We start from the raw sequence: 72,089 nt of genomic DNA on the forward strand, positions 1-72,089 counted from the left end.
ACCTGCACCTGTACCCGCGGGTACAAACCCATACCCAAACCTGCACCCTATACGATTTTCACCTGCGGGTGAAATGTGCCCATTGCCATCCCTAAATATACTCCATCCCTTCTAAAATATATGATCATATAAATCCCCCCAAATTATTTGGCCTTCTCATTTTGCAATGCAAATTTCTCTCTTTTTTCAATAGGTACACTTTTCTCAATACATCTTTATCTCTACTCTTTAAGGGGTATTTCAGTATTTTAATATCTTTATCTCTACTAGTTCAGGGGTATTTTACTCCTTTTATCTTCATCGTTGGTTTTTCTGAGACATTCTAAAACATCATGTAATATGAGAGAGATGGAGTAGATTTTAAGTATTAGATTGATCTCAAACTTTCATATAAATTTTAGATCTTATTAAATTTTACTCGTAAACTACAATATTTTAGATCTTATTTTCTCCACAACTTTCATATAAATTTTATTTCTATCTGAGAGCACCTAGAGGGGGTGTGAATAGGTGATCCTGTAAAAACCACTCAACAAAACAAACTTGGACTAATATTGGATTAGTGAAAGCTAAAGCCAAGTTCGAATGAGGAGTACGAGCAGAGTAAACTTATTCACTTAATTGCTCTTCATAAGGTGAGTATTAAAACTTAGAGCAATTATGCAAGTGAAGAGAGAGAATTGCACAAGAATAACGACACGTGACACAACGATTTTTATCCCATGGTTCGATCAAGTAGAATACTTGCCTACTCCACGTTGTGGCGTCCCAATGGATGAGGGTTGCACTCAACCCCTTTCAAGTGATCCAAAGATCAACTTGAACACCACGGTTCTCTTTAACCAACATTATCCGGTTGTGAGGAATCTCCACAATTTGGAGTCTCTCACGCCTTACACAAATGATCTCAAATAAACACTAGAGTAAGAGAGAATATCAACACACACAAGGGCGAGAGTTGCAGCAACAACATGTACACAAGGCAAGAACAAGCACACGAAACAACACAGCGGAGTAATAGCTCAAAGAAGTGCTCGAATCACTATCACGATGAACCAAATGCGTGTATGCGAAGTCTCGGTGTCTTAGGATGTTCAATGGAGGCTTGGTGTACTGCTCCATGTGCCTAGGGGTTCCTTATATAGCCCCAAGGCAGCTAGGAGCCGTTGGAGCTCCATTTGGAAGGCCATTGTTGCCTTCTGTCCGTGGGTGCGCTGGACTGTCTGGTGCACACCGTACAGTGAATAGTACGCGCCCTGGACATGACAGAGAATCCTGTGATTGGCTGGCTTCCGTTTCTGGGGGGCATCGAACTGTCCAGTGCAGGGCACCGGACTGTCCGGTGCGCTTGTCGACCATTGGCTAGGCACTGACGTGGGTAGCCGTTGGCCGCTGGTACACCGAACTGTCTGGCACCACGCGCGGACCGTCCGGTGAATTATAGACGTCGTAGCCTGGAATTTCCGAGAGCGGCGAGTTCATCCAGACCGTGCATCGGATTGTCCGGTGGGTGGCACCGGACTGTCCGGCGCTGCGTAGTCCAGCACTTTCCCTGTTTCTTCCTTTGTCTTCTTTTGTTTCTTTGGACTTGACTTAGCCGAGTTCCTGGCACTTAGACAAATATGATTAGCACATAAATCAATTGACTCAGTGTCTAGAATGTACCTTTTTTGCTTGACCCATATAGCTTCGCATTAAGTCCTCTTCTGAGCTCATTTTGAGTCAAACATTTGTGCTCAACATCATGTTAGTTCAAATACAATGTGTTGAGCATCTAATCACCAAAACAATATAGAAATGGCCCAAGGGCATATTTTCCTTTCAATCTCCCCCTTTTTGGTGATTTATACCAACACATCAAAAAGCGACTTAGATTGAACTAACATATCCAAAAGAGCTAAGAAGAGCAAATTGAAGACAAATAAAATCATCAAAAGATTTGGCATATTTGGATCACTTTTGCCACCACTTGGTTCATTTTCGCAAAACAAATTCATTTTCCTTTCTTTATGACAAAACACTTGTTTTGGCAAATCAAGGGATCTTTCAAGAGTAGTTTTGATCAAATACCAAAAAATCCCCCTTTTCCCATAATCGAATTTCTCCCCCATAAGAGAACCGTTTTTGCAATAAGAGGGTTTTGATCAAACACCGAGAATTCTAACACACTAATTTTTTTGAAATTCACAAGTGGTTGGTTGATCCTGTTGCTTTGGCCTTACTTTCTCCCTCTTTGGCATTAAGCACCAAAACAGAATAACTATTAGGCCCTTTAACCTTATTGCCTCACAAAAATCTCGAGTAAAAACCAAAGGCAATGAGAAAATACAGATAAGGACTTGGAACAAGATACATTGATACCAGAATGCAATGGAAGCCTATTCTTTGTCCATCTCCACATGTTCCATTTCGATCCATCTTTGAGACTATATCATAAATACTCAAGCGATCATATTAGTCTCAAAGGATCAAGTTGTAGTACATCCTCCCCCTAAACATGTGTGTCATGTGCATAGGGACTTGTGAGGTCCGGGGATGACTTGTACAACTTGAGCACCAAAAAAATAAGCAAGTGGGGATAGTAATGCTTAAAGTAACATGATCAAAGGCATAAAACACATGTATGCTATAGATCAATCCAAGTTCCACGAATCTAAGACAATTAGCTCACTATGCAGCCTGCAAAACCTTTTCTCATCTAAAGGCTTGGTGAAGATATCGGCTAGCTAGTTCTCGGTGCTAATATGATAAATATCGATATCTCCCCTTTGCTGGTGGTCTCTCAAAAAGTGATGTCGGATGTCTATGTGCTTAGTGCGGCTGTGTTCAAAAGGATTATCCACCAAGCGGATTGCACTCTCATTATTACGTAGGAGTGGGACTTTGCTCAGATTGTAGCCAAAGTCTCAGAGGGTTTGCCTCATCCAGAGCAGTTGCACGCAACACTGTCCTGCGGCAACATACTTGGCCTCAGCGGTGGATAGGGCAACTGATAGTCGCCTAGAGGGGGGTGAATAGGCGAAACCTGAAATTTATAAACTTAAACACACACTAAAGGTCGAGGTTAGCGTTAGAATTAAATTCAATTCCGAAAGATTATTTCTCTTGCAAGGAGTTGCTCAAAGAGTGCGGATGACGTATGGGAGCAAGCTCAAATTAATACTAGCAAGGAAATGTTACAGAGAGGAAAGAGGGCAAACAAATCAAACGAGAATCAAAGTGAGTAGACACGATGATTTGTTTTACCGAGGTTCGGTTCCAAAGAACCTAGTCCCCGTTGAGGAGGCGACAAAGGTCGGGTCTATTTCAACCCTTTCCCTCTCTCAATCGGTCACTTAGACCGGTTGAGTGCTTCTTCTTAATCTCACATGTCACTAAGACCCCGCAAGGATCACCACACAATTTAGGTGTCTCTTGCTTGCTTTACAATTCACTTAGAAGGTTGAGAAAGAGATGAAGAAAGCACGATTGCGAACAACCAAGCAACAAGAGCGACAAATAACACATGGGTCACTCTCTCAAATCACTAATGATCACTTGTCTAAATTGTGAAACTTTAAGAGGTTGAAAGCTTAGAGTGTGTCTTGGAGTGGATTGCTAGCTCTTGTATTGAATGTGAAGGAGTGGAGTGCTTGGATGAAGTGAATGGAGGTGGTTGGGGTTGTATTTATAGCCACCAACCACTTCCTAGCCGTTGCTTCATTTCTGCCGACCGCGGATGGTACGCGCCCCTGGTCCGGACGGTCCGCCCCTGCACATCAACGGCTGAAATCGCAATGGTCAGCAGTAACGACTATATCAACGGCTATAGAGCATTTAATGCGTCGTCAGATGTCAGATAAAGCAGTCGCGGACGATTCGGTCGTGCACCCTGGACGGTCCGCGAGGACATTAAAAATACATTTTACTGAACCCGTCACCTTCGGGTTTTTCTAGTTTTTCACTGACTAGACGGTCCGCGCTTGGTCTCGGATGGTGCTCGCTTCTCCATCGGACGGTACGTAGTGTAAACTTGTGTTTTTGCAGTGTTCCTGTCCGAGGGTCATCCTGATGTCACGGACAGTCCGCCGCAAGGGCCCGGACAGTCCGCGCTTAGGTGTTTTACAAAAAACTTCTCTTGTCCGGACAGTCAATTTATAATAGTTGTAGATGAACTTATGCACCTGAGAAATGATCGACTAGGCAAACTGATTAGTCCACAAGGTTTGTGATGGTTGTAAAACACCAAAATCGATTATAAGAAAAGTTGAGGCTATTTCCCTTTCAGCAACGGATGTTTGTTTCTTAGAGCTCCAGAACACCAGGGACCTTCCTAGAAACCGACAAGTCCCTGATATGCTCTTCCTATCAACCTTGCACCCGACATAGTCAGAATCTGAATATCCAATTAAGTCAAAGGTAGACCCCTTTGGACACCAGATCCCGAAGCAAGGCGTAGAAACTAATTATCTAAGAATTCGCTTCACGGCCACAAGATGACATTCCTTGGGGTCGGATTGAAATCTAGCACACATGCATACGCTAAGCATAATATTCGACCTACTAGCACAAAGATAAAGTAAGGAACCTATCATAGACCGGTATGTCTTTTGATCAACGAACTTACCTCCTTTGTTGAGGTCCAAGTGTCCGTCCGTTCCCATCGGTGTCTTGGCGGGCTTTGCATCCTTCATCCCTAACCTCTTGAGTAGGTCTTGAGTGTACTTTGTTTGAGAGATGAAGGTTCCCTCCTTGATTTGCTTCACTTGGAATCCAAGGAAGTAGTTCAATTCGCCCATCATAGACATCTCGAATTTATGCATCATTATCGTGCTAAACTCCTCACAAGACTTTTGATTAGTAGAACCAAATATTATGTCATCGACATAGATTTGGCATACAAACAAATCACCATTACAAGTCTTAGTAAAGAGAGTAGGATCAGCTTTCCTAACCTTGAAAGCATTAGAAATAAAAAAATCTCTAAGGCATTCATACCATGTTCTTGGGTCTTGCTTAAGTCCATAGAGCGCCTTAGAGAGCCTGTAGACATGGTCGGGATACCTATCATCCTCGAAGCCAGGGGGTTGTTCCATGTATACTTCCTCCTTGATTGGTCCATTAAGGAAGGCGCTCTTCACATCCATTTGAAGCAACTTAAACGAGTGGTGAGCAGCATAGGCCAATAATATGTGTATTTATTCGAGCCTAGCTACAGGAGCAAAAGTCTCCTCAAAATTCAAACCTGCGACTTGGGCATAACCTTTTTCCACAAGTCGAGCCTTGTTTCTTGTCACCACCCCGTGCTCATCTTGCTTGTTGCGAAACACCCACTTGTTTCCCACAACATTTTGTTTCGGACATGGCACCAGACTCCATATTTCATTTCTATTGAAGTTATTGAGCTCTTCCTACATGGACAACACCTTGTATGGATCCTGCAAGGCTTCTTCTACCCTAAAAGGCTCAATAGAAGAAACAAACGAGTAATGCTCACAAAAGTTAGCTAAACGTGAGCGAGTAGTTACTCCCTTATTGATATCACCAAGAATCTGATCCACTGGATGATTCCTTAGGATTGTCGCCCAGACTTGAGTTGGATGTGCTTGTGGTGCTTCTTCCTCTTTATCCTTTTCTTCATGTGCTCCCCTTTATTCATGCCTTCATCTTGAGGTACCTGTTCCTCATCTTGAGTTGGGGGATGCACCAGTGTTGAGGAAGATGGTTGATCTTGATCTTGATCTTGTTGTTCCTACGGCCACACATCACCTATTGCCATAGTTTGCATTGCGACCGTTGGAACCTCATCTTCATCTACATCATCTTGCTCTCTTGGAGAGCCATTAGTCTCATCAAATACAACATCACTAGAGACTTCAACTAAACCCGATGATTTGTTGAAGACCCTATATGTCTTTGTATTTGACTCATAACCTAGTAAAAACCCTTCTACAGCTTTGGGAGCAAATTTTAAATGTCTACCTTTCTTTACCAAGATGTAGCATTTGCTCCCAAATACACGAAAGTAAGAAACATTGGGTTTGTTACCAGTTAAGAGTTCATAGGACATCTTCTTTAGGAGGCGATGAAGATAGAACCGGTTTATGGCATGACAAGCTGTATTTATAGCTTCCGACCAAAACCGCTCATGTGTCTTGTATTCCCCAAACATAGTTCTCGCCATGTTGATGAGCGTCTTGTTCTTCCTCTCTACTACACCATTTTGTTGTGGTGTGTAGGGAGCGGAGAACTCATGCTTGATGCCTTCCTCCTCAAGATATTTGTTCATGTTTTTTGAGCTCTTGTTTGTTCGTGTTTTTTTGAGCTCTTGTTTCTTGGATCGCTTTATTCTTCCTCATTCTTGTTCCCTAAGTGACTTGTAATCAAGGCAAGAGACACCAAGTGTGTGGTGGTCCTTGTGGGGTCTAAGTGACCTGTTTGATTAAGGAGAAAGCTCACTCGGTCTAGGTGACCGACACCGACCCGCACACCATCGTTTTCGTCGTCGTCGGACGTCCCATTCGTCTTTCTGGCCTTGGCCCTGTTCTTCCTCCCCAACCTGCTGCCCCCGCCCACGGTCGTAGCCGCGAGCCGACCGATGCTCGTCGACGCGGTTACGGGCGAGTCAGTCTTGCTCCTGACCTTTCTCCGTGCGTGCCACCGAGGAGGACACAGTGACACTTGCCACTCTTAGGTTATCTTGACGATGAGGAGTCCTGGTCTGAGATATTGGACAACCAAGGCCCATAGCGCGGCAACAGTCGACATATGCTACAGAGCTGGTGGTGGTGTTGTGTCGCCTCGGCGAGTCCAGGGCTGGGAAGGCATTCACATTCTCTCGCCCTTCTCGGACTGACGCCTAGTGCTGGTGCCTCTCGGTTTGGAGCTGCTCCGGTTAGGCTTCTTTCTCCACATGTGTGCTCTCTCCCTATATGTACCTAGCGATATACTACCTATGTCACCTCTAGATGCCTAGGTCTTCATCGTGTCCTTCTCCGACAACAAACATGTATGCCCCACTCTTCCCTTCCCTTCTCTTCCTGCTCTATGAAACCTTGGAAGTGGGAGAGGTGAGGGATGGGGGTCCCTGATTTGCTGCTTATGTTATCCATTTGATGGCTCGGCATCACTTGTTTACATGGCCTTTCCCTTACCACGGTGTCGACTCGTTATGCTTCTATCACTTCTATGTACCTGTCACTCATTTTCTGCCATTGCAAAAATTATTGTGTTATTCCATTGTTGTTTTGGGTTTTAGTTATTTGTTGTGCTAAGGACTAAACATAATTTTGGTGTGTTAATACTTTATTTATTGTCTACATGTGGTTTGTGTTCTTCTGATGATGGCTCATGGATCCTACAAAAATATGTGTTAGGATTTGGAGATCCATACAGGCACTGCCACAGGGTGTTCATCCCTTGTGTTCTTGGCTCTTACATGCATTAAGTTGTTTCTGAGACCACATTTGCGCAATGGACTCCATGATGTTTGAGGTTGCTGAATTGGATGTAGCAGCAATGATTTCTCACACTAACAATAAAATGAAAGGTTATTTGTTGGTTTTAAACGTTAGTAATTGCTACAAAGTATCATAATTTGTATGGAGCGCATCAAAGTTTTATTGATGCCTGACTTTAGCAACCACTCCATATTTTGATCTATCTTTTTTATAAATTTGAGTTCATGTGACTTATTTTAGAAACTTGAGCTCACAAACTTGCTCTTATTTGGTCTCTGTATGATGGAATTATGTCATTTTATAATCTCTCTGTTCGTTCAGTCAATTTTTGTGAACTCTCTTACAATCGCTCCCTTCATTGACCGTGTTATACCAATACATATTAGATAAAGTAATTAAACAACAACATCAGTTAGTCAAATAAAAAATATTATATGAAAGGTGAAGACAATCAATATAAAATCTTGAGATATTTTTGATAGGTAGTTTACGTGTATATTGTTGTGAGCCGTCTTACGTACAGTCAAATATAAAAGTTATACTTACATTGAGATGAGCTAGGCGCAAACGCAAATGCGTGGTTCCATTTTGTGGCCCCTGGGCGGCCGATTTGGTCGCCCAAATTTGTCACGTGGTAACCAATCACGGGGCTTTCCCTGCTGGAGTGGCCCTGCCTTTTCACACAACTCCAACCTAGCAAATCAATCTCTATTGGTTGGTGCAGGAATTACAGTCCAATGTATGCGTGAAGATGCAGCGGAAAGAGATGTTCGACCGATTCGCCGTTTGAAGCGACGGATCAGCTGTGCCATACAGATCACTGTAGGATCAAGAATCGTTTTTATAGAAAAAATATATCGAGCATCAAGAAAGGTGGAATCTGAATTTATGACTGAATAGGACGAGCACAACGCTTTTCAGATCACTTTCTGAAAAACACTTTAGAAACATTAATTAATTAGTTAGCCGATGCTTCTCATCAGCATGATTCACCATTGCATCATCATCATCCGTAGCAGTAGTAGTAGGACAATTATCGATCGTGATAAAGTATGCCAAGTACATCAACGAACCCCGACGATCACCTAGCGCTCGTCATCGTGGTCGTCGTCGTCTATGCATGCGTTCTTGCCACGGGGGTCGCCATCGTCGTCACCTCCGTGCACCGCCTCGTCGACGACACCCACACCACCTGCGGCTGCTGCGGCAGCGTTGGCGAACTGCAGCCTGAGCCGGCCGCCCTCGCGCGTGGCCTGCAGGAGCTCCTTCCCGGGGATCACCACCTCCAGCAGCACGAACCGGCCGTCCTCCCGGAACGACCGGAAGCACACGTACGGCTTGCCGCCGCGCCCGATGGACGGTATCGGCGGCGGGAACGTCTTTGGCTGCCTCTCCTCCTTCACCGCCTCCTCGGCGTCGCTGCCGTCCGCCGTGTCCGTGCCCTTGAGCGCGGCGGCGGCGGCCTCGGCCTCGGCCTCGGCGTCGCCGTCCTTGAACATGTCGTCAGCGTCCACGGTGCTCTCGGAGCCGAGCCCCTCGGTGCAGAGCAGCAGCGACGCGGAGGAGCCCTTCTTGGTGCAGAAGCTCGCGCTCCTCTTCACCGTGGCCACGGTGGTCGCTGGCTTGGGCCTCAGCAGCGCGTCCAGCGACGAGTCGTCCTTGCTCTTCTCGGCCTCGGCCGCGATGTCGAGCCACGACAGCGTGCGGGAAGGAGGGAGCGGCGTCGGCGGGGGCGACGGCGACGGCGGCAGGAGGGCGCCTCGGTCGGGCTGCTGCTTCTCCTGGAAGTGGAGCTCGCCGAAGATCTCCGTGAAGGACGCCGTGTCGATGGGCTTGCTGCTGGGGTGGTGCACGTTGCGGTTCCACGCCGAGAGCGCCTCCAGCAGCGTCGGGTTCTCCGGCAGCGGCTTCTCGAACAGCCGCCTCAGCCCGCCGTCCGCCGCGGCCATCGGCGCAGCCATCACCTGCTTATCTCTGGACAACATGCACCTGGGCTGCACAAGTGAACAAATGTTTCACTTCTCCTGCGCCTGCTCTGTTCAGAACTCAGACACTACACTACCATGGCAGGCAGTCAGTTGGGACTTGAGAGATGTGCCATGCCACTCTGTTCTGCTTGCTTACCTGCAAGTCTGCAACTGCAAAAGAAAGGAGCTGAAGGATGTGCAGAACAGTTTTGAGGTCTGTGACTGTCAGGAGCTAGACTCAGATGTTTGTATTTCTCTCAACTGAGTGACTTTGTGAGCCTGAGAGAAACATGTATTTATGTGTGTGTATATATATACTACTAGGAGAGAGAGAGAGAGAAAAAAAAGGAGCGGTGGAGAAATATGCAGGGCTTTCTGTGGCTGTGGAATTGGAATCTACATACATATATGGCTTCAGTTTTAACAAGTGGAGGGTAGTCTTTCAACTCGAGAATGTACTTTGCACGAGTGATTAATTGCCTCAGTGTTCTGATTCCGTAACAGAAGTTGACCTGCCCTTATAGCGGTGACGGCGATCTTTTGCAGTAGCTTTTGCGATCGACTGAGCAAATTATAATATAAACCCAGGACGGAAATTCCGATACCAATCTGTTTGCCAAAACTTGATTCTGATTTCAAGTGGTGCTAAAGCCTATTAACAGTGATGATTTTCTCCGGACAGGCCTTCGTCACTGAGAATGCTTCCTTCTCATGTAACAGGCCCCTACTGATGAATATTTATATATATAAAAAAGGAGAGTTTATAAGAACAAAAGAAACAAAAATACACATCACAGAAAATACTTATGTATATAATCATGAACTCCATATGTTTATGGAAAAAGGATAATAAGGCCAATGTCAATGTTATCTAGATGAGGTAATGAGGAGGCTTCCAAAACAGACAAGGAACAAAGCATGTGAAAGTCAGCACACCACTGAAAAGAGAGAGGAATTCGTCAGATCTATATATACCTCAACAATCATGGAGCGTGGGCAGACCTCCCTCTTTTTTTCCCCCATGCTGTTTCATTGTCTCAATGAGAAGGGGCGCTTGACGTCGTTTTTGCCCGTTTACAACGTATATTCTTCTTTCTGAAAGCCAAAAATCTTACCGCAGATCTGATCAACTTCAAGGAAAACCAATGGAGGGTACAGTAGATAAAGCTACCTGGTGCAATGAAAAGAAGAAAAAAAAAACATTCAGCCTTTTCTTCATCACCGTCGCTCTAGAGCAAGCACCAATCAGTGGGCGTTTTGGATATCAGAATATGACCACTAACTTGCATACACGAATGATCTATACCTTTGTAATGCGCACCATCAAGTCTTTGCGTGAGTATTCTGGGACAGAAATTGACCTGTCCTCATAGCTGTGATCTTGCGATGCCATTTGTCTGCCGTGCGTAAATTATGCAGCTGAAGACGGTAATTCCGATAAGGTCTGCACACCAATCTGTCTGCCAAGATCAGATTCCGATTTCAAGTGGTGCTAGAACCAACCAATGACTGCACAAAAAGATTTTTGCCTACTGCCGCTGTACTCCTCACATAAAATGAAGCTGGTGTGATCTTCAGGCTGGAATACAGAGCTTCCAAATACCGACAGGGAATAAAGGATGACAGCCACACCAACAAGGGGAGCATTTGGGTCCACTGCTTCCTGAACAGGCAGAAATCAAGGTAACTCAAAATCATCCTTGATTGCCTGGGTTTTCATTGATGAGTAGGCCTAAAAGCCTGGATGAAATAGCAATTGGGTGGTTTCACGCTGTATTTGTCACGAGAGAGCTGGAAAACCTTTGCACAGATTCTGTAAGCCTGTGATCGAAAAAAGAATGAAGGAGAGGAGGTAGAATAAAGCTGCATTGTGCAATGAAAGACGGCATGGATATGCTGCTTGAGAGCTCAGTTGCAGACAGTCCAGCATAGGAAAATTATACTGTCCAAAAGGATAAGCAACTCAGCAGAAATTGCAAATACTAATTTGTTAAGAATTAATCGAATTGAAGTCATAGTGTCATCGTTGGCAGGAATCGATATATTCGCAAGATCTGGGTCACAATTTGTATCGACTAAAGAAATAGTAGGAATCCCCAAAATGGCACATTCCTGAAGAGCTATATACTCTTTTTGCTGATCAAGGACGATCACAATGTCAGGCAACCTCGTCATATATTTGATCCCGCCGAGATATCTTTGCAAGGAGAGCACTGAGAGAAAGGGACCAAAAAAGCTTTAAACTTTCCAAAAGTAAAATACAAGAGTGATCAATGTCAGCTGATCAATCCGAAATTTTGAAAGGGCTGCAGAATAAGGTGCTAATAAGCAATAAACAAGCACATCACAAGTCGTACCTGAACTTTGGCAGTTCATAATTTAAGCATTCAAGAGACTTATGTACAAAAGAAAGCATCAATATCTTTCATTCATCCCAAACAAGAAACCGTAAGAAAGATACAAAAGTTAGCGATGTCAGGAAGAATGATTCTCAGAATACCATGACCATGATATACATCAAGAAATGATAAACACAGAGAACATGTGAAATCTGCAACCAAGCAGTCTGGGTTCCTATTTTCAGGAAACATCGGGTTAGGCATCTAGTGCACAACAACAATGGAAACGTCATTTGGTTTCATCTCCATGCTTCAATCCGTTCAACCTTGAAATTTATCTGCCTCACAATGCTGTCACCTCTTATTTTTTAGCTGGAGGTGTGGCACGCGTTGCAGAATGATCCTTACCTTTTCCTGTCCTCCAACAATTCAGGTTTTGGCTTCCCTTCCCTTGAAGAGAATTTGTAGTTGTGCTGGAAGCATCATCAGTAGCAGCGTCAGCAGGTGCAGGTTGTGAGCAACTAGTGGAGCTCTCCAAACTTGTCTTGACAGTGAAACCAATAGTAGCTCCTTCAGTGACATTAGTTTCATTAGATTTATCCTCATTACTGTGTGTAGGACTGTTCAGGAGAGGCTCATCCTCGACGAAATAGGGATGCCTGGATCCTTCGTCAAGGAGAGAATCAAGTGTCTGTCACCTGGGTTTCTGATGGCCGTTTTCATCAGATGGGTCCTTCTGGGGCAGCAAAACATCCTCCAGACTGGACTCTTCTCTATTCTTGAGGGTTCTTTGTATTAACATCTTCAGAAAATTCATCACTTGCACAACATACATCAGTGCAGTCAATGGATCTGCCATCTGCATGGTTGATGGCCTATAATTAGCATGCCTAACCAGTTCAGTTATCTTTGAAGTGGCGAGTGAGATATATTGTTATTTGCTAGGCCATTAGCACAGTATATTACCTGAGTCATATTTGGTGCAAAAGCCATAGCAATATTGCGCATTCATCTTGTTTACATGTTCTTCTTGGACTACATCAGCCATCAGATTAACAGGCCAATCAAGCAAACCAGCTTCACTTGGTGGAAGGCATTTAGCAACACGAGCACATTCTTCTTCCAATTGGCATTGCATCACCTGTCCGATTTTTTTTCATTTTAGCCCTTTATCGAAAACATTCATATTTAGCCCCCTGGGGAACTATTCCCGGTTTCGGACCCTTTGCTCGTGCCATGGGCCGTGGCGTCAAGGTAACACTTCTCTGCACCACAGCCCATGGCACCGAGGTGCCGACCTTGCTGGCGCGCGCGGGCCGAGCTGGCGCTCACGTGGCACCTAACTCAGCGCCACGGATTTTAGCGTCAAGCTCGGTGCCACAGATCACAACGTCGAGCTAGGCTATATTATAAATCTCCCTTTCCCTGGTCGAGAGCTACGCACGACCATTTCTCCACCTCGTTTCCCTCTTCATCCATACCGACGAGAGCTGCTCCAATCTTGGTATTCGAGGTTGAAAACTTCGATTCGGTCCATATAGCTTGAAGTCCAGGGTATGGTTTCTCATCGATTCATTTGCTATTTAATCATTCGATATATATATTGTGTAGTATGGTTCCTTAAGGTTTGGATTAATTAGTTTATGGTGGTGAACACATTGCTATTAGTTATGATTTCTAAGATATATGGTTTATATGGTGATTAAGGTTTGTTAGATAATTTTTGAATCGTGGGTTTAAAATATATTTATGCTGGATCATCTTTTCTTTTTGTATGTTGATTTATTCTAGTTGTGCATTCAAGTAATCCTCAAATTTGTGTTTGAAGTTGAATTCAAAAGAAAATAGACTAAAATAGAAAATAAAAAACAAAAAAAGAGAAAATAAAAAGGCCAGCCCATCCCCAATCTTCCCCGGCGGCCTACGCCGTGCCCCTCCCCATCCCACCAGAACATCTCCCCCTCGGCCTGCCCCGCACCCCACAGTCCAGCGCGCCCGCGCTCGCCTGATCCTCCCGCGCGCGCCAGCCCAGCATCGGCCCGCTCGCGAGTCTGCTCCCCCCCGCGCCTGGCCCAACTTGGCCACATGCCCGCCCAGCAGCCGAGGCCCACCCCGCTTCCCCCTCGTGCGGCCCAGTCTAGACCACACCCCCTTCCCCTCCTGCTAGCCCACCCGGCCGGCACACGCAGCGCCTCCAGCACATCCCCCCCCCCCCCCCCGCCCCAGCGTGCATGCAGCCCACGCACGCATGCATGGGTGCTCCCAGGCGCCGCCGGAGCCCTGTTCCTCTTCCCCAAACCGCACACAGCGTTTATCTTGCCCCCACGACTGCCTTACTCCACTTCCCCATCCCTCTCTCATCTCGCCCTTTCCCTTGCCGCGCACCCGCCAGGCGCGACTCCCCTTCCAGTTGTTCCCGGCCGGCGTGGCTCCTGCTCGCGGCGGCGGCGGCCAGCCAGCCAGCCGCGGCAGCGCGGCCATGGCGCCCAGCCCCCTGTCCTCCCCTCTAGGCACGACAACCCAGCGCAGCAGCGCCCTCGTCGTGTGCGTGTCCGTCTCGTCGACGCACCCGTGCCACCGAGCATCGCCCTCGTTGTCGCGTCATAGTGCTGCGTCGCGTTCGCCACCGTCGCGTCGCACTCCTAGAGTTCACCAACACCTTCGCCTTCTCACCGTGTCGAGCTAGGAGTCGTGCTGCCTCCACGTCGTCGTCGTTTATCGCAAAGGTGAGACCGTCTTCCCCTGACTACCCTCGTCTACCCCCTGTGCACAAACGTCTACCAGCTCCAGGGCCTCGCCTCCGTGTCATGCCCGATGTCGAGCGTGCTGCTTGCGCATGTCGTCGTGCTGCCCGCGCGTCGTTCGTGCGTGTCGCACGTGCTATTCGCGTGTCGTCGTGCTTACTGTTTTGCGCGTACTGTTGCGTGCGTGCTTTTTCGCATGTTGTTAGCTCGCATCGTCGTTCGCGTAAATCATTTACGCGCTTTAATAAAATCATTTTGCTATTTCATTCATGTTAAATCATTGATTAATTGTTTAGTTGTCGGTTATTAAAATAACAATTCAATCGAATCTAATTTATAATTTTAATTATACGTTTGTAGATACTTGTTAGCGTGATTATGTCGACTTCTTTGTTATAGTTAATATTTGTTTATTATAAAAACGACACAATTTAGTAGTATTCGTATGTCGCGTCGTTTATTTGACGCGAATTGTTTGTTATTTAATATATAATGTGTCACAAACCCTTTTCGACTCGTTTCAGTCACGTCAACTTCGTAACAACGTCGATTTCATATTAGTAAAGTCATTTTGTTATGCCACAAGTTTTAATTAATTAATTAATTGTTCGATAATTATAAACGATATTCTAAGTAAAACCAATATATAGTTTTAATTTACTCTCTTATAAATACCAACTAATGTGGTCGCGCTGATTCAGATGCTTGCAAATTAATACTTATTTAGTTTAAACGCATCACCTATTTATTTTTCCTCGCCTGTCGCGCGTGCGCATCGCCACGCGTCGTCCACACGCTAAGTCGCTGAGGAGGACATGGTGGCACTTCCCACACTTAGGTTATCTTAGCAATGAGGAATCTAGGTATGAGATATTGGACAAGCAAGACCTGTAGCGTGCCAGGAGTCAGCATATGCTACGGAGTTGGTGGTGGTGTTGTGTTGCCTCGACGGGTCCAGGGCTAGGAAGGCACTCATATTCTCTCGCCCTTCTCGGACTGAAGCCTGGTGCGGGTGCCTCTCGGTTTGGAGCTGCTCCGGCTGGGCTTCTTTCTCCGCTTGCGTGCTCTCTCCCTATATGTATCTAGCGGTATGCTATCGTCTCTAGATGCTCAGGTCTTCATCGTGTCCTTCTCCGACAATGAACAGGTATGCCCGCTTTTTCCCTTCCCATCCTACTCTACGAAACCATGGAAGTGGGGGAGGCGAGGGATGGGGGTCACTGATTTGTTGCCTATGGCACCCGTTCGATGACTCGGCATCGCTTGTCTACATGACATTTCCCTTACCATGGTGTCGACTCGGTATACTTGTACCACTTCTATGTACCTGTCACCCATCCTTCTGTCATTGAAAAATTATTGTGTTGTTTTGGGTGTTAGTTTTTTGTTGTGCTAAGGACTGAACATAATTTGGGTGTGTTAATACTTTATTTATTGTCTGCACATGTTTTGTGTTCTTCTGATGATGGCTCATGGATCCTGCAAAATATGTGTTAGGATTTGGAGATCCATGCGGGCACTACCACAGGGTGCTCGTCCCTTGTGTTCTTGGCTCTTGCATACATTAGGTCATTTCTGAGACCACACTGGCGCAATGGACTCCATGATGTTATGTTGCTGAATTGGATGGAGCAGCAATGATTTGTCACGCTAACAGTAAAAGGAAAAGTTATTTGTTGGTGTTAAATGTTAGTAATTGTTACGAAGTACCATAATTTGTATGCTTGAGCTCATAAACTTTCTCTTATTTGGTTTATGTATGATGAAATTATGTTATTCTATAATCTCTGTTCGTTCAGTCAGTCGTTGTGAATTATTTTCTAATCGTTCCCTTCGTTAGCTGTGTTGTACCAAGACATATTAGATGGAGTAAACAACAACATCAGTTAGTCAAATAAAAAAAATTATGCGAAGAGCGGAGACAATCAATATAAAATCTTGAGATCTTTTTTGTGGATAGTTTACATGGATATTGTTGTGAGCCGTCGCAATGTATGAATACTGTGTGGTTTGACAACAATCTCAGATCAAGCATATTTCAGTTCAGTGTGTACACAGTTTTGGCTTGAACTAAACAGATGGTTGAGATCATGAACATTTCAGTTCAGATCATCAATTTCATTTGGTTTAACAAATTCATTATTTCCTCCAAAACCTGATGCCTAAACTGAATCAACAGGTGCGAAGCCTGATTGCTAAACGGAAACAGCACTAGTTGGAAATGCTGCATATCCTGTCTGCTAACTGGAAAAGCAGACGCCCCCTGTTGCCTTACCCTTCAACCCTGAGGACCGAAGGCCTGTAGCATGGTTGCCTCGAGCACGGCGCCCTGGAGCATGCCACTTGCTGCACGATGCTGGTGCAGGACGCGACGAGGAGGGCGGCTAGCTAGTGGAATCGGCTCGATTGAGTATGGGAGCGCTAGGGACTCGGCTCTCGGCTGCAAGTATGGTGTGCGCGGAATGTGGGAGCGTGTAATTGCAAAACATTCTGCTAGCGTTGGATGTCGATCCGAGGAATGAGATGACTTGTTTGCACGATTGCATAGTAGACGAGATCGCATATTAGTCGTCCCCTTGACCTTGGACTGTGACTCTGCTGCTGCAGTCTGCTGTCTCTGTTAGGGCTGGAAACGAGCCGAGCCGAGCCAGGCTCGGCTCGGCTCGGTGAGGCTCGGTGGAATAGCGAGCCGAGCCAGGCTCGGCTCGGTCATTTCGCGAGCTCGATGATGAGGCTCGGCTCGGCTCGATATAGGCTCGCGAGCCGGCTCGGCTCGGCTCGTGAGCCTGTACACTCAAGTACTCAACAACAATAATTACGGTCATTAGCTTAAATTTGAAGCACAATATGTTCCATATAATAAAAAATTATGTCCCTGCACTCTAGTTCCTTGTGAGTTGTGACCAAAACAACACATTGGTCACTGGATCTAGATAACTGGACACTAATAAACAAACTGACAACTGACAGGTGATAGCTGCAAAAGTTTGGACCGAGCCTCGAGCCGGCTCGCGAGCCTCACCGAGCCGGCTCGGCTCGGCTCGTTAGTGTAGCGAGCCATGGAATTAGGCTCGGCTCGGGCTCGTTTAGGCTCGCGAGCCTCACCGAGCCGAGCCGAGCCTGATCGAGCCCGAGCCGGCTCGCGAGCCTCGAGCTTTTTTTCCAGCCCTAGTCTCTGTCTGCAGCAGGAGCCCTCGCAGCTCCGGCTCGGCCGGCCCGTCCAGCTCCTGCACTGCTGAGTGCTGACCAACATGTGAAGATTCTCCAGCTTCCAGCAGGTACGTACCGCCACAGCTGACCGCGTGTCTTCGTGGGCAGCCTGGAAGTATACTTTGGACAATGACAATGTCAGATCTTCCAGGTTTTGTCTAGGGAAGTTGTTGCACGGGCATTCGTCGTCGTGGTCGTCGTCACCTCGTCTTTTTGGCCCACGAGCCACGAAAGCTCACACATTGTTGGAAAAAGACACGAAATTCGTGATGGTATCTAGCTAGCCAATAACAATAAGCTAATAATTTCGGTCGACGGCCTAAAAACCTTTAAAGATTATCCATTTTTCTTGCAGTGACACGAACTGCGGTGCAAATAGTAATGTCGCCTAGCCTAACACTCTCGCTGCCACTCAACTATTGTTTTTTATCTGATATAGTACGCGGTACTGGAAGTTCAGAAATCTGGAAGGGAGAAAAGATACGGCTATTAGCAGCATCAAGCAGTGCGTAAGACATGACAGCAGCACATAGCAGGAGAGCCTGATTCGAAAACTGGCGATTTTCAAACAAAACACGTCCTCCTTCACTTCCTATGGTCGTCACTTCCTATTTCTTGACTCAACAGACCTTATTTGGAGTCAATACTGTTTTCTTTTGTTTACATGATTTTTCTATATGCATCTAATAATGGGTGTGCCCAATGAGTATGTTTACTGTCTTTTCCAAAAAAAAAAAAACAGTATTCTGAGTTGAAACAACGACATAATGCGCATAACCGACATCTGATGTTGTGTTTGTCAGAAATGTGCGGTTCCTTCGAAATTTGGCGAGGATTTGGTCTGGATTGGCCCCACGCCATTAAAAATGGTCGCTAAACATGTCTTGAGCTTTATACATGGGAACCCATCTTCTACTGCATGCTGCACCCAATTGCTACTCCCTTGTGTGCCCCGTGCGGTCGTATGTCGTCCCCTTCGTTGGTCTATAGCTCCATGTTGCCCCCACGGCATGCACGTTCATTGTCCCCCATCGCGGCATGTGAGCCACCCCCACCACGTGCACATGTATCGCCTCCCTCTGCCTGGTTGAGCTCCAACGCCCATGCCTAGGCATGCAGTGTCTTCTAGTGCCTAGCTCCCCAAATCTCTAGGAACTAGTGTCGTCTTCCATAGCCTGTTGGTTTCAGCGTGCATAAACAAAACATGATTGGTCACTGGGCATATCATACCACTAGTAGTTTAATCTCCTAGTTTGTTCCTCGATGCAAGGTCGAGATTAACATGTTGCTTTTAGTTTTTAATCACGTGATCTATAATCGAAGAACGTCGTATGTCTCCTTGCGCCCCCGATCATGTAGACATCGTCGGCCATGCACGCCAGCAGCCAACTTCGTGCCCCACCCATCCTTGTTGCCCCGTCATCTGCTTTGCTTCAAGGCATACAACTTTCTCTGTACTAGAATTAGAATGCAAATGTTGTGAATGTGATTTTTAGTTGATAATTGTTGTGAATGTGCTTGTTAGTTTTTATATGCCTACTGAAATTAAACTGTGAGTTACACTAGATGCCCGAAATTGATTGGAACATTGACAACACTCGGATTGTATGTAAGTTGTTTGCCGAACAAGTTGTGAGAGGGATCGACCAAACACTTGTCTAAATTCAGTTGGGTATGCTGAGGTGGAGACAAAGTTCAGATAAAGGACATGTCTTGTAGTGACTAGGTTGCAACTAAAGAATAAATGGGACAAATTAAAGGAGAATTTCAAGGTATGGAGGAAACTTAAATGGAGACAAACATGGACTAGTCGGGATCACGAGAAAGGCACTATTGATATGGATGGTGATTGGTGGAAGAGAGCTAGAGTGGTAAGTGCCCTATCATATTTCCGATATATGTTATCGCTATTCATTGATGTTTTTGTTGATTTATTCATGGTGCTTATACATTTCAAGATATCACAGGATGTGGAAAGTTCAAGAAGCTTGGACTTCAAAATGAACATGAGTAGGCTCGGTGCTTTGGAGTCATCACATGGTGTTCATTGGTCACCTCATGGTGCAAATATTGAAAAAACTCATGATGCAAATGTTGTTGCAACCCTAGCTGATGGTTACATGCAAGGGGGTGCATCTATTTTTGAGACACAAGATGATGCATCCATTGTTTGAGTTCAAGAAACTGAAGATGTTGAATTTGATTTCACTCCATCCCTAGGTACTAGCAAGAGGATGGCTAGGCTAATAAAAGACAAAGGAAAAGGAAAGAAAGCTCAGACAAGACATGCACTCCTCATCAAAGAAGGAATCACAAGCATGGCTAGTTTTGCTAATGAATATGTTCCCAAGAAATGAGGAAAATTTTCTATTGACTGAGTGATGGAGCTTGTGATTGCTTGTGGTGCTGGCTATGAGACCAATGAGAATTACATTGCTTCTAAATTATTTATGAAGAAGGAGCAAAGGGAGATGTTTATGACCTTGCCTACTGATGAGATAAGGTTCAATTGGCTAAGACTTATGTTGACATGTACATGGATAAAGCACCACCAAGGACTTCACAACTCAGTGGCATGGGGTGGCTTATAGATTCAATATATAATCCAGGTGAATGCCACACAATGTTGTGTATGAGCAAGGATATTTTATTTGATCTTCATGATGTGTTGCTTGAGAGGTATGGACTGAAACCATCAAAACACATGAACACTTATGAAATACTTCCAATCTTTCTATTTATATGCGGTGGTTGTGGATCCAATAGAAGATGTCAGAACAAGTTTAAACACTCTGGTGAAACCATTGGTAGAAAGTTTCATGAAGTTCTAGAATGTGTGATTGCAATGACTGAGGATTACTTGAGACCAATGGATCCTAATTTTCGCATAGTACACAAAAGGATTCAGAACGATAAAATAGCTTATCCACACTTTAAGGACTGCGTAGGTGCTCTTTATGGAACTTATTTTTATGTGACTCTTTCTCTTGAAGAACAAGTGAGATATATTGGTAAGATTGGAATGACAACTCGGAATGTGTTTGTTGTTTATTATAATATTGATATGCGCTTCACTTATGTAACTGTGGGTCAACCAGGTGCAATGCATGACCCAAGTGTATTATACCATGCAATGGAAGCGGATGCGGGTACCTTCCCATGTCCTCCTCTAGGTACATTTTTCTAATGTCATGGATGCTATTGTTCTTTCTAATACCAAGGATGTATATATTATTATTATTATTTGTAATATGCATGTAGGCAATTACTATGTTATGGATGCGGACTATCCTAATCGGTCGCATTATCTAGCTCTATACAAGGGGTAATGGTATCACTAACCAGAGTGGCAACAAGGTATAGAACCAAATACTCAAAAAGAGAAGTTCAACTGAGTTCACTCATCTATTCAAAAATGTCATGGAGTACTCGTTTGGGGTATTGAAGATGAAATAACAGATCCTCTATAAGATATCATGTTTTTCTATGCTTACACAAAATAAAATTGTTGCTGCAACCATGGTTCTTCACAATTTCATAATGTGAGCATGCAAGTGAGGATGAAGACTTTGCTAATTTCGATTGAGATCCAAACTTTGTTCCAACTATCCTAGAAAGGTACAACAAATATGCAGTGTCGCAGCATGCCTCTGATGGGTCCGTTGGGGGCCTTCGTCTTCCGAAGGTCCTCAAAACACGGCTAATTATTTGTTTCTAGCAAACTATTAAGTATTACAGGAGCTTCGTTACCAGGAAAGCTTCGATATAACTCGAGGGAAATACGACGAAGCAAGCTTCGTCACGATGAAGCAGGAAGGCAACGAAGGGAGAAGGTGTTGTTCAAGTTATTGAATACAAATGACAACGTTGTCACTGTGACATTTGTAAACCTTGTATGTAATTGTTAAGGGTATAAATGTAATAATGTACAAAGCTGTACGACTGCCTATAAATAGATGAACAGTACCCTCGTACTATTCACGCTGGATTGTAATTGCACTCGTGCCTTTACCTTGAAGCAAGCTGAAGGTATCGATGTAGTACAAATTTTGATAACATCAATACATTTATTATGGAGTAAATATGTGATATTATATAACACTTGCAATTATGTTTTTATATCTGTGAATGATGAGGACTTGTCCTTTATGACCTTCGTCTAAGATTCATTATACCCGAGAGGGAATAATGCTTCGAGGGACGAAAGTCTATAACATGTAACAAATGTGTTGCCTTGCTCTTGATTCATAATATTTGAGAACAAGTGACCAACATTGGCGTCCACCTCCGGTGAACTCGAACGACCACCTTCGACAAGAAGAGCTCGAACAACTATCTTCGCCATGCCGCCGAAGAAGGCAGTAGTGCCAGGGGCTGCCCTCGCACCACTGGACACCAATCAAGAGGGGCTCCTTCTAAGGGAGGCCCGAAGACAGAAAAAGAAAGCCATTAGCCCAACACCATAGGAAGAAGAGTTGGACCAAGAAATCAGAGATCTAAAAGCTATCCACCAACAGGTGGAGAGAAGAAGGGAGAAGATGATTTGGCTAGCTGAACTCTAGAAGAAGATTGATGAAGTAGCCGAAGAGATGTGTCACATCAGACAAGACAACGACTAAGAGCGTAAACCACAGCAGAGAGAGCTTCGCCAAGAAAGCCCAAGCTATGATGACATATGATATGATGATTTTCATCATGACAATATTTCTTTTGATGATGCTTCCTCCCAAGCTACAGAATTACAGGCTACCCCATGGTCACCTTCGTACAAACCACCACAACTTCCCATGTATGACGGGCATTTGGACCCAAAGCAGTTTCTCATTAGTTACGAAGCAACCATATCATCATATGGTGGCAACACTGCTATCATGGTGAAATCCTTCGTCATGGCAGTTAGGAGTATTGCTCAAACCTAGTATTCTTCTCTTTGGCCGGGAACAATCACATCGTGGCAGAAGTTGAAGGATATGCTAGTCACCAGCTTTCAGGGCTTTCAGACAAAGCCAGTGACTGCTCAAGCCCTATTCCAGTGCACACATGACCACGAGGAGTATTTTGTAGGCGTATGTCTGAAGGTTTCTACGTCTCAGAGCTCAGGCGCCAACAGTGCCAAATGAGATTGTTATTGAAGCCATGATCAAGGGACTTCGTCCAGGACCAATAGCGCAGTATTTTGCTAGGAAGCCCCCACAAACCCTAGAGAAGCTTCTACAGAAGATGGATGAGTACATCAGAGCCAAAAATGACTTCCAGCAAAGAAGGGAAGAAGCTTACAGAAATTCTGAGATGACTAGGGGCTTCGGAGGAAGGCTCCACCCAAGGCATGTCAGGACGATACACAATCCCAGCTCAGGTGAAGACAGAGGCAATCACACCCAAGGGCATCAACATAGCTCCCAATCAACCGGGATGCAGCAAAGCTCCTTCAGACCACCAGCCCTAAGAGGCAGAGGGGGATGAAGCTTTGGAGGAAGATTCAACTCACAACCGAGAAGGCTGTTCTGTTTGTTCTGTGGAGAGGATAAGGGGCACACAACTAGGACCTGCCAAGTTACAATACAGAAGCAAAAGGAGATAGTTGAGGCCGAAGCACGACAAAATCAGCCAAAACAAGTCCTGCATACTGCTTCATGTTATTCCCCATATGTTCTAGAGTATGTGGGCAATCAACAGCCATTTTCACATCCCACAGTTTCAGTAGCTTCAGCAAGCCACTCTCCAGCTGCTTGGGCCTTACCACAACCACTAGTCATGGCTCCAACTTCGTCCCACAACCAACAGCCTGAAGGGCAGCGTCAAATTCAGCAACAACGTGATGCAAGAGAAGAGTCCGAAGCTCGGACAGTTAATAGCATTGTTCCAGAATCGAGGCACATTTACTGAAGCCATAGAGGGGTTGGGTTAAAACTTTCATATACACCTATTGTAATTTTCATTTCTCTCGATTTCATGTTCTTGCCTCAAAGACAATTTGAGAAGGTATAACCTTCGACATGTTGTAATAAATTTGTGATTACACCATCGAGTGTAACAGTAAGGGTGAAAAAAGCTCTAAAGTCATTCCTAAGGGGATGCAGAGAGTTAAAATACCACCTAAGTAAAATGTGAAGACGCTCCAAAGTCGTTCCTAAGGGGATGTAGAGCTTAGCTCCAAAGTCGTTCCTACAGGGATGCAGAGCTAAAATACCACCTAAGTAAAAGGTGAAGAAGCTCCAAAGTCATTCCTACGGGGATGCATAGCTTAAATGCCACCTAAGTAAAAGGTGAAGAGACTCCAAAGTTGTTCCTAAGGGGATGCAGAGTCTTCCTATTACGAAGTGCCTTTTATTTTTGTTGCATCATATAATCGCATCATCCTGCATAATAACACCACATCATTCATCATCCTGCATCATTCAAAACAGTGGAAAAGAAGGGAAATTGCTCCTTCGTCAACAATGGTTAACCTACGAATCTAAGCGTCTCTTTAACAAAGAATTTTGAAAGGATGTTGCAACTTTACCCGTTGGTATTAAATGGTAAAGAATTCCTCATACGAGACCTACAACAAGGGCTTCGAGACTAATACTGTTACTTCAACAACAGTATTTCTTATGCAAGACCTATGGTATGACCTTCGAGTTTGATAATGCCGCTTCGGGGAAAAAAGATTTTTTTTCTTTATGAAGCGTGAAAAGAAGGGAAGCTGTTTTTTTGCCTTTGGCTCAAAAACGGTACGTATGAAAATTTCACGCTACACAAAGAAATATATTACATCATGAGACACATAGTTTGTAATTGTTTAATACATACAAAACAACATACAAAATTCTGCATATGTTTTTATACATAGCCTAATCATCCTCCTTGAGGACTCTCTCAGCAGCTTCGTTTATAAGTCTATTTACAGCTTCATCAATTGTTGCATTCGCTATTCTTATTTCATCGAGAGTACCCTTCAGGGTTGGATCGCCATCAGGGTTGTATAGCACTAGAGGAGGAGACAACTCAGCTACACCAAAATATAAGCTTTTGTCAGGCACGAAGCTAACATACTTACGAAGCTAAAATATGACAAATACACCTATACATCTTTCGCGCCCAGCGGCCTCTTCAGCTTTTCTTGCTTCTTCTGAGGCAAGATGAGACTCTTTTTCATTTCGCCTGATTGCTTTGTCTGCCATCTCTCGGTCGTCATTCATCCACACTTCAGAATAGAATTTTCCACTGAGGGCACTAGCTTCGGTTGATGGCTCCTTGATATCAGTCACCGAAACTGAAAAGTCTGGTTGAATTATAACCTTCGCATGGTCACAACCAACTATTTCAAGTGAAGATACAGCTCCCTGAGCGCCTACGCAGGCACAAAAATTCCCCCTGCCAGAGAGAACTTCGTCGAATGCTTCGACTTCGCCCTCAATCCATTTGAGTACACCCTCGGGGTCACCATGAATGAAATTCCGCTCAACCGAGAATGCACCAACACTAATAAAAGCATTTTTTAGTTTGTCTGAGCACTCCATGTCAATGTTATAGCATTCCTCCTCACTTGCCGAAGCTCTTCAACAATTTTTTGAACCCTCATCTACTCGGTGTCGGATATCTTGCGTTTCGATTGCTCCACGTTGAAATTTTCAGTAACTTCATCAAGTTTCTTTTCCAATCCTGCTACTTCAGATCTGTTCAATCCAACTTGAATAGATAAGGCATATTCTAGATCAGTTATACGTTTTGCATCTGCTTCTTTTTCTTTCTCAAAATTTTAGAATTTTTTGGTCCACTTCGGAGAATTTGGCCAAGCTAGCTTCGCTTGCCTTTAACCTTTCAACCAAAGAAAGCAGGATTTTATCTTTTTCAAGCACCTCATTCCAAAGAGTTATAATCTCCGAGCGCAAATTCCCGAAGGCTATTTTCGTACTCCCATCTTTGCAATCCTTTTGAGCTTTTAAAGCTTTGCTTAAACTAAAACCCTAATAATAAAAGAAATGTGTATTAAAACGAGCAAATAATATACTTGAAATGATTACCAAAGGATTGAGAGGGATAGTAAGCACAAACCTTCAGATTATTGTATGCTAAGTTGTCTGTCAGATGGTCCTTCGGCATTAAGGATAGCCCAAGCTCAAGCTTCGGATAACCCATCTTGTCCATCATCTCTCGGTAGACATCGATTTCCTTACTGTCAGGAAGACTATATATAAAGTCGTTTTCTTCATCACCTTTGTATACTAGAGATCCTCGATGATATTTTAGTTCCTTAGCGTAATGTTGGGCCTCGGCAATTTGCCTCCGTGTCAGTTGTTTTCCCGAAGCGTGATGGATAATAAAATCAACATCTTCGGTCGGCGCCGCTTCGGGTATTGGCAGTGATAACTTCTCTGGCAGAACCTTGTTTATTTGCTCTGTTGGCCTGGTTCCCGAAGGTCCGGCTTTAGTGCAATCAGGAACAGCACTTGCAGCGACAACTTCTTCCAATTCTTCAACTTTGTCCTTGGAAACCCTAGTAGGAGTAGGAGTAGCCATCTTCAAAGGTTTCAGAACAGCGTCTAGAACGCTAGCCATCCTCCTCCCTTTCCTAGGAGTCACCGCTGGAATGGATGCTGTCCTTGACAACTCTGGCATTGCTGGAGGACTCCGCAGCTTTGGCTGCTGTTCGGTCTTAGAATTCTCTGGTTCTGTTTTCTCCAGCTGAATGGTGGGAACTTCGGCTGCTGCAGCGGGTATTACCTCCGAAGTTGGGAAGACTTCTTCAGCAGACTCAACAGCCTATGTCTTTGAGACCCCTGCAACAGGCAGTATAGCAGCCCTCTCCAAGACATATGACTTAGGTCGGTGAGTTACAACTTTCATTTTCTTTGGTTGCGGCGTGGTAGAGGGGGTCGATGATGTAATTCTCTTTTTCGCCCCTTGCTTCCAAGCCGGAAAGCAGTAATCGGGATAAGCAAAGCCAATAACATCAAAAACTCTATTCAGCCTTTTCTTTCCATGGGCGCCGAAGGCAGTATTCATGGCTTCATCTTCAGCTTTGGTATAAGCCCCCAACAAATCATCAGTGGTTGCCTCGATGGCCTCGAGCCATTTGTCATTTGGCTCACGGAACTGACTTCTGTAGTGGTATATATATTTCAAATAAACTAGACCACCTTCGTTTGAGCTGTCAGTGGTCTCCTTCGGCATCTCCCATTCATTAACAAGGAGCCATACTTTGAAAGCTATATGCTCTTGGATCAAGTCTCTCGTGCCAATGTAACTGTGTTGAAGGCTACCAGACAGGCTTGAGCTTTATCACTATTCACGATCAAGGGCCCTCGGATGCCGAAGCGTGATCGTATTGGACGATGAATTATATCTTTTACATCCTCCCTCTCAACCAAATCATTCTTAACATAAAACCATTGCCTCATCCAAGATCCTGGCCATTTTTTCCGGAACGTGGGGACAGGGTGTCTCGCATCAGAGTGGTACACAAAGGAGTAGCAACCAAAATTGTTATGATATTGTTCCTTCCCCACTGTCTTCGTCTGATAAGATAATTCATGTTCATTACAGAAGCAGTCGACGTCTGGTTCCAACCCCTGGCTGTTCATTGCCCAGATGAAAACCCCGATTTTGATCAAAGCTTCAGGGGTGAGTTGATAAATATATATCTCAAATCTTTTAAGTACTTCAACCAGTATTTTATTCAAAGGAAACTGAAGGCTAGCCTTCATAAAACCTTTGTAAACAACCACTTCATCAACTTCAGGAAGAGGAACAATATTCTCTCCTCCGGCCCTCACTATAGTTGTATCACATAAATATTTACCCTTCATTGCTTCAATCTGTCCTCTCTTAACAGTGGATTTTCCAAATACAACATGACTTGGCCTCCACGACCGATCTTCGGCATCATCGTTGTCACTCTCCATATCAAAATCCTCGCTGTCACTAGAATCTCCAGAAAACCCAGCTAAAATTTCATTAGTAATCTTCTCAACATTGGACCACTCCATGGCTTCGTAAAAACCAGCTAGTGTGGGGTCCACGATTTTCTTCTCTTCGGCCATCTCAGCGTCGATTGAAACAAAAAGCCGAAACTCCAAAGTAATCGAGGTCACAGAATCAAAAAACTAAAACGACAAACCCAACACAAAGCTTGAAAGCACGAAAAATATTTTCAACGTAAACCCTCATATATATACGCAGAGCACCACTGCACGATGGGCCCCGCAATACAAAAGGTCTCGCTATTTTAGCGAAGGGAAGGTGTTTTTTCGAACCTTCGGCTAAATGGCTTCGTTCATTCTGTAGTTTGAATTTGTTACAAAGGAACAAACTAATATTGCGAGGGGCTACTGTTGGGGGCGTTCGTCTTCCGAAGGTCCTCAAAAACATGGCTAATTATTTGTTTTTAGCATACTATTAAGTATTACAGGAGCTTCGTTACCAGGAAAGCTTCGACGTAACTCGATGGAAATATGACGAAGGAAGCTTCGTCACGATGAAGCATGAAGGCAATGAAGGGAGAAGGTGTTGTTCAAGTTATTGAATACAAATGACAACACTATCCATGTGACATTTGTAAACATTGTATGTAATTGTTAAGGGTATAAATGTAATAATGTACGAAGTTGTACAATTGCCTATAAATAGATAAACATTACGTCCTACTGTTCACGCTGGATTGTAACCGCACTCGCGCCTTTACCTTCAAGCAAGCCGAAGGTATCCATGTAGTACAAATTTTGATAATATCAATACATTTATTATGGACTAAATATGTGATATTATATAACACTTTCAATTATGTTTTTATATCTGTGAATGATGATGACTTGTCCTTTATGACCTTCGTCTAAGATTCATTATACCCGAGAGGGAATAATGCTTCGAAGGACGAAAGTCTTTAATATATAACAAATGTGTTGTCTTGCTCTTGATTCACAATAACTGAGAACAAGTGACCAAGAGTGTCAACACCAGAATCAAGCTTTGTTACCATGGACACATTTCATGATACTTTTGCTACTTCTATTGCTTTAGTGTAGAACTAGATACGAATTAATAACATGTCATATGCATAAACTATTTGTACACAAATCGTTTCCTTCAAAAATGGAACAAAGGGAAAAATGTCGAAGGAGTCGCAAATGGTTCTTTTAGAGCTAGGGACAACCTGCTAGCCAAACATCCCCTCAGAGGCAACTTTAATTCCACGTGGTGAACCTGAAGTTGCGGAGTGGAGCAGATATCTGTGGAGTTATCATATAGAGTCTAACTCTACCAAAATCTCTAAGGCTCCGTTTGTTTGGTTGGAATTGAATTCTATTCTAATAATAATAATTGAGACATAAACTAATTAAGTTAATATATTTATATATGCAATTTATTTATATATTATCCTAAATTATACGAGAGAATAATTATACACTATACTTATGCTATAAAGAAGCAAGTAGAAGAGTGTGTTATAAGTTGTATATTAGAAAAGTAGCATGTAATTCTATAGAATCAATTTTCATCTCTCACTCCATCAATTTGAGATAGACTTATATATAAACGTTGGAAAGTTATGGAATGTCGCATTCTAAAAAATGGCCTACTTCATTAGTTAGATTCTAATTCCTTAAAATGAAGGGAAACAAATAGGCTCTAAATCTGAAGCAGTCCCAGACCTATATCAACGACTTCTGTTTCATTCAAACGAGTCTCTGATCACTTACATAAGAGTCGCTGATTTGCTCATACTCATCTATCCACTGGGAGAGATGAGTTCAAATGGAATTTGTCAACCTCGGGGCTTTTTACGGTCCGTTCGATGTACAATGCTCTTATTAGTAATCCCAAGATTTTCTATTTCAAACCGCTTTGGAAGATGAAAATACCTCTGAAAATTAAGATCTTTATGTGGTATCTTATTAGAGGTGTAGCTCTCACGAAAGACAATCTAGCTAAGCGCAGATGGCAGGGAAGTAAAAAATGTGTGTTCTGTGATTCGAATGAATCTATACAACACTTGTTTTTTAAATGTCATTACGCTAGATTCTTTTGGAGGCTTTTATATTGGTGTTTTGGTCTAAGTACCCCGAGATCATTTGAACATATTTTTGGATCTTGGTTGCATGGGGTGCACCTCAAAGTTAAAAATCTGATTATTACAGGTGTTGCAGCTTTATGTTGGGCTATCTGGATAAGTCGGAATGACTTAGTGTTTAACAAAACCCTGATGGTTACTTATTTGCAGGTTCTGTTTCGGGCGACCCATTGGCTTAGGTTTTGGGGATATTTGCAGAGGGTTGAAGACCAGGAGATAATCAAGGAGACGTGTCGACGGATCGAAGTCGCATCTATGCAATTTTTTTCTTATTTTGGTTGGAGTTTTACGAACAGGATTACATATTGAGGTTATAGTATGTCTGTTGGGTGTCGTGTTTATTTTAAGGATTGTGGTGTAAGATTGCACTCTATGTTGGGACTGTTGATCTTTTGATGTTACTTTCTTTGTAAGGCTGTACCTCCTTTCATAGAGGACAAAGCCGGGACCTAGTTTCCATTATCTAAAAAAGTGTATCTATAAATTATCAGTGATCCGTTTTGTTTTCTGAACATGGGTGACAACTAGTCAATGCTGTGTATGCCTAACCTAAACACAGCTTCTCTCCAATCTCAACAAGCGCGTTAGGTACCAATCTCAGTCATCCTGATGCCGTCGTCGCCGTTACGGCGTTACCTGGAATTTTCTCTGTTGAACGGGTCATCATCTGCATTCGACCTTCATGGCGCGGGCACGTAGTAGTAAAAGAGTACGTACGGCCAATGAAAGCGTTGTTCAAGCTAGACAAAGGATTGGGTGGATGACTGGAGGTGGAGGGAGGAGTGGGCATTATAAAGCAAGCTAGCTAAGCGATGCAATGAGAGCATAACGTTAACGCAAGTGTCGATACGCTTCGTTCGGCTACGACGACCGATGTGCGTCGTCCCGTGTTCTTCCAGTTCCAGCACCATCCTGCTGCTGCTCCTCATATGCTCCCTTGTACTGCTCTGTTGCTCTGGCAGTGGCTCCGGTGACCTGCACAACTACTTCGAGCCCTACACCCTGGGCTCTCTGTTCAATGAGACGGATGGCCACCTCTTCCACGTCAATCCAAACACTACCATAGGTAACGTGTCTGCAGGTGGCCTGCAAGGATCTCACACCACCAATGATCTGCCATTCAACTTGTCCGACAAGGGCTGGTTCTTCCTCCCTCAGCCCATCTTTCTATGGAAATACACGTACCGCGACGACGGGGTGAGCTTCCATGAGGCATCGTTCGACATCACCTTCACTATCAGCGGCATCTACCAGCCGAAGAGCAGCCTGGTGTTCGCCATCCAACCTTCGCTCGACGATGATGTAGGGTATATAAAGTATCCCATTCCCATGTCTCCTCCACAGATTGGGACCTCCGCCAGCCACACTTCGCCTGTGTCCGGCACCGGCGGCAGCCATGTCTCTGCGCAGGCCAGCGTCGTTTACGGGACAATACTTGACCCCCGTAACGCTAGCTTGGTACAGATTGACATAGTAGAGTCGCCTGGCAGTTCCTCCACGACGGGGAGCAGGTACAGCGTGTGGGTCGGCTACGACCACGTCGAGCACAGCATCTCCGTCGCCGTCGACTCTACCCATGGAACGCCGAGCACGGCCACAGCAAACGGGGTCCTCAGACTCAGCAGCATCATGCCACAGTTTGCATCCCTGGGCTTCTACTCCACCATGGGGCAGCTCCAGCTGCTTGGCGACTGGAGCTTGACGGCCGAAAGGCTCCCCTACTCCTACTACTATCCGTCGAGCTCAAACTCCACGTCCACGTCCACGGGCAACAATGGCAAGACCATCATATTGTCCTCGGTGCTCGGATCCGCGGCTGCCGTTGCCATCACGGCGACTGTTGCGTACGTCTACTTCAACTCCAAGTACAGGAAGTGGAAGAAAGAGCAGGACAAGCTCGCCAAAACCATGCAGCGCCTCCCCGGAGTGCCCACCCAGGTCGACTACGCCGACATCAGAAAGGCCACCAAGAACTTCCACGACACCACCAAGCTCGGGAAGGGCGGATTCGGCGCTGTGTACCGTTGCACGCTGCCCGCTGCTTCCTTGAGAACGGGGCGAGGGATGGAGGTGGCAGTCAAGAAGTTCATGCGGGATGTTGAGGACCAGCGCTACGACGACTTCCTGGCGGAGGTCAGCATCATCAACCGTCTGCGCCACAAGAACATAGTGCCACTCGTCGGTGAGTTAACTAACCTCTAGCTCCTCAATCTGCCCTTTATTCTTTTTTCCATGTCGGCAATATTATATCAAAGTCTTTCGTGCTCCTTTGTCATTTTCTTTGTTTTCTAGTACTACAAAGTAGTCTAGTCATGACACTTTAATTAATTAAAGAGCAGCAGCCCTTGAGTCCTAGGCGACGACGACTCACCAACTGTTTTGTGTGTACCAAACAAATACACAGTTAAATACTTATAAATAGTTTTAATAAAGCATGCTATACTTTTCAATAACAAAAACTAAGTGGTACAAATATGATTGAGGTCACTTTAGTCTTCCACTCTCTATCAAGATAAATCCATTAAGGGTCCGTCCGTTTCTGCTGGAACAGACCAGGATTAATTCCAAATCTCCAAAACTTATAGTAATTATTGAAAGAATCCAAGCCAGATTTATTCCACCCCTTCATTTCATGCGAAATCGAACAGGCCCTAAACATGCATCATTCCACTTGCCATGGTCTAGATGAGATGTCTAGGTAGGCATCTACAGACATTTTGGGCACGCCTAATTAATGGTGCCACATTTACACGATTTTTGTTACCATTGGACCAATCATGCCATGCTGCTCCATTATAGATCAGAGATTGGTACTTAAACATAGTTTGATCTAGGGGTGACAATAATGGATACCTGCAACCCAAAAGTCAATGGATTTTTACCCCACAAGGACATGTGTGTAGATGAATATCATTACCCATTAGTATGTTAATGGGTTAAAAGTTGTACCCAATGAATTTGGCAACAATGAATATCATTGCCCAAAGGGCCTTTTTGGAACCAATTTTTCTTAAACACATGGTTTTACAATACTATAGTTTAGTATTGTCATGACAATACTATGGTTTTGACCAGCTCCAAAAATACCATGGTTTGAGAAACATTGTTTGGATACAACAATCTAAACTATGGTATTAGGTAAAAGCTAGCCATGCCATGAAAACTTTGGGTTGGAGTAAAATTTCCAATACTTTAAAAATACCATGATATCTAGAATACCATAATTTTGAAAACATAGTTCCGAGAATTGCAACCAAACACCTTATTGCATAAAATACCATGGTATTACTAAAAACCATGGTACTGCCTAGAAATAGAAACTATAAAAATATTTTACTTCCTAGGTGTGGGTAGTTTTATGGTATCCAAACTCCTGAACTCATCGATATACCTACCAGTTGGGCACATGAAATTCATTCATCCCACAGGCAAAAGGTAAAAAAATATAAAGCCTACAACCCATGAGCAGCAGACCATACAACTATCTATAATATTGCACATGCTACTATTATTTAAAATTGCTACTAGACTAGTAGTTTGATCTTGCACTATTGAATCGTTAGTTAAACAATTAAATCTCAATTTATTATGAGCAATAATATTGCCTATTTGTCTTAATCCGTATGATTATTTATTTGACGTGTTGCATAACATCTATGATATGCTAATTCAAGGAATCATATTCCTTTTGTTTCATGCATGTGTTACAAATATTCTTGGGTATGGGTAACTTATGGGTACCTGACACCCGCATGGGTATGGGTATGGGCAAAACTTTATACCCATGCATGGTTATGGGTTTCATCATGGGTAGAATTTATACTAGTGAGTATGGGTATGGTTGAGTGGTAGCCAATGGTTGCACAACCATTGTCATCCCTAGTTTGGCCATAGTACAAGAGGCAACAATAGTTTGGCCACCATAAAAGAGACAACACATAAGAAATAATTTTGTGAAGAAGTCTAATGAACCACCTTAACTATTTGCGGTTTTCTACTTCACACCTACTGAGCTAGGATCACATCTTGAGGTACCAAAGATAGAAGGAAGGAAGGAAGGGTCAATTTTGGAGCCAAATTTTTTTGAAATAGAAGATAGGGGGATTGATGTTGTTACTGAAGGGAGAAGGTAAGAGAGGCATGATCAGAAGTAGGCCTAGGGAGAGAAGAAAGACATGCCAATGGTAAGGCAAGGTTTAGGGTGTTGTTGGTGAACACTTTATTGAGACGAGCCATAATAGGTTGTGCTTGGCCATTGGACCATGTGATTTTTTTTGTCAGAGAGTGGGAGCTCCTGAATAAATAGAACATGGATTGTATTGAAAACACTAACCAAAATTGGGTTGGCAAGCCTATTTATCTTGTTACCATAGAATGAACGAGGTTGAAGTCTCTCACATCAACCAAGGTCTAGAAATCAAAGGCGACAACCCAAGAAGGCCATCAAAGAACATATAAGAGGCATAGGGGACAATATATAATCCTAGAGAGCTGCCAGTAGTATGTATCGCCGGTTCAAGAGTGGACAGATACTCCATACACTTTTGGACCAGAATATATGATCCTAGAGAGCTTCTAGGAGTAAGTATCGTCGGTTCGGGAGTGGACGGATGCCAGAAGTAAGTACCGCCGGTCCGGGAGTTGATTTCCCAAGACCAAGGCCACATTTTGCCAGAATGTAGAGTTGGGATGGAATGTCCAATCTATCATTGAACTCAAGAAGCAGATGTAATGTTGAAAAGTCATATCCAGAGACATAGACTAGGTAAATCTCTACCACATTTGAAAAAAACACAAAATACTCCTTGATCTTTTATTCATACAATCATAACAGTGCTCATTCGGAAAATCCTTAGCAACATCAAAAGCAACCCAAGGTGTGATTCTAAAAAATGGTTTGAGGTCTCATCTAGGCGCTCAAGGGAGAGTTGAACCCCATCATGAAAGGGCGTTGTGCATGTATAGTGTGAGCAACAAAGCCATCTTAAAGAAGGCAGTAGATTAAATTCCATACCTAGCACAACATGAGAAAGTGTGGCATGGATGTGGTCAAACGCATTTCTTATCACAATATCAAGGTCACTATAAGTGAATGCAAGCCTACACTAGGCCATCTTGGCTTTGGGACAATAATGCATCCAAGGAGTGGATGTGTCCCTCCTAGTTGAACTTAGAGTTACTTGTGTCTTCAAAGTCTCCACTCTTTAGAGGCTCTTTCTCACTTGAGAGTGGATTTTTTTGTAGCATTTAAGTAAACAGAGTGGCCATGGAGTTCACCAAGCCTTACATTCACTAGCAAACCCATAAGCAAGAGGTCAAGGGAGTTGAGTGATTACCATGCATCGGCGTTCCAATGGAGGGTGGCTTGTCGATGGAGCCCTTACCACGAACATCGATTGCATAGTTTTTGACCCTTCCTTGTTAAAGAGGCTTTACATTACTAGTCTTGAGTAGTTGGCAAGTGGCTGGCTAGGGATCCCAAAGTTAAGCGAGGTGGAGCTTATGGAGGGGATCATGTATAGGGGTTGAAAACGGGATGAGAAAATCATGTACGTTCCCATTCTGGATATCACTTTTTCTTCTTCATTTTCAGGTTGTTTGAGGACTAATTAGGAACAAACTAAAATGATTTAGATAGATTTTTTATCATTTTCATATTTTCTATTTTTGATTTAGGTGATTGAGAGCACCTAGAGGGGTGTGAATAAGTGATCGTGCAATAATTAACTCTAAACAAGACAAACTTGGTTCATAATAAGTGTTAGAAGGATTAAAATCAAGTTGATATGAATAGCGGGTAAGAGAAGAGAACTCTTCAGTGATTGTTCCTTTAAGATATGTATTAAACTTATGAACAATAGCGCAAGTGAATATGTGAAAACTCTATGGTGGAAAACAATCACAGTGGAAAGATGCACCAATGACACAGTGATTTTATCCCGTGGTTCGGCCAATGCCTACTCCATGTTGTGGTGACCTCCTTTGGTCAAGGGTTGCACTCAACCCCTCTCATGTGATCCAAAGATCAAACTTGTGTACCACAGTTTTCTTCCTTATCTCAAGTTTTCCCTTTGTGAGGAATCTCCACAATTTGGAGTCTCACACCCTTACACGATTGATCACAAGTAAATCACAAGAGTAAGGGAGGGAATAGAACCACACATGAGACAAACTTACAGCAACTCACGCACACAAAATGAGAGAGAAGAGCACAAAGAGAGCACAATGGAGTTACAGTTCAACACAAGTACCCAAATCTCAATCTACTAAAGCAAATGCGCGAATTCGATGTCTCAGCATTGTTGGATGTTCAATGACTACTTGGTATCCTGCTCCATGTGCATAGGGGTCCCTTTTATAGCCCCAAGGGAGCTAGTAGCCATTGGACTCCATTTGGAAGGCCATGGTTGCCTTCTGTCTGTGGGCGCACCGCATAGTCCGGTGCACCACCGGACAGTGAACAATGCAAGATTTCCTTCCTTTTCTGGTGAAGTCGACCGTTGCAGCCACTGGCTCCCGTGGCACACTGGACAATCCAGTGTCACACCAGACAATCTGGTGCGATCTGGTGACTGTTGGCAAAGTCCATGTGTCACTCGCTGATCGCGCAGCCGACCGTTGGCGTGGGCGCAGCTGGCACACCGGACAGTCCGGTGCACACCGGATAGTCTGGTGAATTTTAGTCACGATGCCCTCAGCTTGTCCTGAGAGCGGCCATTTTGTCGGGGCGCCATCCTAGGCACCGGACAGTCCTGTGTGTCGCAGGCTAGTGCAAGTTTGGCTTTCCTTAGCCAAAACTTCTCCAATTTGATTTATCTCACTTTGAGAAGATTCCTAGCACTTAGTAGAACAAAGTTAATACCAAAAACAATTTTACTAAGACTAGAATCATACCTTGCTTTTCTATTTGCATCTCTTTAAGTCTTAGCTCATATTTAGACGGAGCAATATGTGTTGAGCATCTAATCACCAAAACATAATAGAAATGGCCCAAGGGCACATTTCCCTTTCAATCTCCACCTTTTTTATGACTCATGCCAACACATCAAAAGCAACTCAAAATGCAACACCATTATTATGTGTGAATTAAAGAGTGCAAATTGATGTCAAATTGAAGACCAATTAAATTGACATAGAATTTTGGCATATTTGGATCACTTTTGCCACCAATTGTTTTGTTTTCGCAAAACAAATTCATTTTCCTATATTCATGACAAAAGCACTTGTTTTGGCAAAACAAAGTATCTTTTCAAGACTAGTTTTCATCAAATACCAAAACTCCCTGTTTTCCCATAATCAAATGTCTTCCCCATACGAGAGCAATTTTTGAAATAAAGTTTTCTAACACTAAAAACTTTTGAAAAGATCACAAATTCACAAGTGGTTGGCTTGATCCAGGGACCTTCCCAGAAACTGACAAGTCCCTGATGTGTTCTTCCTATCAATCTTGCACCTGGCATAGTCGAAATCTGAATATTCGATTAAGTCAAAGGTAGACCCCTTTTGATATGAGATCCCGAAGTAAGGCGTGTGAACTAAATATCTAAGAATTCACTTTACGGCCACAAGATGACATTTCTTGGGGTCAGATTGAAATCTAGCGCACATGCATACGCTAAGCATTATATCTGGTCTACTAGCACAAAGATAAAGTAACAGTCCTATCATAGACCAATATACTTTTCGATCAATGTACTTACCTCCTTTGTTGAGGTCCAAGTGTTTGTCAGTTCCCATTGATGTCTTAGCGGGCTTTGCATCCTTCATCCCTAACCTTTTGAGTAAGTCTTGGGTATACTTTGTTTGGGAAATGAAGGTTCCTTCCTTGATTTGCTTTACTTGGAATCCAATGAAGTAGTTCAACTCGCCCATCATTGACATTTCGAATTTCTGCATCATTACCTTGTTAAACTCCTCACAAGACTTGATTAGTAGAACCAAATATTGTGTCATCGACATATATTTGGCAGACAAACAAATCACCATTACAAGTCTTAGTGAAAAGAGTAGGATCCGCTTTCCCGACCTTGAAAGCATTAGAAATGAGAAAGTCTCTAAGGCATTCATATCATGCCCTTGGACCTTGCTTAAGTCCATAGAGCGTCTTATAGAGCTTATACACATGGTCGGGATACATGTCATCCTCGAAGCCAGGGGTTGTTCCACGTACACCTCCTCCTTGATTGGTCCGTTGAGGAAGGCGCTCTTCACATCCATTTGAAACAATTTAAACGAGTGGTGAGCAGCATAGGCCAATAATATGCGTATTGACTCGAGCCTAGCTGTAGGAGCAAAAGTCTCCTGAAAATCCAAACCTGCGATTTGGGCATAACCTTTTGCCACAAGTCAAGCCTTGTTCCTTGTCACCACACCATGCTCATCTAGCTTGTTGCAGAACATCCACTTGGTTCCCACAACATTTTGCTTCGAACGTGGCACCAGGCTCCACACTTCATTTCTTTTGAAGTTATTGAGCTCTTCCTGCATGGCCAATACCTAGTCCGGATCTTGCAAGGCTTCTTCTACCCTGGAAGGCTCAATAGAAGAAACAAAAGAGTAATGCTCACAAAAGTTAACTAGACGTGAGCGAGTGGTTACTCCCTTGCTGATGTCACCCAGAATCTGATCCACTAGATGGTTTCTTTGAATGGTGGCCCGGACTTGAGTTGGAGGTGCCTGTGGTCCGTCTTCCTCTTTATCTCTTTCTTCATGTGCTCCTCCTTGATTCATGCCTGCTTCTTGAGGTACTTGTTCCTCATCTTGAGTTGGGGGTGCACAAGTGTTGAAGAAGATGGTTGATCTTGATCTTGTTGTTCCTGCGGTCGCACATCACCTATTGCCATAGTTCGCATTGCTACCGTTGAAACTTCCGCCTCATCTACATCATAAAGATCAACTTGCTCTCTTGGAGAGCCATTAGTCTCATCAAATACAACGTCACTAGAGACTTCAACTAAACCCGACGATTTGTTGAAGACCCTATATGCCTTTGTATTTGAATCATAACCTAGTAAAAACCCTTCTAAGCTTTGGGAGCAAATTTTGAATGGCTACCTCTCTTTACCAAGATGTAGGATTTGCTTCCAAATACACGAAAGTATGAAACACTGGGTTTGTTACCGGTTAGAAGCTCATAAGATGTTTTCTTGAGGAGGCGATGAAGATAGAACCAGTTTATGGCATGGTAAGCTATATTTACAACTTCTGACCAAAACCGCTTAGGCGTCTTGTATTCCCCAAGCATTGTTCTCGCCATGTCGATGAACGTCCTGTTCTTCCTCTCTACTACACCATTTTGTTGTGGTGTGTAGGGAGCGAAGAACTCATGCTTGCTACCTTCCTCCTCAAGATACTCTTCCACTTGAAGATTCTTGAATTCAGATCCATTGTCGCTCCTGATCTTCTTTACCTTGAGCTCAAACTCATTTTGAGCTCTCCTTAGGAAGCGATTTAGTGTACCTTGGGTTTCTGTTTTATCCTGCAAAAAGAATACCCAAGTGAAGCGAGAAAATCATCGACAATAACAAGACCATACTTACTTCCCCCGATGCTAAGATAGTCAATAGGCCTGAAGAGATCCATGTGGAGGAGTTTCAGTGGTCTTGACGTTGTCATCACATTTTTCTTGGATGATTAGTTCCCACCTGCTTTCCTGCTTGGCATGCTCCACAAGGTCTGTCTTTCACAAAACATACATTGATTAGTCCTAACACATATTCTCCCTTTAGAAGCTTATGAAGATTCTTGATCCCAACATGTGCTAGACGGGGGTGCCAGAGCCAGTCCATATTAGTCTTAGCTATTAAGCATGCATCTAGATCGGCATTTTCTTTAGTGAAATCAACTAAATAAAGCTTGCCGTCTAATACACCTTTAAAGGCTAATGAACCATCACTTCTAAAGACAGATACATCAATATTTGTAAATAAGCAATTATATCCCATATGTCATAATTGACTTACAGAAAGTAAATTGTAACCAAGCGATTCTACTAAGAACACATTAGAAATTGAATGCTCAGTAGTGATCGCTATTTTTCCCAAACCTTTGACCTTGCCATGATTCCCAGCTCCAAAGATGATCGTGTCTTGGGAATCCTTGTTCTTGACGTAGGAGGTGAACATTTTCTTCTCCCCCGTCATGTGGTTTGTGCATCCAGTATCAATAATCCAGCTTATGCCCTCGGGTGCATAAACCTACAAGATGATTTAAGCTTGGGTTGTAGATGCCCAACTCTTGTTGGGTCCTACAAGGTTAGTCACATAAGACTTTGGAACCCATATGCAAGTTTTGCCTCTCTTGCACTTAGGCCCCAAATTTCTAGCAACTACTTTATCATTTTTGCACATAAGCACAAATGAAGCATCATGAGTATGATAAAAGCATAGGTGTACCACTTGATGCTTTTCTAGGCACATGAGAAACAACATGGTGAACATGGCGCCTAGATCTACTCCTACCATGAACATACGAAGAGCTAGAGGATGCAAACATGGCATGAGAATCAAAAATAGCATCATGATATACAGGTAAAACAACATGATTATAACAACTATCATGATGAGCAATGTTAGAGGCATTCTTAACATGGGTATACAAATAAGCATGATTCTTTCTATACTGAGAAGAATGAGTGCTACTAGCCATAGGAGCCTTCCCTTTCTCCTTGGTGAGATTTGAAGTCCTTTGGCTTGTTAAGTTCTTGATTCCCTTTTGGAAATCAAGTCCATCCTTAATGGAGGGATGTCTACCAATGATGTAGGCATCCCTAGCAAATTTTATTTTATCATTTTCATTCTTGCAAGTCTTAAGTTGAGCATTAAGATTTGCAACACCATTATTCAACTTAAGAATGGTGGAAGCATGAGTATTGTAAGCATCAGTATCAAAATCTTTACACCTATTACATATAGACACATGCTCCACAGATGAACTAGTAATATTCAGATTTTATCTAGCTTAGCATTTAAATTCTTAAGACTAGATATAGAATCATTACAAGAAGATAATTCAGAAGAAAGAAGTTCATTTATCTTAACTTCTAAAGAAAGAGATTTTTCAGCATTAACAAGTTTATCATGTTCTTCATAAAGAATATATTCTTGTCTTTCTAGCAACCTATCTTTGTCATTAAGGGCGTCAATTAATTCATTGATTTTATCTACTTTAGATCTATCTAAACCCTTAAAGAGATCACTATAGTCTACATCATCATCAGATTCCTCATCACTAGAAGAAGTGTACTTGGGGGTATCTCGTGTACGTACCATCTTCTCCTTAGCCATGAGGCATGTGTGATGTTCGTTGGGGAAGAGGGAGGACTTGTCGAAGGCAGAGGCAGCTAGTCCTTCATCGTCGGAGTCGGATGAAGAACAATCGGAGTCCCATTCCTTGCCAATCTGCACCTCGCCCTTCGCCTTCCTGTAGTTTTTCTTCCTCTCCTTCTTTCCTTTCTTTTCTTGTGCCTGATCATTGTCATTATCAGGACATTGTTCTATAAAATGACTAGACTTACCACATTTGAAGCAGGAGCGTTTTTCCCCTTGATTTATTCTTGTAGGGATATTCCTTGCATCCCTTCAAAGCGGTCTTGAAGTGCTGGATTACAAGCATCATTTCATCGTCATTGAGCCCGGCAGCCTCCACTTGTGCCACCTTGTTAGGTAGCGCCTCCTTGCTACTTGTTACCTTGAGGGCAATGGGATGTGGCTCGTATAGTGGGAGTTGTCCGGTGGCGATGTCATCAACGCACCTAGCTTCCTTTACCATCATGTGCCCGCTTACGAAATTTCCGAGAATTTTCTCGAGCGTCATCTTGGTGTACCTGGGATTCTCACGGATAAGGTTTACAAGATGAGGATCAATAACAGTAAATGATCTTATCATGAGTCGAATGACATCATGATCAGTCCATCTTGTGCTCCCATAGCCTCGGATCTTGTTCACCAGGGTCTTGAGCTTGTTATATGTTTCGGTTGGCTCCTCTCCCCTTTTCATGGCAAATCTCCCAAGCTCACATTCCACCAGTTCCATCTTTTTAATCATGGTGGCATCATTACCCTCGTGAGAGATTTTGAGGGTATCCCATATTTGCTTGGCATTTTCGAAGCCGCTGACTTTGTTGTATTCAACCCTGCATAGAGATGCTAACAAAACACTAGTAGTTTGGGCATTTTTTATGTATTTTCTCATTAACAAAAATGGGATTATCACTACTATCGAATGCATTCCATTTTCCACTATCTCCCAAATACTAGGATGGAGAGAGAATAAATGACTACACATTTTATGACTCCAGAAAGAATAATCCTCTCCATCAAAGTGAGGGGTTTTTCCAAGTGGAATAGGCAATAAATGTGCATTCGAATTGTGAGGCATACGAGAATAATCAAAAGAATATTTTTGATTAACCGTTTTCTTTTTCGATGAAGAGTCTTCGTTGTCGTCATCCCTCGGTGAAGAGGAGTCGTCGCTATCGTAGTAGATGATTTTCTTGATGCGCCTCTTCTTATTCCCATCTTTCTTCTTGTTGTTTGAGCCTGAGTCGGTGGGCTTGTCACCTTTTGGCTCATCAACATAGAGATTCTCCTTCTCCTTGTCGTTGATCACCATCCCCTTACCTTTAGGATCCATCTCTTCGGACGGTTAGTCCCTGAATGAAGAGTACGCCTCTGATACCAATTGAGAGAACCTAGAGGGGGGTGAATAGGTGATCCTGCAATAATTAACTCTAAACAAGACAAACTTGGTTTATAATAAGTGTTAGAAGGATTAAAACCAAGATGATATGAATAGCGGTAAAGAGAAGAGAACTCTTCACTTGATTTTTCCTTTAAGATATGTATTAAACTTAGGAACAATAACACAAGTGAATATGTGAGAACTCTATGGAGGAAAACAATCACAGTGGAAAGATGCACAAGTGACACAGTGAATTTATCCTGTGGTTTGGCCAATGCCTACTCCAAGTTGTTGTGACCTCCTTCGGTCAAGGGTTGCACTCAACCCCTCTCAAGTGATCCAAAGATCAAACTTGAGTACCACGGTTTTCTTCCTTATCTCAAGTTTTCCCTTTGTGAGGAATCTCCACAATTTGGAGTCTCTCACCCTTACACGATTGATCACAAGTAAATCACAAGAGTAAGGGAGGAAATAGAACCATACACACAAGACAAACTTGCAGCGACTCACGCACACAAAATGAGAGAGAAGAGCACAAATACAGCACAGCGGAGTTACAGCCCAACACATGTACCCAAATGTCAATCTACTAAAGCAGAGGTGTGAATTCGATGTCTCGACGTTGTTGGATGTTCAATGACTGCTTGGTATCCTGCTCCATGCACCTAGGGTCCCTTTTATAACCCCAAGGGAGCTAGGAGTCGTTAGAGCTCCATTTGGAAGGCCCTGGTTGCCTTCTATCCGTGGGCGCACTGGATACTCCGATGCACCATCGGACAGTAAACAGTGCATGATTTCCTTCCTTTTCTGGCAAAGCTGACCATTACAACCATGTAACACCCCGTCCAATCCCTGGACCAGCGGTGCTTACTCCTGGCAGCTCTCTAGGATCATATATCGTCCCCACAGACCAACACGAGTCTTTTGTGCGCACTTTGTCCTCACTCATGTGCACCCGAGAAAACTTCTCATTCAGTCACCCATCCCAAATTGCTCCAAGATAAGCACACTTAACTTGGAGGTTCTTTCGAGATAGGCTTCTGAGAGCACCTAGAGGGGGGGTGAATAGGTGATCCTGTAAAAACTTAAAACTTAAAGCCACAAAACTTGATTAAGAGTTAGCACAATGAAATCAAGTGGCTAAAGGAGAGCTCTTGTGAAACACAATAGACACAGTGAGAACAAGCACAAGAGACACGAGGATTTATCCCGTGGTTTGGCCAAGTATAACACTTGCCTATTCCACGTTGTGGCGTCCCAATGGACGAGAGTTGCACTCAACTCCTCTCAAGTGATCCAATGATCAACTTGAATACCACGGTGTTCTTCTTTCTTTACTCTTTCCCGTTTGCGAGGAATCTCCACAACTTGGAGTCTCTCGCCCTTACAATTAGGATCAAAGTGAAAGCACTAGAGTAAGGGAGGGAAGCAACACACACAAATCCACAGCAATACGCACACACACAGCCAAGACTTGAGCTCAAATGAATAACACAAGGTTCACCACTAGAACGGAGCTCAAATAACTAAGAATGCCAATCGAGTGCGCAAAGATGGAGTGTGAATGATCAAGAATTCTTAGAGTATGCTTGGTGTTCTCCTCCATGCGCTTAGGGGTCCCTTTTATAGCCCTAAGGCAGCTAGGAGCCGTTGAGAGCAATCCAGGAAGGCAATTCTTGCCTTCTATCGGGTGGCGCACCGGACAGTCCGGTGCACCACCGGACAGGCACTGTTCACTGTCCGGTGCGGATTGCTTTCATGTTTTGGCGCAGCCGACCGTTGAAGATTTGGAGCCGTTGGCGCACCGCACACTGTCCGGTGCACACCGGACAGTCCGGTGCCCCCTTCTGACCATTGGCTCGGCCACGCGTCACGCGCGGATTGCGCGGTCGACCGTTGGCGCGGCCGACAGTTGGCTCACCAGACAGTCCGGTGCACCACCGGACAGTCCGGTGATTTATAGCCGTACGCCGCCGTCGAGACCCGAGAGCAGCCTTTTCGCCAGAGCCAGCCTGGCGCACCGGACACTGTCCGGTGCACCCAGACTGAGCAGCAGTTGGCTGTACATAGTCAACTCTTTTTCTTTTGTCTTTTCTCTGATTCTAGCACTTAGACAAATATGTTAGTACACAAAAACCAATGTACTAAGTATAGAATCATACCTTTGTGTTGATTTGCACTTTATCCACCATTTGACATAGTTTAACATTTAAACCATTTGTGTTGGCACTTAATCACCAAAATACTTAGAAATGGCCCAAGGGCACATTTCCCTTTCAGCTTCCAAAAAAGAAGATGCACCTTGTTGGTATGGATACTCTATTAATTCTATTAAGCCATGGGCCAGGATATCACCATCCCAGGGGCCAGGATATCACAATCCACTCCCCTTAGAAGACCGACATCCTCATCGGTCAACCCCAATCCAGGAACCTCCCCTCTTAGCAACGTTTGTGTGTCTAGTGTCGTCATATGCCATGCCATGTGACCACTCCGGGCCAACATGTGCCATGCGCCATATACCCGAACCCCTAACCCACACACGCCCGTGAAACCACAAGGGTCAGCTCTGATACTACTTGTAATACCCCGTCCAATCCTTGGACCAGCGGTACTTACTCCTGGCAGCTCTCTAGGATCATATATCGTCCCGACAGACCAACACGAGTGTTTTATGTGCACTTTGTCCTCACTCATGCGTATCCGAGAAAACTTCCCGGTCGGTCACCCATCCCAAATTGCTCCAAGCCAAGTACACTTAACTTGGAGGTTCTTTTGAGATAGGCTTCCAAAAAAGAAGATGCACCTTGTTGGTATGGATACTCTATTAATTCTATTAAGCCTTGGGCCAGGATATCACCATCCCAGGGGCTAGGATATCACAAGCCACTGGCCCTCGTGGCACACCGAATCGTTCGGTGGCACACCGGACAGTCTCGTGCGACCTGGTGATCATTGGTAGAGTCCACATGTCGCTCGCTGATCGCGTGGTTGACCGTTGGCATGGACGTGGCTAGCACACCGTACAGTCTGGTGCACACCGGACAGTCCGGTGAACTTTAGCTGCGGTGCCCTCAGCTTTTCCCAAGAGCGGCCAGATCGCCGGGGCACCAGCCTGGGCACCGGACAGTTCGGTGCACACCGAACAGCCCGATGCACCGCAGGCTGGTGCAAGTTTGGCTTGCCTTAGCCAAAACTTCTCCAATTCGATTTCTCTCAGTTTGAGAAGATTCCTAGCTCTTAGTAGAACAAAGTTAGTACCAAAAACAATCTTACTAAGGCTAGAATCATACCTTGCTTTTCTATTTGCATCTCTTTAACTCTTAGCTCATATTTAGACACAACAATATGTGTTGAGCATCTAATCACCAAAACATAATAGAAATGGCCCAAGAGCACATTTCCCTTTCAATCTCCCCCTTTTTGGTGATTCATGCCAACACATCAAAAGCAACTCAAAATGCAACAACATTTTCATGTGTAAGCTAAAGAGTGCAAATTGATGTCAAATTGAAGACCAATTAAATTGACATAGATTTTGGCATATTTGGATCACTTTTGCCACCACTTGGTTTGTTTTCGGAAAACAAATTAATTTTTCTATCTCCATGACAAAAACACTTGTTTTGGCAAATCAAAGCATCTTTTAAGACTAGTTTTCATCAAATACCAAAAACTCTCCCTTTTCCCATAATCAAAGTTCTTCCCCATAAGAGAGCAGTTTTTGCAATAAAGCATTCATACACTAAAAACTTTTGAAAAAATCACGAATTCACAAGTGGTTGGCTTGATCCAGTTGCTTTGGCCTTAATTTCTCCCCCTTTGGCATTAAGCACCAAAACAGAAGAACTATTTGGCCCTTTGAACCCCATTGCCTCACAAAAATTTCAAATAAGACCAAGGGCAATGAGAAAAATACCGATGGTGGCTTAGAACAAGACACATTGATACCGGAATGCTGTGGAAGCCTCTTCTTTGTCCAAGCCCTCCTTTCCCTTTCAATCCATCTTTGAGACTACATCAATATCACTCAAAGAAACATATTAGTCTCAAAGGGGTCAAGTTGTAGCACATCCTCCCCCTAAACTTGTGCATCATTTGCCAAAGGACTTATGGGGTCCGGGGATGACTTGTACAACTTGAGCACCAAAATAAGTCAAGACAGAAATGCTTAATAGAACATGATCAAAGGCATAAACACATGTATGCTATAGATCAATCCAAGTTTCGAGAATCTAAGACATTTAGCTCACTACGCAACCCGCAAAACCTTTTCTCATCTAAAGGCTTGGTGTAGATATCGGCTAGCTGGTTCTCGGTGCTGATGTGGCAAACATCGATATATCCCATTTGCTGGTGGTCTCTCAAAAAGTGATGCCAGATGTCTATGTGTTTAGTGCGGCTGTGTTCAACAAGATTATCCGCCAAGCAGATTGCACTCTCATTATCACATAGGAGTGGGACTTTTCTCAGATTGTAGCCAAAGTCCCGGAGGATTTGCCTCATCCAAAGTAGTTGTGCGCATCACTGGCATGCGGTAACATACTCGGTTTCCTTCCTATTTGGAGCCGTTGGAGCTCCATTTGGAAGGCCCTGGTTGTGGTGCCTTCATCGGGAACATTGTGCGATTTCCTTCCTTTTCTGGAGAAGCCGACCGTTGTAGCCACTAGCCCCCGTGGCACACCGGACAGTCTGGTGCGATCTGGTGACCGTTGGCATAGTCCACGTGTTGCCCGTTGATCGCGCGGCCCACCGTTGGCATGGGTGCGGCTGACACACCGGACAGTCCGGTGCACACCGGACAGTCCGATGAATTTTAGTCGCGGCACCCTCAGCTTTTCTATAGAGCAGCCAGTTCGCCGGGGCGCCAGGCTGGGGCACCGGACAGTCCGGTACACCGCAGGCTGGTGCAAGTTTGGCTTGCCTTAGCCAAAACTTCTCCAATTCCATTTCTCTTACTTTAAGAAGATTCCAAGCACTTAGTAGAACAAAGTTAGTACCAAAAACAATTTTACTAAGGCTAAAATCATATCTTGCTTTTTCATTTGCATCTCTTTAACTCTTAGCTCATATTTAGACACAACAATATGTGTTGAGCATCTAATCACCAAAACATAATAGAAATGGTCCAAGGGCACATTTCCCTTTCTGTGATACTGCATTACCATTTTAGATAATACGAGATGCATTTGTTGTATAATTTATTCAAGCTATAGACTTTGTTGTGTTCAAGTGAATGAAGAAGAGAAAAATAAAATTTGTAATTAATCTGGATAATATGAATGATGAAGAAGAGTTATTTGTATATTTTAATATCTTAAAATTAGGCAATCTACCACTTTATTACGTATTTGTAGAAACTATAAAATATTTATCTTTCTCACTAGAGTTTATCATTTTCGAATAACTGATATTCCTGATCTAGTATTTCAACCATTGGTGTTTTGTTTTCATTGTTGTCATGTTAAGAAGATACATAAATAAAATCGATTTAGATGTTTTCTGATCGTTTTTACCATTTTTATCCCTACTCATGTAGATGGAATGGTAGGTAACGGTGAATTCGAGGCAGTGATTTCTACCGAAGGTGGTGTTGTGTGTTGGGGAGTTGGGTTTACACAAGGCTCATAGTCTCATACAGAATAGTGTGTACAATGTTGAGATAGGCTGACACCTGCACCTAGGCTTATAGCTAGAAGTAGGGATGAAAACAGGACGGGTACCCAGAACGGGTATCAGATACCACTACACGACGGTTCACTTACAGTGACCTACAGTTGGTTGCTAAAACGGCCTTTAGCGACCTACGGTTGGTCGCTAAAAACTTTTAGCGACCCATAAGGATGGTCGCTGTAAGTGCCGTCGCTAAAGGCTTTAGCGACCGACATATTCTAACACCCAGTTAACTTCTTCATGGTTCGATCAATATCTGAAGAGTAACTGTAGGAATGTTACTCCTGTCTTCCTCATCTATCCAGCATAAGAAAGATTATAAGTATATAATAAAGGAGATGTTATTGATGTCATCGCTTTGAAGTTTTGAACCATCAATAATGAACAGTTAACCTGATCTTTGAAAGAAATACAGTGCACACACATGCTTCAATTATATAAATAGATCTTGACTTTACAACTTGTATAGGGCTATAGGCAAGTTGAATGCAGTTATAGAAAAATGAAAATAATCATAATATATGATTCACTGGCATCTCATTGGTAGACTAGTGTTCCTTAAGTGCATTATTAATCCATTGACAATCAAGAATTAAACTGTGATTAACTTATATCACCATGAAATAGATTAATAGAAGAATTCTGCAAGTATTTAAACTAAAACCATAGCCAGATAGTTGCAATCAACTACATCACAAAAGCATTACTGAGAGGAGATTATTAGACGAGCACCGTCTTACTTTACAAATTCAATAAGCTGTAGAGAAGTTGTTTGGTCTAGTCTTTGGTGTTAACTAAAGTTATAAGCATGAATGAAATGCTGTAACACAGGGATTGATGTCATGATTTATGCCATACAAGACAACACGATGCACTGAAGGTTGATCAAGATAATCCAGAATATGCAATTATAAACAAGAACAAACAAAACTATGTAATGTTTATAACTTGCAATGATGAAGAAGGCATAGATGTTCTTGAGAAATGCATAACGGATCATGGGACGTTACCATTCAAGAATGCACTGGAGATGATAGTCATGCTTGCAACTGGTCATATGCAAAGAGCACAGCAGCACCAACGAATAAGAAAGGCCCGATAAGCACATGAACTCAAAAGCAACCAAAGTATTTGGCGGAGGGCGGCTTATGTGCGGACCATGGAGGGGTTGATGTCGCACAAGGCGTTGAGACAGATGTTGCAGGCGTCGTCGCAGGCCGCCGCAGATGACAGCTTGCTCTCCATCTTCGCCTTCTCGTCCATCTCGGTCGTGAGGTACACCAAACAAGTTTGGTTAGCTCTCGTCCCGCACCCGTGTGTATCCTCCGTGCAATTCCCTGCAGCCAATGGCAAACCAAGAGGGCGTCGATTGGAAAGAACGCGTGCCATTCAAAATCTCCTGCTCACGCAACAAAATTTGGTATTGAGGCAGCCCGACCGGGGGAAACGGTTGGGAGGATCCGGGACGCCACCAAACACCACGAACACGATGGAATTCCTAGTGGGAATCAGGATTGGTACCACTCCAACGCCGAACACCGGAGACGAGCCCGGCAACGTCTGCTCGCCCTGGAAGGCGGGTGTTCGATGGCGCGAGACGGCAAGAGCCGAGAGAAGATAGACAGTGACGGGGATAATTCTTCCGCCGCTGCTCCGTCACCTCCCCCGGAACCAATGAGGACCGAGCGCAGGGGCACGACAGGGCTAAGGGCGAGCTCGGCGAGCACCAAGGGTGAGGTGGCGGCGGCACCCGCCACGGCTGAGGGAGGGGGCGGCCATGGGAGAAGTGACGGCGGCTGCGCGCGTGGAATAGGGTTTCGTTTGTTTGTTTAGTAGGCCTTTAGATGGGCTTTGGTGAGTAAATAAGAAACACAAAAATCATGTACCCCTATAGCGACCCACCATCAGTCACACACTTACCTCTATAGCGACCGACCATAAGTCGTTAAATTTCTAGACTTTTAGCGACCCACAGACCATCGCTATAAACGCATTTAGAGACCAACCGTCGGTCCATAACTTTTAGCGACCAACCGTCGGTCCCAAATAAGGGTCGCTAAAGATCAACCGTCGTGTAGTGTACGGGTACCAAAATGGGACGTAATTTCGAATACGGATACGGGTATTTTGTTTGCCGGGACGGATACAGGTATTACCCGGATATTGAACCTCGAATACGGGTAGGATACAGAATCGCTAATACCCGGTCAGCACCCGAAAATCCTGGGTCGGATACGGGTACCCGTTTTTTTCTTTTTCTGCATAATATATTTATAAAATCATAACTTTTACATATGAAATCGGATGAAGATAAAGTTTATATAAATTGTAGAGCTTGAAGAGATCTATGACTTTGTAATACATCAAATTTTTGTTTAAACAATATTTTAATGATTTAATTGTATTTTGATGATTTTCTATGACAAGAAATTAATAATACATAAGTAGCCTCAAAAAATCATGAAATTTTACGGAGATACAACATATGTACATATGTAACCATAAAAAATGTTTGGATCATAAGATCTATAAGATGCCCACATTTCTTTCCTTTCACTTTCACTTATTTGTATGAGTTACATGTGAAATTAGTGTAAGTATCCAATTTTCAACATAATTAGTACTTCACTTTATCATTTTCATACGACTTGAGTTATCTTCATATAAATTGTTTATTAGTTTTTGTAACTTATTTGCAATTTTTTAGTGAAACTAGAATATTTTATGAAATTTAAATATTGCGGTGTTGGTTCTACAATGTCCTTGTGATAAGCAACTTTGAACTACATGATGTCAATTTTATCGCTTTCCTTTCTAACATATGATCTATCATATACATGATTATGTATTGCTTAAATTATGGATGGTTGGACAATTAATATCATCGGATGAACTACCCGACAATTATCCGGTATCTACCCGAGTAGTATCCGTTATCCGTTTCTTACCCGTCCGGATTATTACCCAGTCCCGTCCTATATCCGTCCTGAATCTTAACTACCTGTATCTGGTCCCATATCCGAGAGAAATACATTAGGGTAGGATACGGGATGACCCTGTATCCGGCTGTATCCGTCCCGTTTTCATCCCTAGCTGGAAGAGGGGGAGAGCACTTGGCTGAGCATGGTGTCGTCACGCGCATGGTGGCTGGATACTTAATAAGAATGGTAGCAAAGACGATCCCTACAATTCATGACGAGGTGATTAGTAGTAGAGATGGCCAAACGGGCCGCCCGGGCCGTTTTGGGCCCGGCCCGCCAAGCACGGTTAGAAAACCGGGCTGGGCCTTCTACCACGCGGGCTCAATTTCCTGTCCAAGCCCGACCCGCAGCGGGCCTAAACGGGCCTTTAGCACGAAAAAAGCAAGCCAAAAAACGGGCTATGCGGGTAGGTAAGCACGTTTTATTGTAAAAAAAGCGGGCTTAACGGGCTTAGAGGTAAATGGGTCGTGCCGGGCTAGCCCACCGTGCCTAGTTTCCTGTCCGAGCCCAGCCCGCTTATTCGTGCCGGGCCGGGCCGGGCCCGCATAGAACCGGGTCGTGCCGGGCTCAGACCGGGCCCAAACAGCGGGCTTCGTGCCGGGCTCGCGGGCCTCGTGCTTATTGGACATCTATAATTAGTAGTGAGGTAGCAAAAGCAGACTTGGTTTTGTGTTGGGTGGCAGAAGCTGGTTGGTTTTTTGACGGAGCGGAGGCTTGGTCGGTGAGAAAACTACATGGAGGTAAGAGCATGGTCTCGGGAGTTGACAAGCATAAATGCTCCCCACACCTACCATGTGCATTGGACTGTTGGACATAAGACCTATCATTGGAGCCATAGCAAAGAGCATGCAGGTAGAACAAGTGGCAAGGTTAAGGCTATTCAAGTATAGTGACTCTGAAGCTTACTACAATTTTTTGAGCAAGGCTGCCTAGTTTGGTCCTAGTCCTCAGGACATACATGTTACCATGGCCCCATGCATAGAAGTTATTTAGGTGGTTGAATTGTCATTTACTATTTCTCCAAGGGCTAGAACTGGTAGCGGGCGGGAAAACGCTTTCATGGCAACCTCTAGGGACGAGTAGAGGAAAATGAATGATAAACCAAATTGCAGCACACCTAGAATGATGAGGGGGTGTGTGACATTCTTTCTTGCAACCATGCCACTGAACACTCCTAAGGCATATCAAAGGGCCTTAAGGCAACCCGGGTGAGATGCTAACAGGTGTTGAAGCACATTTTATAAGGAAGATATTAAAACAAGGGTCATGAGGGAGATGAGTAACCCAAACTAGTGATAGGGAATGCAAAGGGGAGATCAAGGAGGGTATGATGGTGGAGTGGAAATCATGGTGGAAGCGATCCTAAATAGAAGAATTGTATCTGGTGGTCACAAAACCTGGATAGCTGTGGGTCAGCAACTGAAAGCTAACTTGCTAGAGAAGGCCGTAGGAAGTTAGCAGGAGAATCTTACTTCCTAGAGTAGGTCGTAGGAAGTTAGCAGGAGAAGCTTACTTCCTAGAGTAGACCGTAGGAAGTTAGCACGAGAAGCTAACTTCCTAGAGCACGCTGTAGAAAGTTAGTGGCTCGTTTGACCACACGCACGGGTCAACATGTGAAAGCTAACTTCCTACAGCTTTTATAAAACACCGTAGGAAGTTATGTTTATTTTCTAGAGCTACCAGTTGCCTCTCGGAAGTTATTTATTTCCTACAGTTTGTTATAAAAGTTGTAGGAAGTTAAAAACCGTAGGAAGTGTATGTTTTTGGTGTAGTGCTGGTGCTATAGAGGTGGCAGTGCTGCGACATTAAAGAACGAAAGGCAACACAAGCACCGAGCAAGATGAGGAGTGGTTACAAACCTATAGAGTTGGATGGGAAGTGTAGTGGAAGAAGATGTAGGTAGTTGATAGGCAAAGGCTAAGCTTGTTATTAGTGTGCCAACACTCAAGAAAGACTCCAGTGTATATTGGACTGAGGTGAGGAGGGCAGTTGGTGAAAGACACGGAAGAAAAGGAAACAAATCTAGTGTGTTTTGTATTGGGCTTAGGTTAGGTTTTCGACTAATTGCTTTAGAGTTTAAAATTGGTCATTATTATTGTTATTCTAACCAAATCTAAAAAGGAAACATATCTGGTGCAACCATGCAACAAAGACACACATATAAAAGTGAGAGGACATTTAAAAACTATTTTTAAAAAAAAACAATACTCCTAACCTCCCATAGATATTGTTTAAAAATGTCTTCCCATCTCTATTTGCCTTGGTCGCACAGTCGTACCAATAAGTATGGTTACACCAGATATATATGTTGAAGGGTTTATTATAAACTTATACCGCCACGTTTAACAAACACGAAATTTGCACAAGATTAATTGTTTTAGTTCAATTTTAACCCTATTTATTTTAAATTTTGACTTTTAGGCTGGTCCTACAACAAAGGTGAGCCGCTATTGATCTATGAGTACATGACCAACGGTAGCTTGGATCAGCATCTCTTCCGAAGGGGCAGCACCGGGCAGCAGCAAGAAGACGACACAAGTGTTTCGCAATGGCACACCCGGTACGGCATCGCCAGGGACATAGCTACAGGCCTGCACTATGTTCATCATGAGCACGAGCCCATGGTGCTGCACCGTGACATCAAGGCCAGCAACATCATGCTCGATTCGACCTTCCGTGCTCGGCTCGGTGACTTTGGCATCGCCTGCACAGTGGCTGTCAACAGGAGCTCCGTCACCGGCGTCGCCGGCACGTTTGGCTACATAGGGCCAGACTACGCGATGAGGCACAAGGCCACGCGCCAGACTGACATCTATGCGTTTGGGGTGCTCATCCTGGAGATCGTCACCGGCAGGAAGAACGGGGATGTCGTGCCTGACGACGACCACATCACGGACTGGGTGTGGCGCCTTCACCGGGAAGGGAAGCTGCTTGAGGCTGCGCACGGCGTGCTCACCGCGGAAGACGACCACCGTGAGCTGGGCCTGGGCCTGGACGACGATGTTGTGGACGAGGCAGAGCGTCTGCTGCTGCTTGGATTGGCGTGCACGAATCCCAACCCATCCGATCGCCCGAGCATGGTGGAGGTGGTGCAGGTGCTCACCAAGTCGGCGCCGCCACCGGACGTGCCGCTTGAGAGGCCACCATTCGTGTGGCCGCCCGTGGATTGGCGTTCACGAAACTCTGTGTATAGCACGGCGGTGAGCTGCTGGGACGGGAGCTCGGCAGCTAGCACGGATACAGCTAGTGCAGGAATCTGGAATGGAGGAGACACCAGTACGTCCGGACACCATGTCACCATCGATAGACAGAGCGATAGGCGTCCGGAAGCTCCTTCCAGTACGTCCGGACACTCCCGAGCGCACGCGCCGGACCACTGCCGCGCCACGCTCTCCACCGCCCGAGTGCCGTCCATACCAGCATCATCTGTACTGCCTGCGACATCGACACCGTCGACGAGCTCAGCGCCGTCATGAGAGCTCTATACGTCATCGAACTCCAACTGGTGAGATTCGCGCCGCCGAGCTCTACACCGATCGATGACCTCGACACGCCGCTGTCAAGCTTCACGCGCTGAAGACCCTCTTCGGAACAGGGTCCACTAGTGCAAGGAGCAAGGTGACATATAATGCTGCAAGCCTATATTACAAGTACATGTTCCAAACGTTTTCATGTGTTTGTGATGTACATTGCAAATATTTTATTCGAATATAATAAAAATAGATCTATATATTGCATATATATTGTTGTGTCGTCTATACATGTATGTTACAAATGTATGCTAAATGTTTCATCGATCGGTCTCAGATATATGTTGTAAGAGCAACTCCAGTAGTTCTCTAATAGACTTCCTAAATCAACAATTTAAGTAGTTAACACAAAAACTCATCTCCAACAGTTCTCTAAATGAACTTTCTAAATTTAACAACTTCTCATCTAACCTTATTTCCTCTCTACATTTGGCAATCATTTAGCAACTCCCTAAACAAAAATGTTTACTGCATTATGTAGATAATGAAGGTAATTGATGACATTTGTGACTTTTTTTATATGGATAGATATAAAACAAAACTACAACCTATAATTAGAGAACTATTGGAGAACTCACATTTTTTTACTCCCAAAGTTATTTAGCAACTTCTTAAATCTGTGATTTAGAGAGCTAAAATTTACATAACTATTGGAGTTGCTCTAAGTGTTTTATGTTAGAGAATTCTGTAAATTTTAATATTAAATTAATTTCTCAGGGATTATTACATAAACAATGGTTGGATTATTAAACAATGGATAAACCGTGTAGCAAATCTCTACTACACTATATAAGGAGCTTATATAAGGAGCTAAGGAGGGCGTCCACACTCCACAGTTACACCACGCCCCGTCCGAACGTCACGCCAGCCCCAGCTGCCTGCCACCCGGAAATCTCGCCCGCGAGATGCGCCCGCGCCGCGGCCGCCGCCCCTCCCCTAGCGCCCCACTCGCCCTCGGCATCCCCAGCCTCGGTGCCATCCGGCCGCGCCCCTCACTCCTCCGGTCCTCCCCACCTCGCCTGTCCCTCCCGTCTTCCGTGGGCCGTCGTGATGGCGTCGCGCCCGCTTCTCCATGGTCGTATCTGTCTCCGCAGAGAGGCTCCTCGCTGTCGTGCCGCGGAGGTGCTCTCCTCCATCGAGCCCGTCTCTGCCGCCGTCTGTCGTCCGTGAGCTGACCTCACCCCTGGTGTTGGCTGCCATCGCTCCCTTCCTCCTCCCCTCCAGGCAACGCTCGCTCCTCTCCACGTGATGCAGCGACGCGTAACCGCTCCTTCTCCCTCTCCTCCCGTCTCCACAGAGAGGCTCCTTGTTGTCGTTTCGAGCTTTACTTTCTCTGTCCTCTCTTCTCTCATGGCTCAACGCGACAAGAAGGTGGAGAAGCCAATGGAGCTATGTGTTGGAACTTGCCGACACGTGGTCAGACTAGCTCAAATAGTGGGAGAACGAAAACAATTTGATGCCAGCTAACACAATGTATTAGAGCAACAATGTTTTTCTGTCCCTCGCAATGGGGTTGTACGAGGGTATTTATAGGCAACCAGGGAACGGCTCCACCCTGTCAAAGACGGTTGTGCCTCTGGTTACCTACGTTATCCCTGGAATATTCCCCTCTCAGGGGTTATCGCAGGTCATTACAACGTGATTAAGTACAAACATGGACAAACACACTATCAACTCGGCCCACACAGTGGCTTACAAGTGGGACCCCGTAGCACGGGGAGGTTACACACGGCCCCCCATTACAATGACAAGCGGGTAACGACACGTAGTCTTCATGTTCCACGCGCTCAATCTTCGGTAGTCGCAGTGGCCTTCGCCACCCCCTGTTGCGATGGAGAGCGCCTAAGCCTTCGTCCGTTCTGTACGCTCTCTCCGTCATGGAGCTCTCGCCCTTCAGTCTTTGCTTGATTTTGCTTTTCCTCCGACATATTCCGCTTTTGCTGTGTAGACGACCAAGCAAGGGTGTGTTGCGCCTTCGCCCCAACACTATGGGTGCCTGAGATCACGCTTTGCGCCAACAGTTGTGGCTTCTCGGGCAACTCGGGCAGCAACAACATCTGCCAGACCTGCTTCTTGGCCACCATGGCTTCCTCCACCTCTGTGTCGCTGTCGTCCACGGCTCCTCGTCCCCGTCCACGATAGTGTTCCAGTTCAACGACCAGCAGCAACATCCGAGGCCGCCTGTGCCGGCGGTGTTCGCCGACGAGATTGCGTTGCACCGCCCCAGACACTACATGCGTGGTGTTCGCCAACGGGACTCTGCACGCGTGGTAGGTAGGTTGCTAGGTTGGTTGGTTCCTAACCTTCTTTCTTCTGGTTCTCGAGCAGCAAAATAATAGTGTCATGTTGTGTTGCCTCTATATCGAAATGTAAAATAAGATGATGTCGTGTTATTGCCACTTAGCTTCCTGCATCTCGATATTGTTTTGATATGGGTGGATTTCTCCATTGACGAACACAAGGACATTCTTGTCCATCTCAATGTGAACTCTAAGCGTCCACCAAATTGTTCCGAATAATTTTCAAACATCTTGTATTTAGTTTGGATTGCAAGTTAAATTGTATTGCTTCTGTGCCTCGTGAAGGAAGCACACATTTTTTTTGCTAAAAAAGCAATTTGTAAGTATTTTTGTGGTCCCAAGTTCGTCGAAATTTCAGATCCTCCACCACGCTTGATCACTGAAACAAGAATTACGGAGCTGAAGCACTTGCATCATGTTTGGTTGGAGTAATGAATTAGTACGTCCACCATTTTTTCATGGCGAGCAGGTACTATGTGTAAACGTGCAAACGGATATTTCACTCCATTAGATCTAGATCAAATGGTATGTCATATTTAGCACTTAAACCCTTCCACGACCATCTAGTGTAGCTTTATAAAAAACTCCCCAACAAACCATAATTGTATCTACCGTTGGATTAGGTCTAACGGACAAAAAAGTCTACTTGCACGTTTAACCTAGTATATGCTTATATATTAGTGGTTGCCACTACTAGAATGATAGATACTTCGTACCTAGTGCTCTGCTTTTCTTTACCTATTGCTTGCATGGTGGAGAGAGATCTACGACGATCTATGCCAATACTAGTAGTATGTTTCATGCATGGTCACATACCCAACCCAAGTGTTGTGCGTGCGTGCGCGCGCACGTACCGTCTGATTGGTTGCATGTAGTAGTTCAGCCGGGCTATCCGAGCTGAGCCAGGATGAGCAGTGTCTGGTTAAGCTCATGCAAGATATATTTGTTTGGTTGCTTATACAGACTTATGCAGACTGGTGTAGACGTTGTTTGGTTGGTTGAGAAGATAAATAAGATATTATTAATTTTTTGAAATATATGTAGCATGTGTGGTCTAGTTTTATTCAGAAAAATATCAGAAACATAAATATAAAATCGGTTCGGCAATTAATTCTTTTAATTAGAAGATATAATAAAAATAGCCTAAAAGGCCTTCTCGATTTGCGTGCCAGAGCATTCAGCTGCATACGACCAGCCTGCACGAGCGTATACGCGCGGCCGAGGCATCTCCCACGGACCTGGCTGAGGGTCGTGTTTTGCATCTGCTCAGGCTGTACGCGGACAGATGGAAACCAAACACTGTGTGCTTTAAATCGCCGCGGGTGTAGCTGCACACGTGGTGAAACGAACCAATCACGCGGGTAGTATCCTGTGCTCACCGTGTTCTAGTCTACTTCTCCACACCATCTGAAGTGGCACCGGCACCGGCACCAAAGCAGAAGCCTCCTTGTAACCCTAGCTGTCAGTCGGTAGCGTAGCAACAATTGCCAAAGACACAAATAATCACACGTCAACAGAGTTTTGGTTTAATGCTTGTAACCTGAAAACCTAAAAGCATCGTGGACGCCCAACATGGCTAAATTAGGACAACTATTTTTCGCTCTGATCTAATACTCTAATTTTACTTTTTAATAAAATCTACATGGATAACCAAGTAAGTTAGTATAAGTAAGGTTTTATCTAAGTGTTGTTATCTCTAAATGGAGTTACGCACCTAGATTCCAGTCCTACCAATTAGACTATAACTAAGCTACAAACGATAAAGCGCACAATCAAGTAAAGCAATATAAATATGGAAGCATAAATGAGCTAGAGATGCAAACTTCCACCGACATGCCAGTATTTTTATCAAGGTATCAAAAATCGCGCAAGCTTCATACTAATCCCCATTGGAGCCATACACAAAGGGTAGCCCACACGAGGACCAATCTCTCGGATAGGAAAATTTGTAGATAGCCACGAGCCTTCTCCATGCGCAAGTGGTGCTCCGCTTCCCGTCTCTATCGAATGCTCCCCATTATCTCCACTATCAAGCTTCTGGCTAAAACGCGGAGGGTCTCGTTCCTTCTAGTACATGATGACGACCACCCCATAAACACAGTTGGTATGATCTCGCAAGACGCTCGTCACACTTGGTACAATTACAACAATGCACACAAGCGTCGATGGGTTTGAAGGTGTCTAACCTCGCTCTAATCAACTCGACTTAACCTAGAGCAAGCACTATAACAACGGTCTACCTAACCTAATCAATTTGCAAAGCACCTTCAATCACTAGTGATCTTTAAGCACTTGAGTGTCTAAGAGCTATAGGATTGGAGTCTTGTTGGTGTTCCGTATCTCGCTTCGACAAGTAAATTTGTTGTGCGCGTTCTGGGCTCCGGATGGTGTGTGCAGAGGGCACAAGATTTATACTGGTTTGGGCAAAATGTCCCTACATCTAGTTATCGGTGGCTTGTGCTTTCAGCATCATTGATGATCAAACTTGTATTAGGGGTTACAAGAAGTTGAGAGAGGGAGGAGAGGCTCCTAGATCTCTTATCGGTGTGGAAGTGGAGCTTAGAAGTTGTAAGCTGGAGTTCTAGCTAAGTCTTGGCTTGGCGGGGGCTTCGACCTCTTGATCCTCGTCGACACTCCTCCTGTTTGTCCTTGTGGGTTCGTCTCCATCTAAAGGCGTCCGGTCCTCCCCAAGTGTCCTTCGGTTCCTTTTTCTCGATCCTCTTGTCTAGAGGCCATCCTCTCCCTTTTATAGGTCGAACATGGGTCGGCCACCCGTGGGTGAGTCCACGCACACTCGTGGGGCCTAGGGATGCTTGGCTATTGTGTATTTATCGCGGGGAAGCGACGGTGCTAGGCGCCATCATTCTGGTTATACCGACTCCTGGCTTTTGTAGCTTGGGGCTTGGTGCAGTCCGCCATTTAGTGCCCTGCGGGAGGTCTACGCGCTCAAGCCTAGTCCGATAGGCCATAAGTGCACCACGGTCTGAGGGTGCATGGGCTATTAAGGCGTCGCAGTCAGGGGCTTGTCATGAGTGCTATGTGGCTCGAGGGTCCGTAGGTCATGAGTGGGAAGCGGACTGGCTCCCATACTACGGTTCGGTGCCAAGTGTAGTTAATGTGGCTAGTCATTTATGGCGGTTCGGTGCCAAGTGTAGTTAATGTGGCTAGTCATTTATGGCGGTTCAGTCTGGGGCCGGGCGGGACACCTACTCGAGTGGTTCCCTTTCGACACGCCCGTCCTCCCTCCTCAGGCTCCACCACGCCTGGCCCCAAGCTCGGTGCCGCGGGGTTCGACTAGGGGCGGGTCCTTCTAGGGTTGGCGCACCTGCCTCTTCCGACTGACTAATGGGCCCTAGCGATCAGGGGCTCTTTCCATAGCACACTCACTGACCAACGTGTCCTAGGGACCAGGGATCATTTCTCCGATATTAGCCCTCGAGCCTCTGAGGGGAGAGCGTCTCCCTTTAAGGGCTTATAACGGGTCAGACGTGTGTCCTGCCCGCTCGTTCCGCGAACAACTGTGACGTTCCCTCAGAAATTGGTGCCACGATGTAAAGCCCTAAAATTTGAATAAGGTAAAAAGATAATAATACATGTATTTATATAAAAGTGTTTTAGGAAACTATATAAAAGACCCTTATAGGAGTAATGTATTCCTTGAAGTGTCTATATTAACATATGTTATATATTAGAAATTACTTTCATAAAATAATAATAATAATAAATACAATTCGAAATATACCTCTAATTTGACTAAATCTCAAATTAACATTCTAATGAAATAAATGAGGTGTGTGTATTTCATGTTGAAAACATCACCTAAATAAAATAATAATGGTAAATAAGGTAACTAAATAAATTGGTTAATATAAATTATACTTGCACCATGTTGGATTTTTGTATGTGCATATTTGAATTGAGTTATAAATTTTGAAACTCTGGATTGAATTCAAATTTAGAATTTTGAAATTTAAATAGAAAGAAAAACAAAAAAATAAAAGGAGACCTCTACCACTCTTGGGCCCAAACCCCCCCTCTCGGCCCAGCTCACCCTAGAACCGGCCCAGCCTCCTCAGCTCTGTGCGGCCCATGTGGCTTGCGCCTGCGGACTCCGTCGGGTCGGTCCCGCTTGGCCAGCTCCCACCCGCCTGCGCGTAAGTCACAGCTTCATCCATTGGGCACTGACGTGTGGGCCCGAGACGTCAGGTTCATCTCTATCCCTCCCAACCAGACTCCGCGGCAGCCTCCGTAGTTCACGATGACTTGGCACGGGCGCTTCACCAAACCACCGCGGATCTCGCTGCTCGCCCCAGCTCGGACTTGGGCGCAGCCTGGGTATAAATCTGCGGTCGCTCCTCCCCAAACAACGGCGCGCGGAGAAGAAATAAAGAGAGAGCAAGGGAGAGAGAAGGAGATTCCGGCAGCCCCATGGCACCGTCGTCCAGTCTGCGGTGAGTGTCTGAAGAGGATCGCCAAGACATAGTGATGCTGCGGTGGCCACCAATCCATCGTTAGAGGGCGCGAATCAGTGAGGGCTGCTCATCGGAACTGAGAACTTGTCGCGGTCGATCCTGGTCTGAACCACCTGCTCGGCCACGGTGTCTGGTTTGGGTGAAGGAGGGCGCAGCGGAAGACGTTCGAGGGAAGCTCTAGGCGCGGGATCCACTAGAACACCGTTGATTTCTCACCTGAATCATGGCTCCGCCGCGGGCCGCTTGGTTGCATGGTCGGAATTCTCTGCGGCATGAACCCTGGTAAGCAAGCCCCTACCAAGTTCTCCATGTCCTTGCCTGCGTGTAGCGCTGTGAATTCTGGGGATTAGCTCACTAAAATCTCGATGGCGCTTGACTCCGGCGAACGGACCACCGTGAGGGCCGCCGCCGTGGCTTGTGTCTAGGGGAGGAGGAGAACGCAGGGGCCGTTGATCGATGGATGGACGCGTGGGATTAAATCTGCGCATACCGGTTCGATGTTTCACTCTGGACCGTCGATCGTGGATCCGGGGGCTCTGATCTGATAAGTGGTGTGGATAGATATCAGGCGTGGATCTCGGATCCATCGGCCCATGTGCCGTACCGGTTCACGGGGAAGTGAGATTTAATCTGGGCCCTTGATCAGTGATCGAGCGGCCAATCTTCACCGATACCTCTTCGTTCTGGTTCTTTTGCATAAGAGCCCCTCGTCTTTCACAAAATTGAACCCGCCATCCATATAGGGTTAACCTGAGTCTGGGGAGATTTGCGAGCTTGCCCCTGATCTCTTGAGGAATAATGCGCCCAGTCCAGTGAGCAGTGGAATTAGATAATAAATTTTGGAAAATGATTTTTAATACAAAAAAACTAGAAACTTGTATAATTCATAGAAAATTCATATTAAGTCCAAATTTATCGATTCCAGTTTATATAATTTTGTAATATTATTGTTTACCAACTAGTGTCTCTATTTTGACATGAAAACAATATTAAAATTAATCTTCTAATTAATCTTGTACCTAGCACCTAGAACTTTTGGAAATTCGTAACTTGAAATCCATAACTCCAAAATTAATGATTCCTGTTCCTAAAATTTTATTTTAATGTGTAGGTTATTATGTATTTTGTTTACATGTTTGGTGTGATGTTAATTTTGCTTATACACTGTTTGTATGTATTGCTACGTTTAGCAGTGAGGATACGTGTTATCAGAAGAGCAAGTTGGTACCTGGAATCTCAAGTCCCGGGCAAGTTGTGCCCTTGATCACTTCTTTTTACCCACTCATGTTCTAATTAACCATAATGATCTGCATAGGTTAATTTTGATGGGACCTAATAGGTTACCCTAGTTTGACTATCTTTATACCTTGTTCACCACTGAACTTTTTGGGTAGTACTTGCTAGTGCTATATGTGGATTTGGGTATAGAGATACACATTATTCATGATTACACTTTTGTTATCAGTTGTTATTTACTGTTCATGATAAGATCATTATGTTAATTGGAACATGGAGCAACCACCCGGGAAAACAGTGCTACCACAAGGGTTTATGGACGCCCTTGGCTGATTAATTAGGAAAGCTAGTGGAGGACTACCTTACCCGAAAGGGGCAAGGGCAGTAGGGGAGTGGTCAGTGTAGGGAGGTCCTTGGGATGATTTTGGTGTGATGGCGGTCATGCGAGGGGTCCCTGAATTGGAGCTTCCTATAAACTGTAGCGGGTTTTCTGAAGCTAGTGGAACTTTGTAAAGGCCTCGTAGTGTTACCCTGCCTCGCCTCCTCGGTAGAGGTGTATGGGAAGTCGCGATCCCTTGGCAGATGGGTAACATGACTTGGGGGTAAAGATGTGCAACCTCTGCAGAGTGTAAAACTGGTATACTAGCCATGCTCACGGTCATGAGCAGCTCGGACCCTCACATGATTAATTTATGGAACTAAATTCAATTTGTCATATGCATTGCATCGCAGGTGATGTTGTTACTTTTGTTCTACTACTTAATTGGGTTTGGTATTTACTTATACTTAGTAATTGCTAATAAAATTTTGACCAACTTTAAAAGCAATGCTCAGCTCTAACCATCCTCTTTGGTAAGCCTTACACTTCACATGAACTCCCACCTTTGGCGAGTTCATTCACATTATTCCCCACAACTTGTTGAGCGATGAACGTATGTGAGCTCACTCTTGCTGTCTCATACCCACCCACAGGTCAAGAACAGGTACCGCAGGATAAGGCGCATGGAGGATGATGTGGCGAGTTCGTGAGAGGTCTAGGCCGTCGTCTCCCAGTCAACTTTGGGTTGCTGGACCGTTGTCTCCTTATAATGTAATTATTTATTTTGTATAGAACTCCTATTATATAGTAAAGATGTGATATTCGATCCTGTGCCATGATTCATCATATGTGTGAGACTTGGTCCCAGCACACCTGGTGATTATGTTCGCGCCCGGGTCTTGGTGCCCCTAAAACCCGGGTGTGACACACGACCATCCGCCTCCTAGGGTGGAGTCGGGTGCCCTTTCGCCCCCTATATAAACATTGGGTGGTTGCTCCCCTACAGGTCATCCTTGACGTGTATGTCGAACTCGTCTCCAATTGGGCCAGCGATCGAACTTTGAGCTTTTCCAGTTGTCATGCTCTGTCGGTTTCAAGCCGATGTAGGCTTCTCTCCTCGAGCTTGCCGACCTCCTCTCTCTGCCTGATTTTGCTCTATTCTTTCCCCCACAGCAGTGTGGTCACAGTTGACTCGGAGACTGCATCTTGACTGTGCTCCACATCTCTTCCTTTTCCACCTTGGGTGCTCAGTGTGGGGTTGCGATGCCTTTCACGCGGCGCAGGAGGCCACTGAGGTTGAAGCCGAGCTACGATGGGTGTAGCTTGTCGAGGCCGACGGTCGCATTGCTGGTAAGTCGTTTGATTCTTGCTTTTATGGTTTTTTTCTCCATTTGTCTCCTTTTCTTATTCTGCTCGTTTCTCGTGGCAGCCTTAGAAGCGGAGCTCGAGATGTTGCGCCACCACTCGGGCCAGCTTCTGGATTACGTTGGGGCCCGTGGTGCCTCTTTGATCAAGTGCTTGGGTAACACCACGTGCCTTGTTCGGTACATTGCAGACTTTGGCGTTTATCGTTGGACAACATAGGGGATTAGGGATATGGACGCATCAATTCGGAGAGGGAAGCCGATGACAAGAGAGATGGGAGGGGTGGAAGGGGATTGCGAACGAAGAGTAAAAAGAAATAGGAGAGTTGTGGATGTGAAGTGGACGACTAAATAGGAGTTGCAGATGCGCCGATGCGGTGGGGGAGCGAGGAGCTGCGAATTAATGGTAGGGCACAACAGGGATGACCAAACGAGTGACAGGTAATTTATCCATGGGGCGTTGGGCCGCGGTCGGGACACCCTAGGCATGGTATGCCCAATGGATCAGGCCGACACGGGCACGTCGAGCAGCTGGCCGTGCTGGGCTGGCACCGGGCCAAATCTGTGCCTGGCATTGGGCCGCTCGATGGGCTCGACCCATATAGGCATCTATACTTACACCTAACCCTAACCAAATGCAGAGGGGCCACCGCCTCAAGGTACAATGCAGAGGGACCACCTCATGTGAAGTGATCGTACATTATAATTTTGAATATATACTAAGAAATAAAAAAGGAACGCTTTGAGCCATAAAATCATTTGTCTCAAAGAATCGGAGTTTTCCACGACGACAACCCTCATCGTTCTAAAAACTCCGTAGAGTCTGAGTACTGTAGCTTAGCAATTGGGCGATTAAGAGCAACTCCAAAAGGATGTTAAAAATTTTACCCCAAAAATTGATTATTAAGAGCAGGCTAAAAAATTTTAAGTGTGGATTATGATGAGTAATCCAACAGTTCCTTTAAATGTGACATGTGGCGCAATCTGTACAGTCGTCGGAAGGTCATGGATGATCTGATACGTTGAGGAATGGATTGGAGAGGGATGGAACACACCAAAATATGAGGGAGAGGAGGCTGTGGATGCGGGACGCTAATTTTTTGGAGGAAGAATGAGAGAGCTGTTGGAGTAAGAAAAATCATTATTATTGACTAATATCTGTTTTGGGGTTAGTTTACACGTTCTTTTGAAGTTGCTCTAAGAGCATGTTTGGTTACTCTAGTCCTAGAACTAAAGTTGAATCTAGAGCCTAAACTTTAGTCTCTATCATGTTTGGTTTGGTTTCAGAAACTAAAAATGTTGAGAACTCATTAAATGACTTGTAAGAAGATCAAAACACATACCCTTTACCTTTGTTCTGCCACTATACTTCTCCCTAGAAGGGCTTAGAACAGAGTAGAGTAGGTATATTTTTTTGGTATCACGAAGAAGAAAGCTTCAATGCTTTCAGCTTCCATTTGTCCTGTGTACCGATGGAGTCCTTTTTTAACCGATGATGGTAGTCCGATTCTCTTTCGCTTTTGGTTCTTAGAAAGCTTGTCTTTTGCCTGTGTGCTCTCTTCTTTATTGGGGTGGCTGCTAATTGCTACGCTCCGATCCGTCTCATGACACGCCAGTGCTTCTAGAATTTTTAAACTTATTTCAAAACAAATGTATTTCTAGCTATAAGATCATGTATCACTAGTTACCCTTTTCTAAATTTTTTTGTATTTCTAAAGTACAATGATTGTATCATCTTAGAGTTTTTTTATAGATATATGCATGCGTGTCGTGTGTGATCTCTTGATAATATATTGATTTCTTCGTCTCAAGGCTAAAAGGTATATTTTATTATTCTACTAGGAGAGGCCTGTTGACACCTTTTCGGAGGCGCCAATTACTCAAGAGAACCAGTGGCGGTGCTCTCTGCACAGGGGCGGACGGTCCGCGCGCTGGGGCCGGACGGTCCGCGGCCTGGTGCGAGGCGGCGGTGCTTTCTGGTCAGGCGCGGACGGTCCGCGGCACAGGGCCGGACGGTCCGCGACCTGGTGCAGGAGCCCGAGTTCCCTGCCTGACGGCCGGACGGTCCGCGCCCTAGGGCCGGACGGTCCGCGCGTGCGCAGGGGCGGCAGAAGACCGCCGACGGCGCCTGGATCTCGCTCCCGGGAGGGACCCCGTCGGGGAGGAGAGATCCTAGGTGGTGTCTAGGCTCGGGCCGGCCGACCTAGACTCCTCTAATCGACGTAGACCCGAAGAGAGACGAAGAATTTGGGGATTGGATAGCTAAACCTAAACTAGACTAGAACTACTCCTAGGATAAAATGCGAAATAGAAGTTGTATTGATTCGATTGTTTATTGTTAAATCGGCCGTATACCTCTCTATTTATAGAGGAGGGGGCTGGACCCTTTACAAACTAATTTCCGAGCTTATCCCATGATTTTAGCTAACAACCATAGCACAAAACTCGGAACCCTAATCTGTTCTGCGCACGCGCGGACCGTCCGGCCCACAGGCGCGGACCGTCCGGACCGCGGACCGTCCGGCCTCAGGGCCGGACAGTCCGCCGGCTCATTTTGGTGTCAAACATATGCCCCCCTGCCTTTTGGTGGAGCTGAGCGAACCAAAAGCAACTAACTCGATGTGATCATATCAGTTTTCTTAGGCATCTTGACACTTGCTAGGATGATACGTAGTGGCCTTAGTCCCGATGGTTGACTCAACGGACGTGACTCTTTTAGCTTTGATCGAACTGTTAGTCCCAACACCGTCGAGCATCATAGCGATCCTGACCAATCCGTCACCTTACTTTTTCTAATTTTCCAAGTGTTCTGGCGTAGCTTCGTAGTCGACCAGGTCTTCCCCTTGTAGGTCATCTTCCTCCATGGGTGTCGGTACATCGTTGGTGGTGTCTTGGTGTAGTGCGGATGGTTCGGCCTCAGGGGTCGGATGGTCCGCGTCCTGTATGGTTGGTCTGGTCTTTATAGCCGGACTGTCTGCTATACCTGCAAAGAGCTGCACAGTTGCTGTTTTATTTTCTGTCTTTATGGCCGTTTGATTTTCCTCAACGACCTTTGGTCTCCATCTCTTTTGTGGTGGCGGATACTGCGGATGTGTGTCATTGAATATTTTTTCCGCCTCCTTCTCCTGATTCTCCTTTGCTCTCAGGCGTTGTAATTTTCGCTTTTGCGATCGTGTCAATCCCGATGGGCACCATCGGGGCATGGAGTATTTTGGATCGGCTATTTTATTGGCAGTCGTACTTTCTTTTTTGTTTGTGTTGGCCGATTCACCAAAAATCATCGGCCCTTCGTTATTTTGTTGTACGACGACATCTGTCGTTCCTATTTTAATGACGTCTCCCTTTTTCGTACTGTTGGAGGTTGTAGTTGTATGCCCCCCTGCCGGATTAGTCAGCCTTTGGGGCCGAATTGTTCGGCAATCTTGCTGGGCCTGTGCTCGTGGACCAGATTGAGGGGCTCTCAATCGGTCTTGTACTGGAGGTGTCAACCTATTGAATACAGATGTTTGGGGTGCCCCCCAAGCGGGGTACTGTGGCATCCCAAATAGGTATGGTGGCATGCCCCACATTTGATTTGGGACGTATGGTGGAGGTATGTATGTGTATGAATATGGCATAGATGGATATGGTGGTGGAGGTGTCCATGCAGGTATGTTAGGTCTTAATTGAACATTATGACCTCTCGTCCTTTCCGATTGGTGTGGTGGTCCAATCGGCCTAACCTGCCGTCGCACCTGGGTGGGTAAGCGAGGTCCCTTTGGTGGCCGGTCGCTGGGGCCAGCCTTCTTTTTCACATATTTAGACAATAATTGATCAAAGGTCGGGCTAGATTTTACCAACCGACCAGTTGCCTTGAACGTGTTAGTTTTCCACGTACCTATTTTTGGTCGTCGTGGTTTGAAGGTACGTGGTCGCCGCGGCTCTTCAGCGTTGCCGGACCGTCCGCTGGAACGCTCCGGACCGTCCGGTGATGTTACGGACCGTCCGCGCCTGGACACCGGACCGTCCGCGATGCGTAGTATGGGTTCTCGCGCATATCTCCTTGTCTGTGCTTGCCCCCCAGCGCTGGAGTTTGTGATGGTTACCTTCAGTGTCTCCCCTCCATCAGGAGTCTTCTCGGCCATCACTTTCCTGCAAGAAATTTTGTTGTTTCCATCGGCCTCCCGTGCGTTGCCGATGATGACTTCTTTGTCTTTGCCCTTATCGGCTGTGTTGGGCCGAATTAGGACCTTTTTGCCATTAAAGTCGATCACATTCATTGGGAAGGGCTCCGTGTCCTCCTGAAATTTCAATCGTCCCTCATTAATGGCCGATTGAATTTGTCGTCGGAACACATTACAATCATTAGTGGCATGGGAAAATGAGTTGTGCCACTTGCAGTATGCGCGACGCTTTAGTTCGTCGGCAGGTGGAACGATATAATCAATTTTAATGTTACCATTTTTTAGTAATTCATCGAATATCTTATCACATTTGCCGACATTAAATGTAAACTTAACCTCCTCCTGTCGTTCCTTTTGAACTGACTGCAAGGAGTAGCAAGCCGAAGATTTGGCCTGCTCGGGCCAAACTATTTCGGCAGTGTAAACTTTCTTTGGTTCATCGTCCGAACTACTTTGATTGTGTGCTACTATAGGGACATTATGATGAACCGTTCTGATTAGTTCTTTGCTTCGGCTTTCACAAGCCGAAACTCTCTGATGTAATTGTGCTAGAGTAAAGAACTCGATGCCTTCTAATCTCTCTTTTAAATAATAACGCAATCCATCAAAGGCTATTCCCGCCAGTTGTTTATCTGTTAAATGAATTTGAAAGCATCGGTTTCTCGTATCCTGGAATCTCCGGATATAATCACTAACCGATTCATCCTTTTCTTGTCGTAGGGTCACTAAGTCTACTAAATCTAGCTCATAATCACCAGAGAAGAAATGTTCATGAAATTTTTGCTCTAAGTCTCCCCATGACAAAATGGAATTAGGAGGGAGCGTGGCATACCATGTGAATGCAGTCTCTGTTAAGGATAATGAAAATAAACGCACACGGAATGCTTCGGTGTCGGCCAATTCTCCTAATTGTGCTAGGAACTGGCCTATGTGCTCACGCGTGCTCTTTCCTTGGTCACCCGAAAACTTTGCAAACTCGGGTATCCTGGTTCCCTGTGGGTATGGGTGGTGATCAAATCGGCTGTCATAAGGCTTCCGATATGATTGCCCCCCAGGGATCATGCTTACTCCGAGCTTATCTCGGAACGCCCCGGCTATTTCTTCCCTCACTATACCAATGGCAGCCGGTGCAAGACCACCGGCTCTCTGGTCAAACATAGGTGGGGTTGGTTGCATGTTAGTATGTTGTCGTTCCCCCCATTGGTTTGAGCTACGTGGTGCATTTCCATTTGCCCTATATGGCTCATATGTTTGATCGTTTCTTTCCGGCCTTCTAGGTGGGGCCGGAAAGCTTTCCTGGGCTCTGGATCCTGAATTAATGGGCTGGTGCATTGCATAATGTGATGGGAAGTGTTGCTGGGACGGGCGAGGATTCAGGTAATAATCCCCCTCAAAAGACTCATGCGCGGACTGTCCGAATACGTACCCGGACCGTCCGTGATTATATGCGGACCGTCCGTCGTTGTATGCGGACCGTCCGACTGGATAGTTTAAATTCGGTGCCCTATGTGGTGGCTCGGGTGCGTGTCTAGGTAACTCATTAAAAATGGGCCCGGCTGTGGCTGACTCGGACGGTCCGGACATGTGTAGATCGGCTGGTTTACTACCGATTTGCGTTTGCTCAGGGTACGTGTCCATCGGCATCCCATAAGGGGGTTGTGACTGGTCGTGACAACCTTTAACCGATGTATTACATGTATTATCTCCTAATTCAACCTCGTGTGAAGGAAAATTTGCTATACTAGATTTATCAAATGCACGTACTAGTCTCCTACAATCGTTTTGCATAACCCCTATGATATTTTGCATCTGTTCTCGCTGTTCGTCTATGTAAGCTTTAAGAGATTGGAGTTCGTTGGTGCTACTTACATTTGGGGTAATCGTAGTAGGTCGGAGCGAAGCCAGATCTGTCGCCCGTTGCCGAACGACTTTGTTGTTCCTGTCCACTTTGAAGTCAGCCAGGAACTTCGCCTTTGCTTCTTGGATCAGCTGCTCCTGGCGCTCCTCGAACAGGAGCTGTTCTTCAGCCGGCAAGGCTTCCCATGTCGGTGTGATGATATTGCTGGTGGAAACCTCAGAGCTATCTTTTGAACCGGCCATTGAGGGCCGATTTGATAGGTCTATATGTGGTCCCCAGCGGAGTCGCCAAAAAGTATGTTGACACCTTTTCGGAGGCGCCAATTACTCAAGAGAACCAGCGGCGGTGCTCTCTGCACAGGGGCGGACGGTCCGCGCGCTGGGGTCGGACGGTCCGCGGCCTGGTGCGAGGCGGCGGTGCTTTCTGGTCAGGCGCGGACGGTCCGCAGCACAGGGCCGGACGGTCCGCGACCTGGTGCAGGAGCCCGAGTTCCCTGCCTGACGGCCGGACGGTCCGCGCCCTAGGGCCGGACGGTCCGCGCGTGCGCAGGGGCGGCGGAAGACCGCCGACGGCGCCTGGATCTCGCTCCCGGGAGGGACCCCGTAGGGGAGGAGAGATCCTAGGTGGTGTCTAGGCTCGGGCCGGCCGACCTAGACTCCTCTAATCGACGTAGAGCCGAAGAGAGACGAAGAATTTGGGGATTGGATAGCTAAACCTAAACTAGACTAGAACTACTCCTAGGATAAAATGCGAAATAGAAGTTGTATTGATTCGATTGTTTATTGTTAAATCGGCCGTATACCTCTCTATTTATAGAGAAGGGGGGCTGGACCCTTTACAAACTAATTTCCGAGCTTATCCCATGATTTTAGCTAACAACCATAGCACAAAACTCGGAACCCTAATCTGTTCTGCGCACGCGCGGACCGTCCGGCCCACAGACGCGGACCGTCCGGCCCACAGACGCGGACCGTCCGGACCGCGGACCGTCCGCCGGCTCATTTTGGTGTCAAACAAGGCCAAAAGGAAAGGACGACCGACCCGTTGACGAGCATACCGAACCAAAAACAGCTGGATAGGAAGTAGGAACCGAAGGAGGATGTGCCTTGTTTGAATCGCCAGCTTTCAAACCAGGCTTCTTCCTGCTGTGTGCTGCTGTCATGTCTTACGCACAACTTGATGCTGGTGGCCGTATCTTTTCTCCCTTCCAGATTCTAAACTACTAGTACGTACGTACTATAATAGTTGAGTGTCAGCAAGTGTTCAGACCATGAGAAACCGAGCTGCAGAGCCAACGTCGACAGTACTCCCACCTGATATATATTATAGATATAGCCTTGGAGGCCAAGTGAACACCCATAGAGGGGACAAAGGAATTACATGCAAGAGAGAGCGTGAGAAAGACAACATCCACACCAAGCGATTGCTTGGCCAGTGTCATTGTTCTTAAGGCGGTATGGCCACAGGCAAACATCCGCCAGGCAAGCGTGGAGGGTAGATCCGACCTAGGGTGGGCATTTTAAAATCGAAACCCGAACTCAAACTCGAACCGAACCCGAATAGACCGAATTATCTGTCTATTCGGGTTTTGGGGTTCGATTCGGTTCGGTTCCTATAAGTGCTATATTTTGGGGTATGGGTTCGGGTTCGATTCCTAACCTTTAAAACCCGAATAGACCTAATAACCTGGAATATAAAAAAGCTCTTAATATATAATGGTATTGTTATATGATTTATGAACTTATTAGGTAAAAATTA

General features: G+C 45.0%; 2 protein-coding genes and 2 pseudogenes across 4 annotated transcripts; 2 read left to right on the forward strand and 2 right to left on the reverse strand.

Annotated features, from left to right (window-relative positions):
- Positions 1 to 8,262: 8,262 nt before the first annotated feature.
- LOC100274630 (uncharacterized) lies at positions 8,263 to 9,680 on the reverse strand. 3 transcript variants are annotated; one of them, NM_001374108.1, is made up of 2 exons: positions 9,564 to 9,680; positions 8,263 to 9,433 (listed from the first exon to the last, which is right to left on the reverse strand). In NM_001374108.1, the coding sequence occupies exon 2, from the start codon at positions 9,422 to 9,424 to the stop codon at positions 8,525 to 8,527; it is 900 nt and encodes a 299-aa protein (NP_001361037.1). In that variant the 5' UTR covers positions 9,425 to 9,433; positions 9,564 to 9,680; the 3' UTR covers positions 8,263 to 8,524. The 3 variants fall into 3 exon arrangements, with proteins under 3 accessions (NP_001361037.1, NP_001361036.1, NP_001361035.1); NM_001374107.1 differs by having other exon boundaries at positions 9,502 to 9,587; NM_001374106.1 differs by having other exon boundaries at positions 8,263 to 9,585.
- A 2,364-nt stretch (positions 9,681 to 12,044) lies between these two features.
- On the reverse strand, positions 12,045 to 12,883 carry LOC103647076 (rho GTPase-activating protein 1-like; annotated as a pseudogene).
- Positions 12,884 to 19,265: 6,382 nt separating this feature from the next.
- Positions 19,266 to 20,290, forward strand: LOC103648971 (uncharacterized; annotated as a pseudogene).
- Positions 20,291 to 30,529: 10,239 nt separating this feature from the next.
- LOC103647077 (probable L-type lectin-domain containing receptor kinase S.5) lies at positions 30,530 to 54,830 on the forward strand. The gene is made up of 2 exons (XM_008671637.3): positions 30,530 to 31,936; positions 53,511 to 54,830. Exons 1-2 carry the CDS (start codon positions 30,628 to 30,630, stop codon positions 54,563 to 54,565), a joined length of 2,364 nt encoding a protein of 787 aa, XP_008669859.2. The 5' UTR covers positions 30,530 to 30,627; the 3' UTR covers positions 54,566 to 54,830.
- The last annotated feature ends 17,259 nt before the right edge of the window (positions 54,831 to 72,089 follow it).

Source organism: Zea mays, chromosome 2, assembly GCF_902167145.1.
Source record: "Zea mays cultivar B73 chromosome 2, Zm-B73-REFERENCE-NAM-5.0, whole genome shotgun sequence".
NCBI classification, from domain to species: Eukaryota; Viridiplantae; Streptophyta; class Magnoliopsida; order Poales; family Poaceae; genus Zea; species Zea mays.

Coding starts and splice junctions, on each gene's coding strand:
- LOC103647077 (XM_008671637.3), top strand. CDS start 30,628: ATGTGCGTCGTCCCGTGTTCTTCCAGTTCCAGCACCATCCTGCTGCTG. Junction 31,937..53,510: donor GAACATAGTGCCACTCGTCG/GTGAGTTAACTA, acceptor TTTGACTTTTAG/GCTGGTCCTACAACAAAGGT.